A 66,168-nucleotide genomic window follows, 5' to 3' on the forward strand; every position below is an offset into this window, starting at 1 on the left:
AAAATAATTAAAATGAATGTAATTACTATGTTTTTACAATAATATTATAAGAATTTATAAATTCAAAACTAATTTATTATTAAAAAATATTAATATTCAAAAAAATTAATAACTTTATAAATAATAATAATATACAATATATAATTCAATATTAAACTAATTTATAATGTTAAAGATCGATTATGAATTTTTAAATTGTAGAGAAACACTATATTTTTTGAATAAATGATCAAAAACCGTAAAAAATATTTTACTCTTAATTAAATCAATAGCTATAAAATATTGATACTAATGTAAATACAGGATATGATATAAAATATACAAATATACTAATTTTCGATTTTTGTTAGATTTAGGGATATATAAAATAAATTACATATGTTATAACTATATCTTGATATTAAAATACAAATTAATACTTTGAATGTTATTTATGTCTCTTTTGATTATATAAAGCATTCTAGTTTTTTTTTTTTAATTTAGTAATCAATTGTATATAACTTCATTTCAAAACATAAGTCAAGAATAATGTTAAAAACACACACTAACATATATTGTCATATTTGAGTCTTTCCGAATAAGTTTGAAAACTTATTTTTTATTTTTGAGTTTATATTTTTTATTTTATCAAAATATAATTAGATATAAAATATAAAAAATACTATATATACATTAAAAATTAATTAACTATTATATATTATATATAAATATATATTATTTAATTTATTTTTATATATATTTTATATAAATAACTAATTTAGTAATTAATTTTTAGCATGCAACAACCACCATGTTCGTTAATAAAAGATGCATGTAGTGCATACGGCAATTCATAAAAAAAAATCCGTACTTGTAAGGTGTAGATGATGTAGTGGGTGATTACGACGGGTGTACTTTGATTCTGTGGTAGTTAGTAGATATCGGTGAATGCTACTTAATTAGTTGCATAATTATTTGAAGACGATGGCTAAAGATTTTTTTATGTTCATTTAAAAATGTTCAAGAACTTATTACTAGCTTAATTATTTTGATGTCGCTTTGTGAACTGGTCCCATTTACTGTTTGAAGAGCTTAATCTATCTTAAAATGACCAAAAAATTGGTTTATCCTATCTATAACTGTTAGAATATAATTACGAATTAATTATGATCAATTAGTATTATTTAGTATATCTGAATATTTATTATAGGAGATTATTTTTTTTATTATTACGATTCTCTTAGTACCTATAAATACCCTTTTATATTATATCATTCAAGACAACTTGAATAGACAACTTAATTACACTCAATAATACATAAATCCTTTCTCCAATCTAATCTCTTATTTCTAACAATAACAATGGATTTCTAAAAATCTGTCCTCGTTCAGTCTTAAAATGATTCTGATATGTTCTTAAAACAAAATGGTACATTATAAGAAATTATTTTCTCTTTAAAATTAAATAATTTTTAAAATAAAAGGAGTATATACCGATGAAAATTTTTTAAATGTATCTAAAACATTAATATTTCGTAATTTTAACCATTAATTTTAATTAATATATATTATATATTTTTATAATTAAAATTAACAGTTAAAATACTAATATTTTAAATATACTTAAAATTCTTCATATACCAATAACATTAATTTTTCATTTATGTGTCTTTGTCTACTCTTTTTTTTTTCAATATTTAATGATAAAATATATTTTTTAATTATTTTATCAAATATGATCTCTTATTAAATGAGACCAAAATAAATTATGTGAAAAAATATATTAAATAGTAAAAAATTACACTTAAAAAAAAATAAGAATTTAAATATTTTTTAAATTAAATTTTTAACTAAGTCATTGGGTACTTTTTTTTTCTTGCTGCTCTTTCCTCTTTCTCTTTTCCTCCTCCTTTTTTATCGCGGTCAGTCTTCCTTTTTTTTAGCACTTTTTTTCAATATCGTTGTTATCATCATTGTCATTGTCACCATTGCTGTTGCGACTACTGTTGTCATTGTTGTTGTTATTTTTAATTTCTTTTCTTTATTTTTTTCCTCCTCCTCATCCTTTATCATTATCATCATCATTATCATCATTATAATCTTCCATCCTATATATGTTTAGAAAAGGTTTAATTATTCTGTTAGTCCCTATAGTTTTACTAAATTTTTAATTAGATCCATATACTATTTTTTCCTTTTAATTGGGTCCCTACACAGCTTTTAATTTTGTAATTACATCCTTTTCATGTTAAAAATGTTAAAATTAACATAATATTTTTACCAAAATATATGCAGTCAAAGATTTAATTAAGTTTTTAGTTATAAATACCTTTCATTTGCGAAGAAATATTCAGTTAATTCTAATATTTTTTACACTAGGAAGGACTTAATTACAAAATTAAAGCAGTATAGGGACCCAATTAAAAGGAAAAAAAAGTATAGGGACCTAATTAAAAATTTGGTAAAATTATAGGGACCAACAAAATAATTAGACCTTTAGAAAATTAGAACACATAAATTTTGATGCACAACACATAAATTTTAGTATACATTACAAAAATTTAAGAAGAACTACATGCTTAGACACTTAACTAACAAAATACGCACGGTACATAAATTCTGATGTAAATATAACACAAAAATTTTGGTATACAACACAAAAAATTAGTGTCTGTTACAGAAATTTCTAAAAAACTACATGTCCAAAATATTGACACTCAACTAACAAAATACGCATCATACATAAAATTTGGTGTACAATACATACCCAAAATATTGATTTAGCTTATTCAATTAACAAAATATATTTGCAGCATAAATTTATATATGTGCAAAAATTTTTGTGCTATATACAAATATGTTATGTGTCATATATAAAATTTTTTATATTTTATGGATAAATTTATTATATGCAAAAAATTTTGTGTTATATACAAAAATATTTATTATATCAATAAATTTATGTGCTTTCTAACAAAATCTCTGTGCTATATAAAAGTGCAAAAAATAAAAAAGTGATGACGTTTGCACACGTTAATACTTGTACATGTAATATGGGTGAAGAAAAAAATGTTAAAAAGGTTAAGGGAATCCTTTCCCACAAAGGTAACCATTTAATATTCTTAAGGAGTTAAATTAGGTAAAACATTAAATAATATCCAAACGTTTATATCGTTAACCAAAATAATTTTAAAAAATATGAACAACAAATAAATTAAAAAAAAAAAAGCTAAAATATAACAAAGATAATTTTTTGTTTAAAAAAAAAATAAAAATCTGATCTCTAATATATTTTTTTAAAAATATAATATTTGATTATTTTTGTTTCAAATTTTTTAAAAATTTATTGTCTTTCATATATTTAAAAATTATTTTTATCAATAATATAATTTTAATAATTTACATATATCTTTTGAATATAATTGCAGGTAGAGATATCTAAAGAATAATGTTAGAGAACCAATACTATAACAACTAATAATTTCAGTTAATATTACAATAAATTGTCAAACAAATTCATTATAAAATCCTCTAAAAATAATTTTTTGTTGAATTTAAATTTTAAATATTTTTTTAATTATATTTCAGATATTTTTATTTTAAAAATTTTAAATATTTTTTATATTAAATATTGGCTACAATATTAGTTTTTAATATTGGCTCTCAATACTTTTTTTTTTTTCATAATTACATTCAAATTGAAGATTTCTCCATACACATTTCAGGGTTGGAATCCTGACTTTTTAGAAGCTTAAGGGGTTTTTCTTTGTTTTTGGTGGCAATCAATTCAACTGTTTAAGCAAAGAAAGTTAGTAAATTTATCACGGGAAGAGTGGATGAAGTTTCTTTCTCAGAAAAGCCCAAAAGGAAACTTGGATGACGAACTTCGTGAAAAGGAGTAATCACAAGACTGATTAGCACAAACACACGAGACATATATCAATTTTATATACAAAAATATATCAGGTTCTAAGTATTCGTATATATATATATATTTCCAATTCACATGATCATGCTATATGTGATCAATAAGATTTTCATCATTTGAATAAATGATTATTTGTACCCATAAAAAATGAAAACGCTGACATATGTATCCACACTAAATCCAAACTAAACTTGTATTTACGCAAGATGCCCTGTCACGTGTATTTTCATCTTTTTATGCGCGAGTTGCATATCTCAGGTTTGTCGTTAGCCAATAAATTATTGAATGCACAAAGCGAGATTTGAACCCTCGATATTTGATTAAGCAGACGAGTGAGTTAACCACTTGACCAACTTAAGTTGGTTAACCGCCTTCTTTTTAAATAATAGAGACATGCAAAAATATATTTGAAAAAAAGAAAAGATGAGAAGATGAAAGTTAGTAGATAGGGCCTTCATGATGTCTTAAAGAAGTTAGCTCTTTTTCCATGATCCATGATGATAGATGCACATAGAACAGAAACTAGAAAAAGAAAGGAGAGGAGTCTCGTGGACATGGATTTAGTCCCATCATGTGAAGTTGTCACAAGATACCATTATCTTATAGTTACAAACAGCTCCATCACCATTAAGATGTGGACCATTATTATTATTTTCATTTCTCCTTGCTTGTGAGAACGTCCCCTTTTGTTATTCATCATGCAAGAATCTACATCTTATTAGCATTTTTATGGGATTTGTCAAGATAGGACATGCCTTTTCTTCATTATTTACAATAAAAAAATTTGTATTCCAATTTTGAAAAAAAAAATCATTTAAAATTTTGTTAAATAGTGTTTAAAACAGGGTAAGGATAGAAATAGGCATAGACGGACAGAGATAGTGGAGACAGATAGAAAAGTATCTCTTTTTTTTTTTTTAAACTTATTTGATAGTAATATATAAGACAATAACAAAAAAAGAAACAAAATTATCCCACAAAATGTTTATCACATAATATTTTATTCATTTAATAAAAAAATTACTGTATATTAAAACGAGTCTCAATAAAAATGATAAATATATATTTTAAGAGTGTTATCAATATTATTTTTTATTTAAAAAATTAATAAATATTATTTTTATCATCAACATTTACATTTTATTTCAATTTTATCCTTATTTTTTATTTGAATTTATCCTATATTTTATTATGTTTTCACTTTTCAATTATATCCTTAAGTTGGACAACATATGATATGACAATGTTATGCTGAATAAAAAATATATATATTAAGGTATTTTTTTAATTTTTTGAAAACTCAATGAAAAATATATATATTATCCAAATTATAATAATTTTTTAACTACTTAGAATGAGTTAAACCCCAAAATGGTCACTCAGATTGGCGTCGTGCACTGAAATCATCCCTGAGATTCCAATTGCACCAATTACGTCCCTAAAATTGAAAAAAGTGCACTATATTAGTCCCTGACCAATTTTCCATTAACAACGTGATGACATGGCATGATGACGTGGACTGTAAGTGACACGTGTCACTTCATGATTTGGCCACGTGTAATGGTATGATGATGTGGTGACCAGTGACACGTGACATGCTGACGTGGATGGTTGTGCCACGTGTCACAATGTTATTTGGCCACGTGTCCGTTTGTGCCATGTGTCTGTTTGTGCCATGTGTCGCAATAGTATTCGTCCACGTGTCATCCATTATATCATCGTTGTATATGCATTAAGTGACTCATTTTAGTGCATGAATTAAATGTTGTGCATCAAACTAGTCCATTCACCAATTTTTTCTCATTTTAATCGGACGAATGACTTGACCACTCGGACAACTCAAGTTGTTTAATTAGGCTCTTTATATTTATGTGAAACTAAACATACACTTCACTGCGTTTATGAAACATGGATCAATGAAGTCGAGTTAATCAGATTGTTAGTAATAACAAGATTAGATGTCCATTATTGAATCCAGAAGGAATCTACATCTTAGGCATGTGGGTTAAGTAGTGATGAGTGTGTGAGTCAAGAATGTCATAATTTGAAATATGGCAATCCACAAAATCCCACTAAAGAGGCTAAAAAAGCCCACTAAAGCTCATAAAGCAATGTAGAGGATTTGGTAAGTCCTGTTTGCATTGGCCTTTTGCATATACACACTTAGTGGGATATGAATTATGGATGATGATGATGGTGAAGAATTATTAAGCTACGCCTTCACAAAGGCCTCTCCTATTGCCATCTAAAATGATTATAAATCTCATTTGTCGTGGAAATAAGAAAAGGACTTTACAATATTTTTTGGTCCTATGTATGTGCATGTGATTGTGATGAAGGGCACGAATTAAAGAAGAAGTGATACAACTATAAATATATATAGTCCACGTCCTTTGATTCCCTTTGGAAGTAATCCAACTTTTCTTGTTTCTATATCAACCACACAACCTTTCGATACTATTGCAATATACATTATTATTATTATTATTATTATTATTATTATTATTATTATTATAGATGCGTATCCAAATTCATTACTCTTCTCAATTTTTATTTATTTTAAATACACTTGAAGGACTGGAACAACAGCTAGTCAAATAGAATAGAAGAAAAAAAAAACCCCTAATCATATATATACACATGAAGTAATTAATCTCTTAGCTGTGGATTATTTGCCTAATGACAAGTAGGTGGTTAAGAGTTGCTTTTAATGTATAAACTATCCAATCCCACTATGTTACCAACAACATTTCTGCCAACTTCTGCCAACATTTCTGCCAACTCTTATTTATAATTATGTTTAATGGAAGTGTCTTTATGAATGTGTCTAATAAAAATATCTTTTTTATGACTGTATTTAATAAAAGTGTCTTTATAGATATATTTTCTGGATGTGTTTCTTTATATATGTGTTTAAAATATAATAATGAATTATGGTTGACAATAAATTAACAGATAATATATTAGTACCCTATACTTTTCCTAAACTATCAAGAGATTCAAATTTTAAACCGTCGACCTCTTAGTTAAAAAATCAGGTGATAATAAGAGAATATATCAGCTAATTAATACATATTTTAAACATGCTATAAAAATGAAAATGGTTTTTTACATAAATATAATAGACGGTGTATATAAAAGCTCATCCTTAAACCTTCTTTGTTAAATAAAAAGTGTTATATTTAATTTTTTTATTAATTAAATAAATTTTAATTCTTTATTTATTATATTTTATAGTAATAGTTCATATTAAAAGATTAGAATTTAGAATTTAGAATTTAAGATATATTTTTTGTTTATCTTATTTTTTTAATTTATATTTAATAAGAAGTTAATTTTTAGATAGTACTAAATTTTTTATTTTTAAATAATTAAAGTTGTGTCATGTTTAACAGTTAGTGTAAACTGGAATATGCATGGGTACAAATTACAATAGGTTTCAATGGGAATGGGCCACTAAAAGTGTAAGTCCAATGATACAGTGTTATAACCACTTCTTTTGTAAATTTGTACCGTTTTCAATATTTCTGTCTTTTCGGTTGCTGCAACTTTCAAGTTAAACCATTCTTTAGTATTTTCACCTTTTTTGTGACATAAACCTTGTTACCCAATTCGAGTCAGTGCCATTTTTCATGGCGTTGATGGAATATATTGATGGCGACAACCACAACAACACAAGTTGTTTTTTTTTCGTCTACTACTTTTCTTTAAGTAAATATAACAAAAACAAAAGAGGCTAAGACAATTTTATAATCTTTAATCCCCAAAAAATTTGCTATAATAATAATAATAATAATAATAATAATAATAATAATAATAATAATAGATGTTTGCATGCTTTCAGTTCAGCCTTTATTCCTCAATTATAAGAAATATATTATTACATAGGAAAAATATAGGAAAGTAAGTGTGTAATCAACCAAAAAGTGAACAACTCAATTAATTTTAAATTTTTTAAATTTTGAATTTAAAAAATTTAAAACTGATTAAGTAAATCTAATTAAAACCTATAAAAACATTCCTCTTCTCTCCTACATTAACCTACCACCTCCAACAACCACACACACTTTCCTCTTTCTTACTGTCAGCCCTCTCCACCCTTTTCATAAGAACACGACATTTTTGTTTGTTGAGTTAAGAAATTAACTAAATTAATTAATGATGACAAACATTATTTTTGGGTAAAATAAATAATTAGTGTTGAGTGTTAATAATGATCTGTTGCTAATTATTTATTAAACATTGCAGGCCAAGACTTTGTCTAGCAGCCCAAAATGGAATAAAAATAAAACATCAAGGCTAATGGGCTGGTTAGTCAAGTGGAGCCCAAAAGAAACAAAGCCAAAGAAACCAACGGGCTGAACCTAAGAAGAAACCGATCCAAGCCCGAGTTGATTTCAAATCCCTCCATCTTGCTTCCAAAGCAACGTTCCTCTCTTCTCTGTCTCAGTCAAATCACATAACTCAGAAAAAGTAAGAAAGAGAGCTTAGTTCCTAAGCTAGTCATGAAAGAAGAAAGAAAGAGAAGGTTAAGCAAAGAAGGGTAAGGTCTAATCAACCATTTCAAACCATATCAAGAAAAGATCAGAAGGTTAAAGGTAATCCATTTCTTTATACATGCAACACACTTTCATCTCTTCATCTTCAACTCTCTGCCACTCCGTTTTGAGCTATATGGAAAAGAGGATTTCTGTTCTTCACTGCTGTGTATCTACGGTCACAAGTGATTCTTGGGGACCAAATAGCTTATCAATGGCTCAGATCCGTTTTGTCATTGGAAGATTTTTTGTGGTTGCTGTTTTATGGCTTTCGGTCAACCTTGGAAGGTCAGAAGCAAAGTTTCCATTGTGAGGATTAATGGAAAAAAGTGAGACAGCGGGTTGGTGAAGCTCAAGGCTCAAGAAGTTGATTTTGGAAGAAGAACCCAGCAACATGCAAGGAGATAAAAGAGGTTTGATGTTCATTCAGAAGTTAAGGAGAGATAACCCAGAGTATTGAGGTTTTGTTCTGTGAAGAGCTCTCTGAAGAAGTTCCTCTACTTGGACAGTGCTTTCTTTCAAAGAAGCATTCCGCCAAAAACGAAGAACTGAATAAGAGACATGCAAATCTGGTTTATCACATAGCAAAGAGGCTGTTGATGAAGTCAATCTCCTTCATGTTTTACAGATTGTAATGTACTTTTCAATGTTTATCTTTCTATAATTTCTTGTGAGAAAAGGCATATTGAGAGAGCTCAAGTAAAAGGCATGAGTGGAAAAAGGCTGAGAGATACACTTGAGAGAAAAACCTAGAGTTATTTTCAGATTTGTTTAGGTATGTCTGTGTCTTGTATCTTGTAACTGTAAGGTATCCATTTCTTAGTTGGGTTAGCACTAAGAGTGAATAGTTAGGTATTAGCATAGCCAATGTCAAGTTAGGTTAGAACTTGAGTGAGAAAGGATTGTGTTAATCCTGTGGAATTGGTGTATGTAATACTGTTAACTATAGTGAAAATTTCTCCATTGTTGTGGAGGAGACTGGACGTAGGTTGCATAGCACAAGACAACCGAACCAGGATATATGCTGGTGTTAGCTTTTTCTTCTCTGCACTGTTCTGTTTTCTGATATTCATGAGACAAAAATAAATTGTCTCATAAATTTCCGCTGCTGAGTTCAAACAGAATTAGAATTCAAATATTGTTTAAAAGGGTCAGTTCAAAAACTAAAAAGAAAGGCATAGATTCAACCCCCCTTCTCTAAGCCTACCACAACCTTCATCGTCCAATCCAATTACTTGTCCATGGTGGATCTCTAGACACAACATGGTATCCTCCATTTGTGTATAATTTGCGTGCACCAAGATCTTCTTCATAAGCCCGAAGTGCAAGAAACTCATGACCCCACAAAATGGAAAGCTTGTCACACGCTTTCAACAATGCAGTAGCTATTTTTCTTCTTCTATAGTCACCAGTTAGTTTCATAAATACACACCGTCAGGCCCTCTTCGAATCGGTCAAATCACGATTCCATCACATCCAATCTCCCTTCGATCGGTCAAATCACGATTCTATTACATCCAATCGGTCTCTGCCTTACACTTGGTTCAGTTTCAGGAATTGTTTAAGGAAAGAGTGGTGGAACATGAATTGTTCTTGAACAATTACAGAAATATAAAAAAAAAAACATCATAATGCTTAACAAAAGAAATATTCAGTTATATTTTGACAAAAATAATTAGATATCTATAAAATTAAAAAAAAAAACTATGAAATTCTTAAAGAAATAGAGACATTCACATTTGTAATAAAAAATTCAAAAAATATATAAAAGAACATCCATTTAGTATGAAAAAGAAATATTCTGATCCTTAGCAGAAAAACATCCATATATATTAACTTATTTTTATTAAGATGAGTTTCAAGGTTCAACCCATTAAAAAGTTAGCAGGAGTTGGCTAAACCCCCTCTTGGTTCCCTAGCAGAATTGTATTACATATTAGTGAATTAAGAAATAATAACATGTATGTAAAAATTGCACAATCAGAGAGAATCAAGCTCTCATCAATCTAAGTTGAATGAATCCGAGAGTAAAGGGTGAAGAATTTAGAGAAGAAAGTGAGGGAGAAGAAACAAGGGACAAGAACAAATGAAAAAGCTATTAGTGTAATTGAAAATGTCAATCACAGAAAGAGAGAATTGGAGAAGATGAAGATCGTAATTCATTCATCATCCTTTTCTGCATTACATACTTGTCTTATATAATTACACAAAAGCAACAGTAACAACTAACTAACTAACTGCATTTTGAGCTAACAACTAACTAATTTAATTTTTCCTATAACTTTGCCCGCTGGCAATCTTAACTAACTAATACAAACAGCACCAATTAACCAACTAATAATTTTAGCTCTCTAAGTCCATTAACTCAGGTTACAGCTTTCCTCAAATTAGAACTATGAATATCTAAGAGACCTAGTTTGAAAATGTTGCTTGAAATTTGAAAAGGACCAAGTGCTAAAGCTTTAGTAAGAAAATCAACCAATTGATTTGATGAAGAAACTGACATGAGATGTGTGAGACTTGAGAGGTGTTGGTTTCGAGCAGTGTGACAATCTACCTCGATATGTTTGGCTCTTTCGTGAAAAATAGGATTAGTGGCAATGTGGATGGCAGAGCTGTTGTCGTAGAAGAGTGTGATGGGCTCTGTGAGCGGCATGCCCAAGTCATTCATGATGTAGGATAACCATTGAGTCTGGCATGTTGCAAGAGCCAAAGCTCTATATTCAACTTCTGAAGATGATCTCGCAACAATACTTTATTTTTTTATTTTTCCAACTAATGAGTGACTTTCCAAGATAGAAACAATGGCTAGTGATGAATTTTTTGGAATTTGCACATGTCGCCCAGTCTTCATCTGAGAACCCCGTGAGGTTAAGGTCATTATCAGCCGCAAAGAACAAACCAACCAAGGGACAACATTTCAAATACCTTAGTACCCTATGAGCAGCTTGCATGTGTACACATCTGTTGGGCAATCGATGAATTGATTGAATCTTCCCGTAGCATAAGCCAAATCTTGTCTCGTGTTGGTTAGATACAAGAGCTTACTAACTAGTTGTCTGTATTGAGTTCAATCTTCCCAAGCAGTGCCGCTTTTCCTTGACAATTTTGATGCACAAGTGTAATCCATTGGAGTGCTAACTGGCTTGCACTCTAAGAAACTGAAATCCTTGAGAATGTCAACATCATACTTGCGTTGACAAAGGTGAATTCCTTTTGATGAACATGCCAATTCTATGCCTAAGAAGTACTTCAAGTCACCTAAGTCTTTAATTTTGAATTTTTGATCAAGCAGTTTCTTGATTGAGTCAATTTCAGCAAGGTAATTGCTTGTCAAGACCAAGTCATCTGCGTAAACCATGATGATTGTAACCCTGTGACCTGTGATTTTGGTGTACAAAAAGTGATCTAATTCTGATTTAGAGAAACCAACTGAGTTTAACGTTTCAGTCAATTTCAAATTCCATTGTCTACTAGCTTGACGCAGGCCATAAAGCGATTTCTGTAGCTTACACACCAAGTTTGCTACCAATTCAGATTGTTGAAGCTCAGGTGAAAGTTTCATATAGACTTCTTCATGTAGATCCCTATGCAAGAAAGCAGTATTCACATCTAACTGCTTGATGTGCCACTGTTTTGCTGCTGCTAAGGCTAAAACCACTATCAAAGTTGATATTCTAACAACTGGACTGAATGTGTCAATGAGCTCTACATCTTCAATTTGTGTGAAACCCTTGGCCACTAATCTGCCTTTGTATCTTTCGATGGTTCCATCAGGATTTAATCCTGAATACCTACTTGCAGCCTATGGCTCTCTTGCCATGAGGAAGGGTTGTAATTTGCCAAGTTCGATTTTTCTTTAGAGCCTCAAGTTCACTTTGTATAGCCTCTCTCCAGCAAGGGTGAGGAACAGCTTCTTCATAATTACTAGGTACAACATTTGTAGTAACAACGAAAGAAAAAGCTTTATATTTTGGACTAAGAGCATCATAAGAAATTTGCTGTGAAATTGGATACCTACAAAGAGGATTAGTAGAGCTAGAAGTTGTATTGTTCAATTTACAATGATAGTCCTTGAGATAGATTGGTAACCTTTTAATTCTTATTGATTTTCTGAGTTCAATTGGTTGAGGATTTTGATTTGATGCATGTGATGCAAGATTTTAAGATTCTTCAGCAATATATGTAGAATGTGCAGGTTCATTAATGATGTATTCAACAGATTTAAAATTTGAAATCGATGGTATTTGAAAATGTTGATGGTTTTGATGCTGTGCAAGTGGAATATGAATTTGAGGCATGTGTGGTTGATATAGATTGGGAGAAAATAAGTCAGTATAGTGAGAATTATAGGTGACTGGATCAAAATTACAATGTTGGGTGGTTGGTATTTGTTGTGAATTTTTAGTGTGACTGTGTACATCAGAATCATGTGCAGAATATGGAAAGTGATTTTCACAAAAAATATCTCTAGATGTGACTTTTTTTTTGTTTTCAGATCAATAAATGTGAATCCTTTTATTCCTTTTTGAATCCAAGAAAAGCACATCTTAGTGCTCTCGGATCCAATTTAGCTCTTTCATTTGTAAGGGTTGATGCATATGCAAGACACCCAAAAATTTTTAAATTAGACAGGTCAATGATGTGATTGAAAAGAAGCTCAAAAGGTGATTTTTCATTGAGAAATTGGCTTGGCTGTATGTTAATGATGTGCACAGCATGTTTTACTGCAAAACTCCAAAAGCAATTTGGCATAGATGAGTGGAATAGCAATGCTCTAACCACCCCTAAAATGTGTTGATGTTTTCTCTCTACTATGCCATTTTGCTGTGGGATTTCAACATATGAAGTGTGATACACAATGTCTTGGAATGCATAGAATGATTTCATAGTGAACTCAGGACCATTGTCAGTCTTTAGGCACTTGACAGTTTTATTGAATTGAATTTGAACAAATTTTATGAAACATATCACTTAGATTTCTCTTAATAGCCTCCTGCTCAAGAGTTGATTGCAAGGGATTTGCATGGTAATGAATGAAAATTCAGACATATCTTTCGATGTAGGGGTGTGCATGGCCCGGCCCGGCCCGAAGACCCGGCCCGATCCCGAACACTTTAGGGGCTAATTTGATGTGATTTCATCGGGTCTAGGGTCGGGTATGGGTCTCAAAAGTAGACCCGGTCATTATTTCGGGTCGGGTCCGGGGCATAGCTCGGGTCACCCGAAATCGGCCCGGTGACCCGGTCATCATACATAATTAATATTTTGTGTTATTAGTGATGGATAATGGCTATTATTATGTGAAATTTAAGTATTGTAAACCTTAATATTTTGTGTTATTAGTCATTATATATAAGACTATAAGTTAATGTTTTATGTTTAAAATGCATAAGACTTTAGACTAATGCATAATCTTGTGTTATTTGTATTTATTTAAATATTTGGTGTTATTAGGCAATATTAGTATTGATTATGGTTATACTTTAATTTTAGAGAAGAGTTAGTTCTTATTATATTTTTCTAAGTGAATTTATCATGTCAAATAATGGTTGAAGTCTTGGAAATTTGAATATTTTTACATGCTAACTTACAAGAAGGTATCAAGATAATATAATGTTAACGGCCCGATTTTCACCCGGTTTTTACCCAGTATAATCGTGGCCCGAAAGTGTATAGATTTCATCGGGTCTAGGGTCGGGTTCGGGTCTAACAAATAGGCCCGGTATATATTTCGGGTCGGATTTGGGTCACATCAAACCCGGTTTCACCCGACCCATGCACACCCCTATTTTGATGTGAGTTGTAAAGCCAACATTGATTCAGTGTTGGGGGCTGAAGATGAGATCAGTTTGAAATTCTTTCTATTTATGCAAGCCATCCTAAAAGGCATCTACTCACAACCGGATGGAGTGTTTTTGTTAGTGCTAAAAGGCTTGTTGCTTGTAATTCTGTGCTCTTTATTTGCCAAGTAATTGATTCTTTTCCGCTCATTAATTATGTTGAGTTTTGAGAATATTGATGTTTTTAACTTGAGCCTATTTTCTTTAAAGGAATAACAAGAACCAGTTGCTTCTTGGCATCTGACGGAAGTCTACTTCCTTTACCCTGTTGTCGGTGATCCGCATCAGCGAGAGATTTTAGCATACGACTTAAATCGATTAGGGGAATCAATCAATTAAAAATGCCTTGTTTGAGCTTAATCTCCTACATGAAATATATGCCTTAAGGTGCCAGATGGGGCAAGCTCTTCCTCTCGAGATCGTCAACTTCACTCCTCTCTCTTTTCCATTTTTCTTGCCTCTCAGACCTTTACTGATCAAATGAGCCTTTTACAATTAGAAATTTGCGTGTCTCATCTATAAAAGAGGCTATTGCTCTTGGGGGATTTCACCCTTTTGAAACTTCTACAAGGAAAATCCCTTATGACTACATATAATGAAAGTAATTTTTATTAGATTTAGGCTAATTTAATAAATTTATTTACTAAAAAAATTGAATGTGTAACAGCTCTCAATAAAATTATATTTTTTTGAATTTCAAACCAAATGAAAGAATTTCTTAAGAGTTTTATTCTAGAAGTGTTGCACACCGGTACACTTTTTTTGTGAGACCTCATTCTAGTTTTCTCGTCATTCAAGAACCAGTTGCTTCTTGACATCTGACACGCTAGTTGACCACAAACTGTGATGCCTTCCTCAGTGTTGTCGCGTGATAGCATGCATTTGAGCCTTCTTACTACTACAACTTACCATACAATTTTCTTACACACAAATAGTTAATTATTTTCCTTTTGCATTGCTAGCTTGATTCAATTTCATGTGTTTTTAAACAAATTTTAGTTAACGTATTCTTGTATAAAGATTATATTTGTTATGTTATTCTTGTAAAATGTTATAATGTATTTCTTTATTATTATTTAAATTTATTATCATGTTACCTAATAATGTATTGATACTCTTACAAAAATAGTTAATTATTCAATATTAAGTTATTAACAAATTTTGTTGGGGTGTTTGAAACCCTCATAAATAATTAATTTTTTTAATTAAAAGATTTAGTTTGTGAAAATTTTAAACCGTCACAAAATGATGAAAAAATCGTCACAAAAATTAATTCAAAATCCCAATGAACAAACAACAAATCGCCATTAAATAATGTTCTAGAATTTTATAAAATCGCAACAAATAAGCCGTGACACCTTAAATTTTAGGAGTTTTAAAAACGGCCACAATCTTTTTTATGGGGGATAGAAACCGCCACAATCTAAAAAAAAAACTGCCACAAAATAATAAGAATTTTGTAGTGACCTTCTTTCTATTAATACATTATTAAAGCCTATATCTCAAGTCAAAGAAAGATGATGAAAGTTGCCCCAAAGTTCAGCATTGCCGATAGTGAAAGTACAAGAATAATATTACGGAAAGAAAACAAAGTGAAAACTTACCTGTAGTTTATAGTTAATATTTAAGAATTATTAAATAATTTGATAAATTTGACTAAATTATCATCTAATGATTTTTAACTATTAATTTTATAGAAAAATAATTACATATAAGATTAAAAAAAAAAAAAGAAGAAGAAGAAAGCATAAGAATATTACCAAACACCATTACACCACAAAAAAATTAAAAATAATAAATACGAGTTATATTTATTTAACCATTACATAAAATGGAATTTCTCTTAAAATTGGTCCACATTTTATATGTGATAGGATCCGAAAGGACATGACATCCTTGGCTGGGACCCTAAGTAAAGAATAAAAATGCTTGCTCCTCTTTTCTTAGTAATAGTAATAGTATGTATATGTATGACTGAATGAACCAAAGTAGTGCTTTAGTCTTAATCAAACAATTGTCTAATAGCATTGACAATATTATAGTAACATGGAAACAAGATACATTGTCAATTTGTCACTCACCATCCGAGCCACAAATTAAATGGGTACCGCAAGGTAAGAGTGCGTTTGGATGTGACTTTTTGTCCAAAAATTTACTTTTTATACATTTGTATTTTTGTATACTCTTTTTTAAAAAGTTATTTTCTTTTTTTAAAAAAATATAACTTTTATACGAAAGCAATAATTTAATTTTGATCACTGTTAATATAAAACAGCTTTACATATATATCAAATTACTTAACGTCATATTATCAAAAATAACTATTATTTTTATTAACTACGTGATGATTATTCAAAAAGACGGATGTGATTGTACGACTGTATATTTTATATTTTTAGTGCATCAAAATTAATTTCGTAAAATCAAATAGGAGTAGGTTTTCATTCAAAACAGGTTTTAGGTTTTAATTAAGCCCCCTCTTTATTTGAGATTTAGTTTTGCTGATAGGCAAAGATGAATAATAAAAAAAAAGGTTGACATGAGAAGCCAAAATAATGAAAATATACATGAATTAGTGGTGGAGGTAGTGTTGGCGGTGGTGACTGCTGAAATAGAGTTGAAAAAAAAGAAAGAAGGAAGAGAGAATAAATTAATAAGAGTTTAAAAGAATGACATTTTTTTTAAAAAAATGTTGACCAATAATTGACAAAATGAAAAAGGATCGAAATTATTTGGAAATTTATTCATTAAGGTTAATTAGTTTAATTTTTTAAAAATAACATGTATATAAATATTTTTATTAGGTTGACACTAAAAAATGTCAGAAGATGAAGCAATTTACTTATTATATTTGTTTCAAAATTTAATCAGATATGATAATTGATTGTTTTAGCTTCATAAAACACGATTGAACAAATTTAAAACTACCAATATTTTAAGTATATTTGTTTAAGTCGTAACTTTTTATATATGAATATGATACAATGAAATTATTGATTTAAGATGTCTTTTTATAAATGATATTTTGTTAATTTTTTAATATTTATTCTCAAAATAAAAAAAATAATAAAAAAAAAAAAGTGGCTAAGGCCTATTATAATTTATCCACGGTATTTTTTAATCTGGTAGGTCAAAGACTAATCCTTCATAGATCGAAATTTGTTTTTAAGGGTTTATCGTTGGCTTGGGTTGCTACATGCAATATATAGGATTCGAACCACCCAATATTTACTTAAACCAACTAATAAATTAAATACTAGACCAATCCAAGTTGGGTTAATTACATACATTTATTCACCTTAATCAAAATTACCCATGCATTTTTTGGGCTGGAAATTATCCATGCATCAAAACAAAAATACAAAATTGGGCTAAAGTTATTGCATTTCGATACAATCAAACAAAGATTCATAGCTCCAAAAGTAGAAGCGGGTCAAAGAACAAGAAGAACAGGCCCAGATCCAGTTTCAGTTTCAGACGACCAAAAAAATATTAAAAAAAAAAGAAGAATTGTGATTAAAAAAAAAAAAATGAATGACAGAAGCCATTGCGCAAGCACAAGCGAGTACCCTTTCTTCGTTTTTCTTTTTCATTCCACTTCGCCGACAACAAAACGAACCTTCCCGGCGTGCTTTAAATAAATAAATCTCTTTCTCTTTATTCCTTTTTTTTTTAATTTACTTTTCACCTTCTTTCGCTTCCAACCAAATTCAATCCTTTCTTCTTCTTCTTCGAACAAACCAACCCAATCGAACTTAACCGAAAATCATTCAACTTTCGAAACGATGCCGGGATTAACGTGCAACGCTTGCAACAAGGAATTCAATGACGATTCAGAGCAAAAGCTTCATTACAAGTCTGAGTGGCATCGCTACAACCTCAAGCGCAAGGTTTGAATCTTTTTTTTTTTTCTTTATTTTTGATTTTTTGGAAAACCAGTTCATTTTTTTAATCATCAGTATAGAAAACCGTTTTTCTTAATTTTTTTATGATGTCCAGTGTTACCAAGTTCTACTTTGTTTACTCATTTTATTAAACCCTAATTTTTATTTTTTAGCTAACTATATATTTTGGATTTTGGTTGTTCAATCCGGGAAAATTTTAATCATTGTGTTATGTTGTTTTGGTCTTTATCTTTTCACTTTCTCACTTGAGTTTCGTCTTTTACCGGGGAAAATTTATATTACTATAAGGGTTTGTTATTGCTTTTGCTTAGGTCGGTGAGAAGTAATCAAATGTGTTCACTGTTAGGGTTGGTTCAATTGCTAGGATAAAATAACATCATTGAGGAAACAAATGTTTTGTTTGATTTGCACTGGTGTTTTCTTCTGTTGCATTTGAGAGTGCCTTAAGGACAATGTTCACTTGGTGCTTGTGCTGAGAATATAGTGGTATAGGGAGGTTTTAATACTGTTGGAAATCGTTTTTCGTGGAACTTGGGAGCTTTAAACTCGTAATGTTTGGTATTGAACTATTAATAGTATTCTTTCTTTCTTGTTTGTTTTTCCTCTCATTGTTCCTAGTTATCGCTTTCACCTTTTTTAGTACATTCCTGGATTGATATATTAGATACAAATGTATTATGATATAGTGATACATTGATCAAAGAGTGGAACAAAAAGTCATAATGAGAAATAAAAGGAAATAGAGAGGTTTTTCCCCTCTTTTTCTTGAGGGGGTTGGTATCTATCCACTTTGAAGAAGTTTATTTACATCTATCTTGTAGGAAGGAGGAAAAGAGAAAAGAGAGAAAGGGAAAAGAGGGGGGGGGGGGGTTGATTTATTCACGGAATTTTATTTATATTTACATTATATAATGGTAAATTTCCCTTTTCTTTTTGTGGAATATAGGTGGCTGGGGTCCCTGGGGTGACAGAAGCTCTGTTTCTGGCTAGACAATCTGCTCTTGCTCAAGAGAAAGATAAGTCTAATGAAACCCCTATGCTCTATAGCTGTGGTCTTTGCGGGAAGGCGTATAAAAGTTCCAAGGCTCATGCCGAGCACCTTAAATCACGGGGTCATATTACGCGAGCATCTGAAGGAACTAGCCAATCAGATGAGAAGGCGATAGTCAAGCCACTTCCACGTCGTGTTGCAAATAGGCCTTCCCCAAGAAGTGAGGTAGACAAGTCTGACAATGAAGAAAGTGAAGATGAATGGGAGGAGGTTGATCCTGAAGATGATTTGGTTCATGATGCTGCAAAGTCTATCACTGATTTGGACATGAATGATCATGACGGCAATGCTGATATGGACGAAGATGATGATAGTTTTGAGGAGTTGGATCCATCATGTTGCTTTATGTGTGATAAAGAGCACAATACAATCGAAAGCTGCATGGTTCACATGCACAAGCACCATGGATTCTTCATTCCAGATGTTGAATATTTGAAGGATGCTAAAGGCCTTTTAACTTATCTTGGGCTTAAGGTATAATTTTTGCCCTACTTCAACGTTTTTTATAATTAAAACCTCCTGATCCTAGTTTCACCATGCTGTTTCTATTTTCCAGGTCAAAAGGGACTATATGTGTCTCTACTGCAATGACCGCTGTTATCCTTTCAGCAGCTTGGAAGCAGTGAGGAAGCATATGGAAGCTAAAAGTCACTGTAAAGTGCATTATGGTGATGGTGATGACGAGGAAGAAGTGGAGTTAGAAGAATTCTACGATTATAGCAGCAGGTTAGTTCAGTTTTGACGGTTTTTCCTTTGAATTTGTATGAACTACTGCAAAGAATTGATAACACGACATCCACTCATGAACCATTACTCTTATTTTTCCTCCAGTTATGTGGACGAGCAAGGCAAGCAGCTGGTTGTATCCGGTGATGCAGTTAACAATGTAGAACTTGGCGGTGGTGAGCTCATAATCACCAAGAAAACTGATCGTGGAACATCAACCACAACTCTTGGTTCCCGGGAATTTCTGCGTTATTATCGTCAGAAACCTCGACCTTCATCTGCAAATAGTATGGCCATTACTGCTGCATTGGCTTCAAGGTTATTTCCCAACCTTGTCTTCAATATTTGTAAAAACATTTGGTGTTTGACAAAAGAAAATAGAGAATCATGTGGTAATTGGGATCCCTTTTTTTTGTTCTTATTTATTTCCAGGTATAGAGGCATGGGATTGGCTACGGTTCAATCAAGGGAACAAATGGTGAGGATGAAAGTACTGAAGCAAATGAACAAGTCTGGTGTGGAGAATATGCGCACCAAGATAGGAATGAAGAACAATGTGATAAGGAACTTACCAAAGAATGTTCCATATTAGTCCCCTTTGTTTATGACCCCCTTCTGTTTGAAATTTATGCTATGTTTGGAATTAAAAAGTTATTAAGGAGCCTATAATGTTCGTTTTGAAGTAAGTTTACATATCTTGACCCCTTCAACATCCACTAAGTTTTGCGGGAGATAACCCGAAGGCAGATTTTTTGTCAGTTGATTTTTGTTATAATGGAATGCCATATTTTCCATCAGAGAGGGTGTTATTTGCTTCAGATTGAAATAGTGTAGGTTTTTTTAGGGTATTGGAACAGGGCAGAAATCCAAGAGAGAAAATTTATCTACAAACTGAACGGGCAAAGAAGCCTTTTGCTCATCATCAATTAGGATCTTAGCAACGTGTCTAAGAGGTATTCCAAAACTGAAATCCTTATTCTACGCTTAAGCATTTTGGAACTAGGCAATCAGTCTTGTATCCAGATATGTATGTTTCTAATCGAAGCCAAATGCTTCTCTAAATTTCTTCGCTCATTGATGAATAAATATCTACATTGCTTCCTTAAATTTGCATCATGTGTAAATTGATTCCAAAAATTTTATTTGACCTAATTAGATCTTCAAATTTTGACCCGTAATTCGCGTCAACTTTTATTACATTTATAAGTCAAATTACATCTCTTCGTGGTGTCATTTAAGTCATTTCTGTTGCCACCAAACGTCGTAGTTTTCATTCATACACCATGATAACTTATGTGCCAATTCAGTTCAAAATGTGGGAGTCCGTAGTGGATCAATTCAAATTTATGATGCGAATTTCAGGAGCTATTTTGGATATTTATTAGATCATTGATCATTGCAATACTGGCATCAGAGTCATACTCAATGTTATACTTAAGTCTCAGATGTGGAAGTTAGCTTATCGGATATTTAACCCTTCAACCAAAAACATACGTAGGCTAAATTACACTGATTATCATAAATTAAACGAGATTACACACGATATATCTCTCATCAATGTGTAAAATTATAAATTAACAATAGTATTTACACAGAATACCCTGCATTTTTTAAAAATATGACGCCAACTTATCGTATATTTTGTGAAATACAACGCCAATCTCTCCTATAAACATAACACTAATTAAAGTAGAACTGACAAATCAGGCAATGAAAAGGTTCAATGTCATTTATCCTTTTTTTTAAATTTATCAAATGATGATAGTGCATTGTTAGTTTGTTATCTCATTTAACCAATAGACAGAATGTCCAAATTCTGAAGGACATGCACTAAAACTACCTATTAATGCATTGTCAATAATTCAAAAAAATGAATGATATTATTCTATCTTACAATGAGCCTAGTTGATGGTTACTACATTACTAAATTTCATGAAGGCCCAATAATTTAGACCAAGGAATGAAGGAATAATAAAAGTATAAAACACAGTTCACCATGTTCCAGAAAGGGCCACATGTAGGGAATGATCAGCTTTTTCATATTGCGATTTGTGTGTCATTTACATCAATTTCATTCTTTTTGCAGGTCCTTGATCAACAATGGGATCGCCAGGAGGAACCTGCAACTCTGCTCCTTCTTGAGCTTCGGGGCCTTTATCAGTTTCTCCTGCTGCAGTAGGAGCATATCCTTCTGGAAATGGTGGTGGTGGTGGGGCAGGCGGTAGCTGCAGCAGGAAGTTAATACCCATTTAACACTGACAATCACATATGAGAGACAAAAAAAATCTGGGATGAATGTGGTAAAACTGTAGTAGTTCTTCACATTTATCAACATATTCTGAAGTCTGAACTTCTAGAGTAAAGCTTGTATATTTACCACAAAAGGTAACAACTTTGATGCATGAATTGCAAGACTTCTAAATAAAGAAGAATGTGAATAACAGCATAATTAGTGACCCATCTGTTTTAAGCAGTTTTTGTGACAGTCAATAAAGTAGACACACACAGGCAAAAGACAACAGATTTTGTTGATAGCAAACCATTAACCAGGATATAAACATTTTATATTTTCTCAAAACTACTTCCACTGTATCCATATACATTAGTTTAAACATGTACCAAATTTTGAAGTGGTGGTTATTTTGGATCGGGGGAGTAATATAATGGATATTCTAGACAAGAATTTTAAAATTCAATCTTCCGTTTCCCCTTAATCCTATTTTCCTCTCCTTCACAAAACAAGTTTAACATATAGGGAAGTCATATTTTTTGAACTTACCTTGCGCTGCAGGGATGCAAGAATTTGATCCACGCGCCTAACTTCCTTCAAGTCAATTGTCTCCTTAGCAACCTTTGATTCCGTTACCACAGTCTCATTTTCAGAATCAACTGATCAAGCAAGAAAAATCAAAATTAAGTTAATGTGAGTGAAAGTCAGCAGTGTACTGTTCTATGGTCATAAGCTTCAACAAGATCATGACATAGTTTAATAACGAACTATGCCCATAATTAGATTCGACTAATTACTATAGCAGTATAGTTTTAGTTACAATACACTTCTAAACCCTGTTGTCAAGATACTCTGGTTAAAAATATCTCATCTTTACAAGATTTGGTGTATTTGGTTGTAGCATAGTTGCATGTTCAGTTAAAAATTTTATGGACAAACTAGTTTGTGGTAAAAAATTAGATATCCAGCCTCCATCATGATCACTTTAAAGTATTTTCCCTCTCAAATTTGTCGAGCAGTTGGAAAGTTTGCTTTATTGATAGATTTTCCAGTTTTCTTTTCTGCTATTGAGAAGTGGATCTCTTTGTGTTCCAGGTTTTTTGTATAGTTTTTGTAGCTACAAAATCATTCTTCACCAGAAAAGAAAAAAGTTTCGTCTTTAAGAAACAAAAAAACAACAATCTCTCTTACCATGTCCTATCTTCTCCAGCTTTGAGGCAGCTGTAGTAAAGGCTTTCTGTATATAATAGAGTGCCCTTCCCTGCAAGATCAATCACAAAACCAGTTTTGAATAAAACCTTCTCTCCCAATGTAAAAGAAAAGATAATAGATTACAGAAACTGTATAGGGGAAAGCTTTTAATTTTTATGCACCAACGACTCGTAAAATATTTTTTTCTATAGTGTCATCTGGAATTTAAAATGATATTCATCAAGACTTTGAACAATATGAACCTAATCCAGATTTCATATGGGGAAACAATGAGCAAAATTTCACAACTGAAACTTTTTCTGATTTTCACAATCTAAAGTCCCCATCTCATATCATGCAAGCTATTCAGTGCAAATCAATTGTTTTGAAGTTAGAAAATTACCCCAAAACAGCAAAAAACGAAAATGTAAATCCAGCAAGAACTTACAATTCGAGCAGCAAAAACATTGCATAGTTGTGGTGCCTGGTAAATTGAACCATCCAAGATGTAGTATGCCAGCATCGGTGTAACTTTCTCAGGGCTATCTCTCTTTTGTTTGCGAATTACAAAAAGGTGGGGTTCCAAAACTTCACTGAGCATATACTCTATCCCTGTCATCTTCCTGAAGAATAAAACCTGGTTTAGACATCTGCTTCACACCTTAAATCATTTGATGCAATTTACTAATTTGCAGTAGCACCGCTTAGCCTAAATAAAATTCAGATTTCCCAACAACTTGGTTTCCTCAATAACCTACAGAAATTCAACCAAAAGCTTTCTCCTTTGCACACTTCTTAACAGAAACCAAACTCCAAATACTACAAATTTCCAGCTCTAGAAATTTCATCTTCCCAAACCTCCTAATTTATCGGCCAATCAATTCCACAATTTCCACGTATTTTGACAAATCAGTCAACACCAAACTAACCCAAAATGCAGATACAACGCAACAATGGCATACACAAAAAGGAGTTTGAGATGGTTGGCGTCTTACGATAGTTGTGAGATATCGAGGGGGTGGACAGAACGCATTCGAAGCTGCTCATTGTTGCAGCCCCAATCATAAAAGGGGGACAAAGCAAAGTAATCAAACACCAGGTTCCGATCCAATGGGTAGGTGTTTAGCCAAAGCTGGTCTCTGAAGCATATTCCAGTCATGTCCGTCCCTGGAGTTGGCGGCGGTGGTGGCGGTCCTCCGTCAAACACTGGATTTCCCGGTGGCCCCATCGGTGGCGGTGTCGCCATCTTAGGTTTTATGTAAAACGAGCTGCTCCTACTCCTAAAAGTGTTGTTTTCAATTATCAATAACAAATAAATTTTTAAAAAATCACAAATATAATAAGCACTAATCTACAAAAATCTAGAATCAATATGGAAAGCAAGATAATCTCAAAATTTATAACACAAACAACCTATAAAGTCAACAACTTGTTTCTTTTGAAAAAAAATAATGGCATACCGACGGAGAAGCAGAGAGGAGGGGGCGGCGGTGGGTGGCCGGATGGTAGCGCAGTGTGCCACTGGCGGAGAAGAGAGAGAGACTTAAAAGTGTTGAAGATGAAGGACTGAGAAGCTGATGACAAAGCAGCGCTCTCTGCCTCTCACACAAAATAAATACATATAAATACATATAAATAAATACATTCAAAATTTAAATGTTTTATATTTTTAATAAAAAAATTAATTTATAAATTTAATATATATTCTTAAAATATAAAATAAATAAATTCTAAAATTTATGCTAAATTTAATAATTTAATCATTTAAATTTTATTATAATTTTATATTTTATGTATTTAATTTATATTTTAATTTTTTATAAAATTTCAATTTTTTCTATTCTAGTAATATTACTCTATTTTGAGAAAGAAGACTGGCCTTTTCAAAATTTATATATAAATTTGGTTACAAAATATTTTATTAATAAAATTAACTATTTTTATATTAACAACGTAAAACGTTTTAAAGTTTATCAACAATAAAGTAAAATTTAAGATAAGGTGTTTTATTCAAAATCTAAATTTTGGCTCTAGTAGCGGGCCTACTCACATTAACGTAGCGTTGACAAGTGATAATGACTGCTTTCAACTCCTTCAGATCGTCCAAATTGGTCTCATGGAAACCTGTTCGTAATTTTTTTTTCAGAAAGCTTTATATTATTCTGATGAAAATCACTTGCTTAACTTTTCCCAGAAACCAAATAGAGAAAATCGTTGTTCTCCTTTTTTGTTTCTATTCAATTGAAGTGAAAACGTCCATGAATCGCAGACCGGCAGGCTTCAGCAAACCCTAGCGAATTGCGTAGAGCGGAGGGGCAAGGCTTTGCATTCAGGAAAGGGTTCGACAGTGCGATTGTGCCCTGGGTTCGCCGGCGAAGGAAGGTACTTTGATTATCGGAGCAATTTGATTCCGGCATCTATTGATTTTGTTCAGGTGTCGCCTCTCTGTACCACTCTCTGTAAAGATGGTTTCCGTGTTCGAACCGTAGAGCACTTACTTTCTGCATTGGAGGCTGCTGGAGTTGATAATTGCATAATTGAGATTGAGAATTTGGATGCTGAAGAGCGTGATGCTGAGGTAACATTTTTGAAATGTGGATTCAATTGTTTCATGAATTGTAAAACTTTTATATATTTCAACAATATAATTTAAAAGCCAATGAGCTATAACTCAAATGGCATAGTCTCTCCATACTCACCTAGAGATTAGAAAAGCATCATCTCCGTTTGGTGCAGAAAAATATCTCTAGTCTATTCTGATTGTAATTGTATTATTGATTTTCTTTTTTTAGCAGATTCCTATATTTGATGGATCAGCAAGAGAATGGGTTGAAGCAGTGGATGAAGTTGGTTTAAAGGTGGCAACAACCCGGGATGGCAAACATTGTGAGAAAATGGCAGCACATGTGAATGAACCGGTGTATGTTTGGAGGGATGATTCTTTTGTTTCTGCATTTCCTTCAAACGTGGTTAAGATAAGTTATGGCATCAGCTTTCCACAGGTAAAGAATGATTGATACATTGGATTGAGAATATTCTTTTGTTCCCAGAGAGTACTAGAATACTATTACTAGTATGCTGATATTTTAAATTCAATTGATGTTGAATGTAAGGTCACAACTCACAACTGCAGATTTTATCTATTCATAGATGCTTAGCATTGAGTAATAAGCAGTACACTTCCTTCTTGTAGGCACCAGCTATAGGCTCCCAGTGGTTTTCTACACCATCTGTGGACAATTTGTTTTATACCAGACAGATCGCTTTGGCAAGAACCTTCTGTATTTATGAGGAGGTTAGTACGATTTTCTATTTCTGATCTAGTTATTGCCTTTGTGTTGCAATATGTCATTTAGTGGAGAATCATTTGAGAGTTAATATGTCATTTGTGATTTGTCACTTATATTTTATCACTAAATATACAAGAATTATGCCTTATCTACTACATGGGTTCAATTACACTTCATCCAGATTTGTACTTGATGCATTTGATTAAGATCTACAATGAGTACCCATCACAGCCATCATGACATTGTTAAATTTAGCCAGATATATAAATTAAATGAAAAGTAGTGTGAGGGGAATACAGGGAATACAGAGACCTAGAAAAACTATAATAAAACCACAAGAGATTTAGATGTTAATGGTATGACTTTGCTTGATTCATGTAGTCAACTCTACCTTGTTGGAAATGTAGCAAACTCTTTTCTTGTGGAAATGATTCATCCTGAGTATCATTTTGTCTATGCTTAGGTGTGGGTAATATCACGTGCACTAAGAGTTTAGTGTTTAGGAAGGGTATGATGTTATTTTTGTCTTTTGCTGCAAACAAGTTACTAACTTACTATTGTGATTTACTATATTGTGTTTTGCAATGAAACTTGCGGGCACATGGGGAATATGTTACCTGGTTTTATAGGCACAAATTACATATATACAAGACCCATATGTTTTATGGAATTGCATCAGTTTTTGCAGTAATTTTTTTTAGGTGTAATTGTGTGAGAACTAAGATCTAATAGTGTGAAGGAAGGTAGCAGAATATGAATAATAGCGCTAAGATTTGATCTCTACTAGTGATCAAAATAGTGTGAAGAAAGGTAGCAAAATATGAATATTAGTGCTAGGAATGATCTCTACCAGTGGAGTTGTGATCTCCTCCTTTGAGTGTGTTGATAATAATTGATAAGGAAAAAAAAAAGGATGAACAGTTGCTGAGTATTCAAGAGACTCAGTTGTCTCCTAGTCTTATCTTGTTTTTCCAATTTTCTAAGGTGCTCCCCCACAGTTCTCACCCCTTGGCCTACTTAATTCTCCTTCAAACAGAAATAACAATCTATCATCTCCCTCATGCTAACTTGCCAGGTAGACAAAGTTACACAAACATTCATCTGTGTCTTGCATGCCTAACTTTTCAAATTATCCGTAGCAACAATTAAACCCCTGACTATAATTAACTTAGTACCTAACACTTTTTTTCTTCTATATATTTATTTCCATGTGTTCGACATGATGTGGTTCACACTTTTAACCATGCTTTAAAATATCTTGCAGATCGAGGAAATGCGCAATGTTGGACTTATCAAGGGGGGTTCTCTGGAAAATGCCATTGTATGCTGGTAAAACCCTGCTACGAGTATACATTATTACTGTTAATGATGATCAAATATATGATAGCTAGTGAACCTATTTAATAGCTCTGGGAATAAACCATGGTAAAAATCTTAGTAGCAACACTTTTGCACATACGTTGGATAAAATAAACACATACTTTGGCACGTACTCACAGCTAAAATTTTTGTCCTATTCTGCAGTGTAAAAAGGATTCTCACTATAAGAGAGTTGGTCTTTAGCGTTCTTTTTAATAAAAAAACTCACTCTCAAGTCTCAACGGATAATTCGCTATTTGTGTAACTGACCAGTCTAGGTAATCGTCTTATTGTACCAACCCTGTCTTTGAAAGATGATGTAAATATACTTGACTCGTGGTAAGGGAGGTTAGAGATGGAAAGTTATGATGTAAAATGGGATGGACACTTCAAGATTTTCATCTGTTTAGAACAGCATAATAGACGCTTAAACAAGTAGGGGTCATTTAACTAATGCATATATTTCAATTACCATAAATATACGATATGATTACAATTGCAAGATATCGATAGCCTATACAACGAATTCAAATGCTGAGTATGGACACAGTTTAAAGTAATATGCAATTCATTCCTTGAGAGATTTGCATGACATAAATCTAGTCTTTGAAAGATATTCAGCATCAAATAAGTTTAGAAATCAAGTGATATCACACATTCGCATTAGCCCCTGAATGTTGTTTGACGTAAGTCCCTCCCTGATGCCCACCTACCTAAGATTCGTTTGGTATCTGGTTATCTTTTACAAAGTTATGCACTCATCATGTATTTGCTTCTGTATTACTGTATAACTGTGGTTTTCTTCTGTAGTACCAGTAAAGGTTGGTTGAACCCACCTCTGCGTTTTAATGATGAACCATGCCGCCACAAGGTCTTAGATCTTATTGGTGATCTTTCACTTTTTGCTCAGTTTGGGAATCAAGGACTTCCAGTGGCACACATTGTAGCTTACAAGGTATGGCCATATGAGCCTTTGGTTCTATGTCCTTCCTTTCGTTGGATCTATGTCACTTTGCTTAATACTGTGTCGCTAGAACTGCACCCTTCCTCTTGAAATATAGAAGTGCCACTTTATCTCGATGCAAAAGAAGTTGCATGCTCCAAAATTTGATTCCCAGATCGGATTATGCCCCAATCAGCATGATTTTTAATGCAATTGATCATAATCTTGGTGCAGGGTGGCCATGCTTTGCATGCTGGTTTGGCACGCCAGTTAATGGGTGAGTGATTTCAAAAGCTAGTGCGCAGCCATGATTAAACACGAGCCAGTTGCAGGTTCGGACGAACTTGTTAAAGTGGTTCAGCAGGCTTGAGCTTCTGTGCAGCCAAGGTCGCCCCATGAAGATATGCTGAAAGGAAGATGTTATATAAGTTTCTGTAACGTAACACACGCAAGTAACTTGTATTTTTTCCAAATTGAGTTGCGGGGAAGCAAATGGAGTTGAAGACATCCTAGCTGGGAAGGCACATGGCCTCCCTCTGGGAATGCATGTTTTTTATAGGGAAACAATTCACGTGATCAGGCTTTGAGTAATTACCAAATCAGTACCTAAGTTTTTAAAATTGGATACTTTCGTCTCTCAAATTTTAAAATACACAAAACAGTTGCCAACATTTATTTTCGTTAGACAATATAGTTCTCCTCTATTAGTCGGTACACATTGCTGTTAACTATGAGTTGGACAACTCAGTTTCCAAGAGTAAAGTACAAAACAATTCTCAAAACTTTAAAATATCTCAATATGAAATATTTTAAAAATTTTAAAAGTTCCTCTGAATGTTTTTAATATTTTTAAAAAGTCAAATTTTTATAACACTTTTATTAATCAGAATAATAAAATATTAATAAAAAATATATAATAAATAAAGAATACAAAAAATAATAATATATATTAAAAATATTTTTATTTATTAACCAAAAATATCATAAGAAATAATTGTTGAGGTTTATCAAGATTTGGGTCTGAAAGTGAGGTCTAGACTCCTTCTGATGCAGCGTGAGGTGGGAAGTGGTACAAGCATCCGACTTGTGCTGGTGTCGAGATGCTGCCATCCGAGTTTCTTGTGTATATTTATAGTAGAGTAGATAATCACCTTTTAGAGTGGTTCCACTTCGATAACCGCTCCCTTTATCTTGAGAGTTTGTTGAGATCTATCTTTTACATGAGATATGGATAATAGAAGATATTTAAGAGAGGTAGTTGCTTATTTAAATAAACAAGGTCGGACTATCCGTGTCGTGTCCGAGCTCAAGAGGTCGGGTGAGTAGAAGAAGCTATCTTTTTTGGGTAGGTCTTTATCTTTATTAGATCTGACTTTATATTTTTGGGTCAAGATATAAACAGGAATAATTAAATATTATGTTTGATTAAAAATTTTAATTTATTGGAGTCATATAGAATAGAATGGGATGTAAAACTTTAAAATGAGGATAGAATTAGAATTGAGATATTCTCAATTTGCGAATTGCATAGAATTATAGTTTATGGTTTAAATCCTACCTATGGTCAGCACTAGCAGTGACGATATTGTGCGCATCATTTAATTGAGTTACTAATTATAGTTAATTTCATTTACAAATTATTTTTAAAAAATAGTTTAAAAAAATTCGAGGGACCCACAAGGCATTGACGTGAATAATATTTAGTGGTATCTGCAGAAGCTAACGCTTGCTCTCGGAGGAGGGAAACATTTCTCCGCACGCAATAATGTCTTAAAACATATATTACTCAGTGGAAACATGTATTACTAAGTGGAGTAATGACGTAATCTCCTAATTATTTTTTGAAAGAAAATAAGAGGTATATACTCCTAATAATAGGTTTAAAGATTCTCTTAATACAATATTTAGCCCAAACTTACATCAATCGTAATTTACACTATCTAAACTTAATTAATGTATATAATATTTTGGGATAAGATTGTTTTTCAGACACATTAATGATCATTTTTCATATTTCTATTCATTGACATTGACATAAAACATAATATGCCTCCCATAGAGGGGGTCATTCTAACATACCACAAGTCCATCCACAATCAATTGAGAATATATACAAATAAGAGGTAAAGTAAAATAAAAAATTATAGTTAAGAGGCAGAATTGTAGCCTAATCACTAGCTAGCAAACTGTGTTCCACTTAGATTCAGCAAACAAATGTGACTTCAAAGCTAAAAGCATAAAAGAAACTTTTTGAATATGTGACAAAATGGAACTGTCAAATTCATAGAAGTTTCCCAACTTAGCACATCTCAGTGCAAAGTGCAAAAAGATGATCTAAAAAGTAATCTTTGCATGGTTTTAACACATAATAATTGTTATTGCTCACCATGCCCCCTGCCACTACTTCCATTTCCCTTAATTTCATAACTAACTTTAAAGGGAATGGATCAATAAGGCTCCTTATCACCATTATTGCGTTCTTTCAAGCCCGAAAGAAATCTACAGTTAGCAGAAAGTTCATCAGGAATTTTGCAAAATGACACAATGGAAGGTGAAACATTATGCGGAAACGAGCACATACCTAATTATCAAAGAAGCGTGATCGGCGCCTATGCGATCTGGCAAAGGACACAATTATATATTATTTATCTTATATTGAATCGATGGAAAATGGTGCCAGTGCCGGGCAATCAGATGTATGAAACCTCAAAACTTTAAAAACAATAGTCGGAAATAAAAAAAGAAAAAAAAAAGAATAAAGTAAACAGAGCATATCGTATCTCAAAGTACAACAACACAGTTAAGTATACAATAGTAACTTGAAGAAAACCACGACAAATCAGGTTGCTAAAAAATGAGTTAGCTAAATTAAAGGATCCTCTCGAGATGACCGTACAAGACCAAGTAAGGCATACATTTTCAGAATTGACCGTATCGTGTTAACGTGAAAAATCATTGGTGAAAATCTGCACGCGCAATTTGCACATGAAATGATCCTCACCAATGAGATCACATTTACTTTCATCGACACACAAAACATCAAGACATCAATACATGAAATAACATATGATCTTTGCCAGTAATGCAAACTGCAAATGAAACAATATCCACTTAAAATGTGAGTTATATTATTATCATCAGAAGGTACTATATTCTTTTAAAAAAAGAACGATTCCAAGTTTATAATAATAAATATATGATGGTGGCCTTGAACAGTAAAAACAAGGGAACAAGTTTAGAATGTTCAAAAGCGAGGGTTCAGGAATATTTCAGTTCTAGTCCTGCATCCTTTCATCACACCATAATATAACACTTGTGCATAGAGTGCTGTAATGAAATGATCATACCTCAAGAAATCAGAAAGTTACGACATGTCACATAAAGATAAAGTACATTTACACTACAATATAGCAAAAAGCAACAGTCGATATAAAGGAAGACAAGTTTATTACCTGCCGTAACCACGGTTACCCCTTGAGGGGCCCCTTGTACTAACAAAATCATCATCAATCTCATCTAGCCCATAGTCGTTGTACTCCAAGGATACAACAGAACCTTCATCTGAATTTGAAGTATCATAACTTAAACGGCGATTACTCCTTCTGGTATCACCTACTCTTGCCCTTCTTCTATTTCTTGAACTTCTGAAGTTGTCAAAGACTTGATACAATATACAAGAGGTCCACCAATTGCCATCATCTCCGGGGAAGTCCTCAAACTCATCTCTAGAATCATCATCCCCGTATTCAATCACATAATCTCCCAAAACCACGCCCCTCGGGGTTTCTGAATGAATAGTACTCAAAACATCTATAATCTCAGAGGACTGTTGGAAATTCTCCCAATCAAGCTGTCGAGCGGGATCTATTTTCGACGGACGGGCATGAGGATGTTCAAGTTGAGCATGTTGCTGTAACTCCGAGTAACTTCCCATGAATTTACATTTCACCTCATCACAGCAACGCTTCTTCTCATCAAGATGCGAACGAGCCTTGTCAACAACAATCCACCCAGAAACCTCACCCCTACACAATGGACAACTCAGCTTGCATCGACCATCTGGTGCCACTTGCTCATTATTTTCTATGGCAGCATCCGACACCAATGGAACATTACTTTCTACAGAAGTTTCATCAAGTGCTGGAGATGATGACATACCACAGGCACTTTTGAAACGATCCAAACAATTAGAGTGCAGATGGTTCGTATCACATAGAAAAGGACGACATCCTTTTTCATAAGATGAACACTGAAGGAGCACACTATTATGAGGGAAATCTAAGCATATGGGACAGACAACGTCCTCCCAACTGATATCTAACAACTCAATATCCTCCATGCTGTTTCACCAAGATTGGACTATGCTATCAAAATGACCGAAACCATGAACAGTGCTTTATACAAAAATTGTGTATGTTCTAGCACATGGATTGCTCCTTACTCTCAAGAGTCTCAACACCAACGTTGATGAAAACTTGGTGCTATATCAAGCAAATTGTGTCCCTGGTATCGGTTCTAGAACAAGCCTGGCATTCAAGAAACAAGCTCTAGGTTAGAGACATCTGAAACAAGAACACAAATAACTGCAAGAAACACCTAGAACCATATCAACAACACCGCATTTTCACAAAATCACTCCACTGAAGTAAGGCTTTCAAAACTTTCAAAACGCATAATGTGAAATGTAAATTGTCAACAAGAAAAAAACTTCTATTCTAAAGTGACAAATATGCGAGGCTTCAAGTTCTTCGGTTATTCAGCGGGAATTTGATCAATATGTGACCAGATAAATGTTGATTAACGAATAAACAGGCTTGCACACACACACACACAACACAAACAAGACATAGAACAGAGCCATTTAGAGGGTCCATGATTCAAAGTTTCAAACTCCAGATCAACCATAAACTAAATCTGAAATTTCAGCAACACATGCCTACACCTAAATAGCATAAAGCTCAGCACACCAAAATAAAATTGACACTAATACACACAGTTTACCATATCACGAAAATCGTTAATTCAAATAAAATATCGACCAATCACATAATAACAATAGACTCTAACAAAAAAAAAATTTCCAATTTTCATTTGTTGTATTAAAAATGGGTGACCAAGTTGACCAATCCAAAATTAAAAGGGTATCCCTACCGAACAAATATGGGGACGGTAGGTACACATAAATTGAACAGGACCGATCATATAAACTAATTAACACCCAAAAAAATTAATAAGACGAAAAAAAAGAAACAAATTATGAAACAGAGGTGATCAACTACATTAAAATAAAATTTAAAAAAAAAAGGGAAAATAAAAAGCATGTCAAAAAGAAAAAGTAAAGTGACCTTCTTAAACTGAAGAACTGATGAGTGATGACAGAGAATAGGGAAAGCTCGTACGGAGTGTTGTGTTGTTCGTTGCGATCTCTGTGAAGCTTTGAGGAGTCTCTTTCTCTCTCTGTGTTCCGTTGTTGATGTTCTTCTTTGCCAAGTGCAATTGTTGAACTTTATACTTTCTTTTTCTTTTTCTTTTTCTTTTTCTTTTTTGTTATTTGAAAAAGGGAAAGATAAAATGATGAAGGCAGCAATGAAGGTCCTCGTAGACTCGTACACTGAAAGGAAATGACGCTTTTGCCCTTTGTTGTTGTGCGTGGCTTTGGCTCCCCCAAACCAAAATCAATTGTGGAAATAAAATACGGCTTTACTGATAAGGTTAGACTCAAACGTTTAAATTCTGTTTTGTTCCTAATATTGGGGATGAATTTTAGTTAATCATTTTATTTTTATTTTAAAATATTTAAAATGGTATTAATATTATTTTATTATTAATTTTTTTACTAATAATTAATAAAATTGATGTACAATTAATAATATTTTTGTATAATTAATAATATTTTTGTTAAAAGTATAGTTGTTCAATTTTTTTTTATTTTTATCTTTTTAACAAGTTTAAATATTTTTTTTTCTTTCTTTTACACTGACAATTCTCTAAGAAAAAATTGAAGAAGAAAAAAAAATAGAAAAATAAGATTTGAGTTTGCTGAGAGAGTAAATGTGGGAGAAGGGAGTTTAATAAATATAGTTTTAACAAAAGTATTATTAACAATATATTAATTTTATTAAGTGTTAGTGAAAAATTTGAAAATAGGATAATATTGATGTTATTTTAAATATTTTGGGATAAAAATAATACGTTTAAAACGTAAAAGACTAAAATAAGATTCATTCCAAATATTAGGGACCAAAATAATACTTTACCCAAAATTAAATTAATTTGCCATATATCAAATTAGTGGATACTTGAACGAAGATTTTATAATTGTCTTTGAATAAAGATATTTTTTTTTATTATTAGATGATGAATTATAAAATTTGATTTTGATATGTTATAAAAGTGTTATCTTTATTTAAAATGTGGCTAAATATAAGAGGTAGTTATTTTTACTGATGTGACATTACGTAATTAGATGTACGTGTAAAACTACTTTACACTAATAATGTATCAAAATTAAATTCAATAAATAAATCATACTTTTAACACAAATATTTTTATAAAAAAATATTTTTAACATTTTTATTAGAGTAAATGCTATATCAATTCACATAAATTAAAACATAACATTAGATAACCAACTTAAAATGATTAAATGATCAATTTATTTGCTTGCTTTAATTTTTTTTTTTTTGTATGCAAAAAAATGATAAATATTTTGTTTGTTTAAATATTACTTTTTTTTTTCACATTTTCTTTTTTTAATAAATCAAAGAATATTTATTTCAATTAAAATTCTATTTAAGAATTTAAATATATACATAAGATAATATTTAAATTTTTTAAGTTGGACAGAGGAACCAAAAAGTACGGAGATTCGAAAGCAGTGACTAAGGTGTTTTAGCGCAATTATTTGGAATATTTGGTTGGAAAGGAATAGGCGGATCTTCCAGAATCAAAACAAAGATGTTGCACAAGTTATCCACATGTCTGCGACTAGCGTTAATGAATGGAAAAGTGTTGATTCCCTGGATTGTTAATGGCTATGCCGAAGATGACACCGAGACCTATTATTTTACTGTTTGCAGTAGGCTTGTAGTGGTTTTCTAGTTCTTTTAGTAGGTTTATGGTATATTGCTAGTTCTTTTGCTCTACTTTATTGTGTTGAGCTCTTATTTTCAAAAAAAAAATATTTAAATTTTTAAAACTTACTTAAACAAACAACTGAATTATTGGCCGAATGAATCGAAGTTAGTTTGATTAAATATTACTTTTTGAGCTAGATTATATTTATGTTATGGATTTTATAGTCTATTTTCTGTCTATTAAAAAGAATTTGGTCAATTTATTTGTTTATGTTAACTATTCACATGACAGCTGATGTCAAATAGATAGAGTCAACTTTTTGGTAGTAGTTTCTTTTTTATATAAAAAAAATAAAACTCCATCTCTGACTTCTAATTATTTTGTTAATTTTTATTTTATTTTTTATCGATTAAAAAATAATATTTTAGTTTCTAGCGATTAATTTCATTAGACATTTTATCCTCTTTATTAATATCTCTGTTTAAAATTAACGAATTTTGTTTATATATTACATTAATAACGTATCAAAAAACTATTCCAAAAAATAAAACGCTTCTTGACGTGTCAACAATACGCTACAGTAAAATAAGATAATTAAATTTTTAAAAAAAAATTAAAAAAATTTAAATTTTTAACTAATTTAAGCATAGACATATAAATTTATAATAAACTATGAAATAAGAAAAGTATCCTTAAATTTCAACAAATTACTGTGTTTACTACACTAATAAAAATAAATAAATATAAATGTATTTAAAGATAACTTTTGTGGAATAAAAGCATCAAGTTTGTGAAAGTTCGTTACGTGACTCAAAAGTCTACCTTCAGTAGCCAACCCCTCAACCTGCTTTTCATTTTTAAATTAGCTCTATTAATATGAATTTTAAGATGGATTAATTGTCCATGCAATAATATAAAATATTATGCTTATTCATATTTCTGAAATTTTAAAATATTCAGTATTTTAAAATTATAGTATATTAATAAATTTTTTATTATATATAAATTTAAGTTATATCTAGATACATTGAATTCTTAATATAACAACAATTTAAAATGAAAATTATTTTAAAATAAAAGATATATTATGGTGTAGGTAAAGTATTATTTTTTATTTCTAACATTTGAATTAAATTCTAATTTGGTACTTAACATTTTAAACGTCTTATTTTAATCCTAAAAAATAAAAAATTTTAAACGTCCTATTTAAGTTGAATATAGTTCTACCGTTAAATTTGATACAAATCATTTGCATATTAAAAAGCTAATAATAATCACCGATATAAAATTTTTTATTTTATTTTAGAAGTTGATAGTTGATTATTACGATTTGAGATTTTATAAAAAAGGATTGAGGAACAAAAATATTACAAGAAAATTTTAGTATTTTTCTAACGTATAAAAAAGATAGAATTTAATTAGTAACGGTTATTAACGTTCAAGTCATTCGTTCGTTAACTATTCGTGTCAATTTAACGGTAGAACAGTATTGAACATACATAAAAAATTGTTACTCACGGATCTTTTAAACATTGGTGAACAAAATAATACTTTTTCCTTATAGAATTATAGTGCATCCTAATGCACTCCAAAAAAAAATATAAAGAACCTATTCCTAAAATTTAACTTGTTACTACAAGTAAAAATATAAAATAAAATACTCTAAATCTTAAATTATAAATTTTAAATTTAAACTACTGATATAAAAATATAATAAATTAATAATTAAAATTTATTTAATTAACAAAAATACAATGTTCCTTAGGGTGTATTCTAAAGATAAGCCTATATTTGGGCCAAAAATTCTGTCTCTGAAATAATTGTGTTGGAGAGCTGAAATTCATAATCTTTAAACGATTGAAAATAACTTAATATTTATATCTTACGATTATCGGCCGAAAAAAAAAAAAGAAAATCTCAGGTATAAGAGTTTAATATTTATATATTAAAAGTAATAGTATTATTTTCTATGCTATTAATAAATAAAAGCCTTAACAAATGTTAAATTTAGACCAAAATAACACTTTTTTTCAAACTATTTATTATGGTGGCACCTTAAAGGGGATAGCACCTTTTTCCTTTTACATGGAAAATACTAAACAGGAAAATGCATCTAATAGTGAAAATACTAAAGCCTTTAGCGCAAGTGTTTTCATCAAAGAAATCGCTAAAGGTGAAAGCGCCTCTATCGCCGTATACAAATTAATAATTTGTTGATTTATATACCATTTTTTTATTATTAACTATTAATAATAGGAGCGAAACATTATGTAAAGAGGAATGTTAGCAAGTCAGCAACTTTTGTAATTTGTGTCAAATAGTTATTAATAATAATTTTAATGGTGTGAGATTAATGTGAAATTTCATCCAATAACTTACATTTTTTTGTTGTTATATACTGGACAGAATCTAATAAAGTTATTGGTCCCTAGACTTTTTCATATATAAAAGAAAAAATCTCTTTTAAAGAACTTATTTTAGTACCTATTTTTCAAAGTCAAAACCATTCGCAGGTGACACCATGTGACATCCATACCTCTATTACCTAACAGATTAGCATTAGCAGATTACTGATTAGCAACCGGTTAAATGGCCGCTTAGACCAATTAGTTAGACGAACAAATTAAAAGATTTTGAATTATAAAAATGCATTTTATTGTTCAAATAAATAGTTAGAAATCGAAAAATATATTTATTTTTACAGTCGGTTTAAAAATTTTTAATGGTATAAAATTAAATTAAATTCTAATATTTAAAATAAATTAATAAAATTATAGAATTGAATTAAATTTCAGTATTTAAAATATTTATTAAATAAATTAAAGTTTATAGTGGATAATTATATTTTTTTAATTAAAATTTTCTTCAACTAAAATTTGTTCATTTCTTTTAAAAAAACAAAAATTTGATTAATCTAAAAATATTAAATTTAAAAAATATTATTATTAATTAAAAAAAATTAAATGGTTCTCCATGGTTGATTTCAACGACAAAAAATAAATATGAACTATCAAGAACCAATTTGTTAAGTAGTCTAATAACATAACAAGTAAAAAAAATTAAAGTATATATCCATTTTTATCCTCAAAGAATTTTAGACAAGACACTTTAGTCCCCAACTAAAATTAATTACTCGATTGGTCCCTAACAATTAATTCTGTCAGTCACTTAGGTCCTTTACTCCGTTAACTCTAACGGAAGACAAAATAATTCCTAACAACTCTAACAGGGGACAAAATGGTCCCTGATCTCCTCTGTTCGAAAACGACACTGTTCTCTCCCAATTTCCATCATATCTCACATAACACTAGCAGTCTAACACTGTAACTTCAAACTACACAATGCACACTCTATAAATTTAATGTTCACAAGAAAAAAAATCATCATCTTGTTCTCAACCAATTCATACTCAGGAAACTAATGCCTATGTCTCTCAACTAGTTATCATCTTTGATGGATCCCATGAATCTAAACAGCAAGTCTGATTTGTTAAGACCCATCGTCGTCGTTGCCATCTCCCTCTTCCTCTGCCCTATCATATCCCTAACCACATTATTCACCACTCCAATCGCTTCCTTCAACTTCTTCTTCGAACCAATATTCATTAATCGCTTCAGTTTTCATATGAGCGGCAACGGCGACATTGCTTGTTGTACTGATAGCTTGGATGCGAGGTTGAAGCTGTCTGCCAACTTGGACTCTGGAAAAGAAGGAATGAAGCACTCGGTATTTCAAATGAGAATTTGCATATGATGTCAAAGGAGAATCTTCTCATGATATCATAATGTCCAACAATCTATATTGCTTGCCGGAGAGTGAAAAAAGGCGTGCCCTTGTAGTAGTGGTGAAACTTGGTCTTGAGGATGTCCTGGATGTGTCGGGGTTGGAGGTGATGTTATCGAAGACGTGGAAGTGGATGCTTTTGGTGGGTGAAGTGCAGACGAGGTGGATGTACCAGTCACAAAGATTTAGGAAGTGTGTGGTCCATGACATGTTGAGGTAGGTGCGATACGTGTGACAATTACACCATAGCTTAATCTTAGAGTTAAAGAAGAGGAAGGAAAAGATGGAAAAGAAGACTGTAAAGGAGAAGAAGGAGAGTATGAATGTTAGGGTTATGCGAGATATGATAAAAATTGGGAAAAAACAGTGTCATTTTCGAATAAAGGGGTCAGGGATTATTTTGTCCCTTGTTAGAGTTGTCAGGGACCATTTTGTCTCCTGTTAGAGTTGTCAGGGACCATTTTGTCCTCCGTTAGAGTTAACGGAGTAAAGGACCTAAGTGACTGACGGAATTAATTGTTAGGGACCAATCGAATAATTAATTTTAGTTGGGGACTAAAGTGTCCAGTTTGAAATTCTTTAAGGACCAAAATGGGTATATACTCAAAAAATTATTAATATCAATGGCAACTTTTTGCTAGTATCATGATCGACACAACTTCATTTAAAATGTTCAGACATAACAAACATTTGGTGTCATTAATCTAATTTAAATACATAAAATTTATACATGTAGATATTATTTTAGAACTACACACTAGATCTTAAAAAAATAGGTATATATTATACAGAGATGTTACACATCTAAGTATTTTTCCATCCAAGTTCATCCAAGTAGGCCCATCACCAACAAAAACCACTCTCATTAAAAGAGCGTAATTATACGGGCGTCTTTTTCTTCTTCTTCTTCTCACGCTCATTTACGCACGGAGCGTCTTCTTCTTTACCTTCTTCTTCGCCTTCTTCTTCGCGTTTCTCCTCCTCCTCCTCCTTTTTTGCGTTTCTTAAATTAAATTCAGAATGTAAACTCGTTTCAAAACAAGCACAGACTAAATGCATCTTATTTAAATCCAGAATGAATTGAAATTACTTCATGATTACGACACACAAACTTAATTAAAAAACAAACACACAAATAAAACTGAATCATGAACAAAAACACATCCAAATTCATTAAGTGATTTTGTAGCATTATGTATTTCTTCTTTTTTGTTTGATTTTCCTTCTTCTTTATCGTAATCACCAACAACACCAACATTTTGAATTGAATTTGAATTTATATAATGGACAATGTTCGGTCATTTAGTATTATACAGTGGTTTCGCTTTGATAATATTTTCGGTTCATTCTAGACGCAGATGTTTTTGAATTCGAATTTATATAATAGACAAATGTTCGGTTCATTTAGTATTATACAATAGTTTCGCTTTAATAATATTTTCGGTTCATTTGCAGTCCAGGTGTGTTGTCGATGAATAATTTGTCCCAATAGTTGGAATGACTTTCAAGACAAATTGAATGGAAAGGAATGAAATTTAATACAATTGAATAAAGTGATAATAAATAATTTCATTCTTTTTTGCTAAAAAAAACTCAATCATTAACAAAAATATATCGAAATTACTTAAGGAATAAAAAATTTGGTCAATATTTAGTAGCATCAAGTGAACCTCAATTAACACACAAATGAATCGAAATAAATTAATAAATGAACCGAAATTATTTAATGATGGTAACAAAGAAAATCAGAACTAATAAAGATGTTCGCAAAATGTTGATATTATTGGTGATGAAGATAACGAAAAAAAATACATAACATTGAAGAAGAAGAATCTGCATGTGCGAATTTGGAAGAAGAAGAAGAAAGAGGAGGAGAAGAAGCAGGAGGAGAAGAAGAGGAAGAGAGGAAGAAGAATCTGCGCGAATTTGGAGGAAGAAGAAGAAGGAAAAGAAGAAAGACGAGAAGGAGGAGGGGGAGAAGGAAACGCAGAAGAAGAAAAAGAAGCACGTAATTTAAAAAATTGTTATAACAACTTAGTTAGACTTAATTAGTATTTTACTTGAATGTAGAACTTTAGTGTATATTATATTAAATGAGTTGAAAGAAAAAGAACGGAATAAAAGTGGTAAGAAGAAAGATAGTGTTAAAAGGTGAAAGACGTTGAGAAAAAATGAATAAAAAAAAGTTAAAAAGAAGTAATTAGATTATAAGAACATTTTAAATATTTTAAATTTTAAGTAAAATTCCAATAGATTAAAATTTTAAATTCAACCTATTTGAATTGAAATTAATTTAAAAAAAAAAAACAATAATAAAATTAAATTAAATTCTATCTAAACTAATTTAATTATTTTTGTTTCAAATACTAAAATTGAATTCAATTTAAGAGATTTCTAAACACCCTGATAGTACGAGTGGTTCGTTGGTAAGAGATTTGATTAACACATGTAAGACCCTCAATTCAAATCATTAAGCACAAAAATCTTAAGATCAAACATCATTACAATCAGTGGAAGAAATAAAAATTACCAATCCAGATATATCAGGTAGGTAAAATCATGTCTACCATAAACGATGTTTCCAAACATAGTTGAACAAGCACAGTAGAAGTAAAAATTAAGAAATGGATATTACCACTTCTATTTTGATAATGTCATCTTTTTTTTTAATAAATTTATACAAACATACGATATAAAAAAAATTATCTAGAGTGACATCATAAAAAAGAGAGTGAAATTAACACTTTACCAAAAACTATTGTGTCAGTCAAGGTAGAGAAAATCGAGATTTTACGTAAAATCGAAAAAGTAAATTAAGTACGTAAAACGTAAAATCTTAACAAGATTTAAATTGTAAAATCGTCAGACCTAGTATAAATTTCGTAAAATCGATGGACTCATTTAAAATCGTAATATCGGAAGATTTTAAGAGTTAAATCGAGATTCTAGCTACTATAGTGTCAGTGACTCGGTGTAAAGTGTGAACGCAAAGAAGTCAAGAACAACATCATAAAGTGCAATGAGACACCACACACCAGGATGCGACTTACCCTGTCTTTCTCGTAATTTTGTCCCACCACTCGGTCGTCAACTAAAATAATATGGCTGTGCTTTTAAGTTTCAATTTTCTTAAAAATAAAAATATAAAAAAGACCTACGTAGGATACTATTTTCTGCCGCCATACTTGGGTGGTGGTACACATCACAGGAAATATGACAAGCATTGTGTGAATAACTTATATATTAGACGGGAAGCTAGAATTGATTTTACACACTTGATTGCGTACCTAAAATCTTAATCAGAAATAATGAAATATAATGGTACAAGGGAATCCACCAAAACCAACAATAAAAAAGGCTAAAAAAAAGAAGGGAAAAAAATATCAACAACGATAACCACTAAAAATAGAAAAATTAGAGAAATGCTATAGAACCACTAAAAATAGAAAAATTAGAGAAATGCTATAGAACCATCAGAATATATTGTTTTTGACAATTATTTTTAGCCATCCGTTCAATTTCTTTAGTTTAGTAATCTAATAACATACTTTATCCCATATTTTTAAATATTAATAACTAATTGATGGCTAAAAACAATAAATTCTAATAGTCTTCTAGCATTTATCAGAAGAAATTATGAGTACATTAATAGTTACGTGAAGTTATGAATTTATAACTGGATAAAAAATATTATCAACCAAAGAATTACTAGGTGACTAGATCATTAGAACTTTCCAAAATAAGTCGCAGCTCTATATAAATGAAGACAAGTTGCATTTGTAAAATAACATCGCATTAAAGGAAGCTAAGAGATTATATGACATTTTTGGACTTTTTCCCCATGAAACCTTGATATTTATTTACTGAGTAAAATAATGTTTCTATACAGATGTAGTATTTCTTTCCTATAGTTACAAGTGTGATAATTTTATTTAAATTTTCAAAGGATAATCCTTACAGCTACAAAAAGAGAGGAATATTATAGGATGTGAATAGTATACTCATCTTCTGAAACAAATATAGTCCCTGAGATTCAGCTATCTATCGGATAACACTGAGTCACTCCAAGAAAGTAGAAGATCCCTGACAACAGTTGGGAAATCTGTATTCAAAACAAAACAAAAAAACGAAGAATATTTATGTTTGATTTGTCAGTTGCCATATACGGTCAAGGAAGATAACAAATGAATGCATTTGGACAAAATATTTTAAGACATTAATGCAATTTTGTTTCTAGAAAAAAAGTTCTTTTGCGTTTTGTGATGCTATTTAAGTACTTGAGTAAAGTGCAAATGTACTTTGGAAAGATCATATGGAAAGAAATTTAACTATGAAAGAACAAAAGTCCATCTAGTATGTATCCCCAAAAGTTTGGTCCAAAGGACAAATCTACCCATGAAAATGTCAACTTTTGGGTAAAATTGTCCACTGAATCAAGTCTTTTGAAGATGTTAGATGAACTTTTGTAATGGTAATTTTGTCCATCATAATCTTTTGTGAATACTTTTGTAGTCACTTCACTCTAAGTGTACTTTCAATTATGGAAAAACATTTTAAGTGAAAGAAAAAATTGTTTTTAGTCAAGGTGCAAAAGAGAAAAAAGACATCCAAAAAGGAAAGTTACAATCAGGTTCTGCAAAGAGCTTTACCTCGAGCTACTTCTACTGCCACTGAGGGTAAGTCTATCTGATCTTCAACCAATCTATACACATCGACGAGCTGTATAAAACACAAGTCTGAATAATGTAGCACAGCACCACAATTATGTTGTAAGAATAGGTCATATAATCAGGACAAACCTCTTCAACATGAAGCTTTGAGTCCTCAGTCAAAGCAAGAAGCAGCTGTCTTCGTATTCCTTCGTCAACAATGAAAAGGCGTGCTCCATCTTTGATGGTGTCTGTGAGGTCCAGTTTTCTTTCAACTTTCAAGTCTCTTTGAGTTTGCCTGTATAAATAAGCCTCATGTTAATATTACTTATTAAATGGTTCAAAAGAAGAAAAGAAACCAAACATGCAATGGTGTTGCAACAAAATACAGACATGCGTTTAACTTGCACTGCTGGATTGCTGCTCATCTTGGCTACATTTTCCTTTGCAAGGATAATAAGGTTTTCAAGCCGTTTCCACTGGAAAAGACCGTCTTTGAAGAGAACCTGAAAGAACAAAGAACAATACAAGTTTATATAGGGAGTATAACCAAGATTTCACTCAAAGCTAAGAAAAAAAATGAAACTCATGCACAAAAGTTTATTCATTTTTAGTGGCGTTCTAACCTGTATAAGACGTTCACGAAGAGCTGGATTTGGGTCTGTCAAAAGTCGCTTTGCTACATATGGATAGGCAACCTAATCGATATTCAAAAGGTAATTAATATATATTGGAAATTGAAATATGATAGTTGCTCCTTAAACCTTTTCTCTACAATAATGAACCATTTATCCAGTAGCAAAATGTTAAGTGTATCATTTCTTAACATATGAAGCAGCTTTTAAAAGCCAAAAATATATTTTACACATTTAAAGAAAAATAGAGAGGAGAAGAAGAAGTGTAGAGGGTGGGGGGATGGAAGTCATTGCTTCCTTAAATAAGTTCCATGAATTTTCAACAAAAAAGAACAAGTCAGAAACACCCAAAGCTTTTACCTCAAGAAATTTGAAGTCAGGCTTCAAAGTGAAACAAATGCCTTCTTGAGTCAATAAAGAACGAATTACGAGTGAAAACCTTTCGGGAATGCGGATTGGATAATTGTAAACCAATTGGTTAAACTTTCCTGCATTGTATTTAATCAGAATATTAGTTAAGAATAATGAACCCCCCCTTCTTTTTTCTCTTCCGAACAAGAAAAATGAGAGGAAAATAACCTTTTTGCCTGCCTTTATAATGGTTAAATGTGCCAGTACAAAGAAATTATTCAAAACATGACAGATGAAACATTGGCATATTTAATCAAGAAATTAAACAACAGAATCTAATTACAACAATTAGTTTTTTGGTGTATGTGGGTAGTGCAACATATTTGTTTCTCTCCATAGAATAACATGACATCTTCTATACATCATCAATGAATACAAATAAATGACTTCAACGAGTACGTTGAAACAACAAAGTCACACGAGTCGTAACTATTAGCCCTTTACTTGTTTGGGATTCTTCCCTTCAGATTCAGAGTTCAGACAACTCCATTTAATTGGACAGAAGTTATTCAATCAAAATTTATGAAATTTGATTTCAGGAACAGCACAGTTCAAGTCAAAGTCACATGGAAATAGCTATTTATATTTAAAAGGTAAACGGGAATGGGTACCAGTGACACTACGAAAATTGAAATCTGACAATCCTTTTCCAAGAGAGTTCTGCCAAATTGCTTCCAAAGCAGGAATTATTGGAGTGACATCAGTCCCTGGTGACAGGAAGCCTAATCTGGTAAAATCATTAGCCATCTCAGCATAGTCCTCATTTACGGCGTGGACAACAGCATCAATCAAAATTTGTTTATTTTGCTGAAGAAATAGAAGCAGATAAATATGTTACCACAAAAACTATCCCCAATCAGCTTCAAAATCCATTTATTACTAAAGACAAAGCTGATATCTCATATCAAAGAAACAAAATTATTGAGAGAGGGAATACCTGACTAAGAACGGCAACATTGCCAAAGTCCACATATGCAATTCGTCCATCACGCATGGCAAAAATATTTCCAGGGTGAGGGTCTCCATGAAATAATCCAAATTCCAACAATTGTCGCAAAGCAGCACTCACGCCAATTGTAAGAAAGCCATCTATATCAATACCAGCATCTTTGATGGCCTGATTCATAAGAAGAGTAGTTATCAATAAACTATAAACCTCAAACAATGTTGCTTGACTATCCATGCAACAAACAGCAAAAGCAGCACCAAACAATCTAAACAAACCTGTGGATTGGTGCACCTAATACCATCAATCCATTCCATCACTAAAACGCGTGGACCAGAAAGTTGTTTGTAAACCCGAGGAATTTTAACTGTAGGATCATCTTTGAAATTCTCAATAAAGTCTTCAAGATTACGGGCTTCCTGAAATAACGACAAGAAATAGTACACATGTATAAAACAACTATACACAGAAAACACACACAATGTGCAAGAAACACTATTTAGTGCTTTGACATTTTGTTAAGTACCTAAGTGGGGAACCACATCTTAAAAGCTAGCTACTAAGAGAGAGGGGGGGGGGGGGGGGGACCACTCCTTAAATAAACCGTGTAATAGCCAAGTCCCTAACACATTTGAACAGATTAACTACTATAGCTGTAGCACATACAAGGCAGTCCAGAAAGTTACCAGGGTATAATCAAGCTCTTCCAAAAGTTTTTCACCAAATTCATCAACAATCAGCTCTGCATTGCAACCCAACTTTTGTATGCTAATGCCATTTAAGAATGAAGCCAAGGTACGAAAAAGGAAAAGATCCCGATATATTATGGGCTCTATCCCAGGCCTTTGAACCTACAATTACAGCAAAGTATGTCTTTGGAATCAGCTTTAACCTTGTTTTGAAATGCTGCTCTATGCATGCATATTCAGCAATTTACATGCAGAAAACCATACAGGTAATTATATCTGACAGAACCTAGAACAGAAGGAAAGATCATACTAAACAAGAAAGAGAGAGGGAAAAAAGAAAGAGAAGAGGGGGGGGGGGGGGGGGAGGTGCTGCTATGGAACATTATGGCCAAGCAAATGTCAACAAGTGATCCCAACAAGAATACAGTCAAGCCAAAAGTAATAAATAGACAAATAAAACACTATTTTGCAATATAAATTGATGCCATGTCTGAACTTCTTAATGTCATGTGTTGATAACTAAAACATGATTATAACAAAAGGTGAGCTCAATGGAACCTTGATAGCAACATCCTCGCCAGTGGAACGCAAAGTAGCCCGATAAACTTGACCCAAACTAGCAGCTGCTATTGTCCCTGATGAGATTCTGCTGAAAACGGCTTCAAGGGGCTGACCAAGTTCCTCCTCTATGATATTGAAGGCAGTCTGTGATATTTGTAGGCCATGTATCAAAATTATATGATCCAGATGATTAATGGTATGAAAATTATTTACATAAATGTAACAATTAAAAATAGTTGGCCACAGTAATAAGTTTTACTTGGTTGGGAAAGGGAGGAACATCATCTTGAAGAATGCAAAGTTCATTCATATAATCTTCTCTAATGATATCTGGCCTGTTTGCAAGGACCTGTCAAATGGGGGGGAAAAACTTTTTAATAACCAGAAAAAACAAAGTTATAAATTTCATGGCATGGCCGAGTACAAAACAAAATAACACACCTGACCAGCTTTAATAAAAGAAGGTCCCAGATCGCACAACAGGTTCCTAAGCTGTCGTGCACGATACGGAACAACCTCTTCATCCCTTCCAACCAGGAAATCATACGCCAAGGTAGACCAGTAGAAGCCCAGACTCCAAACTATCTCAACTCCCCTTAACATAAGCGACAATATAGCCCCTCTTGATTCTAGTACCTTATTCCTCACCTAATTAACAATAAGAGATAAGTATTCAAACAAAAAAATTACTTCAAGTTAGAAATAATTATACAGTAAATCAAAACAAGTTTTTTTAGTTTTGGGGGATTCCCACGGGCCACGGTAAGTAGCTACCGACACCCTCCTACCAACATGGATGATAAATATCATTGACTACAATTATATTCATGTCAACTGTCAACTAGCATGTTTCGAATATTCATCATGTAGAGAATATTAAATTTTACATTCTAGACCATCAAGTTTAATTTCCCCATATGCAGACATCTGCGCTTCAAGTACATCCTTCCTAGTTTCAAAGATTTCACAATCACCAAAAATGCCACAACCACCACCAATAAGACTCGTCTCCCACTAGGTGGGGTGAGCTAAGTAAATCAGACTATGTCATAATGCCGTATGATAAACCCAGCTTGCAAGTAAACCATTAAAAGTATAACTACCAAAGTTGAAGGAATTAACTAGAACCTACAAAAATGAATAATCTTAGCTTCATAGTTCTACATACTTCATAATAATAGATTATATTTCTTGAGCAATTACAAGATTACCACAAATGAAGACAAAATACTCTCTTGCTAGCGGGAGCATATCATATCAATTGGAAATTCCAATTGAACATGTCAAATGTAGATCTCTATCATTAATTCATAAAGTTGATCTCAGCATGATCTCACAAAAGTTTACAATAATCGGTAAAAATCCACACTTCACTTGGTTAACCGGAATTTCCGATTGAGAGGATCCATTTCCCTTGCTAACCCCGTATAGCATCAATCTCAAGATTATACAAAATACATGTTTCAAGACTACGAAGGCGGTATAATTCTAAATTCACAATTAAAAAAAAAAAAAAAATACTAAATAAAAATACTAAAAGTAATTTTAAAAAAGAGCTTAATTTCTATACATTATTAGCTAGTAGAGTTTTACACTACGCAATAGAGATTAACTTTAACGGCCACTACCTCAAGAACAAACCACGTCAATGTAAAATCAAAAGCAACTAAGAGAGGACCAAAAAAAAATTTGAGGAGAGAACGAACAGTGATGTAACGAAAAGTCATACTGTCTCGGGAGAGTACTTGCGGAAAGGGATGCAAACGCCACGCTCGATGTCAAGCTGCTCCAGCGCGCTGTTCGACGGTTTTCTCAATTGTAACACATCCTTCACACTGCTCAAAACGGCGCCGTTTGATGCGGCACTTCCTGTTGTTGCAGAACACGAAATTCTCGTTCTTAATAGCTTCTTCGCACTTCTTCGACGAATCGGCAACGATTGAAACGACGACGAAGGAGAGCAAGAACAAGGAATTGAAGTTAGCAGCATAGTGTTGGCACGTGGTTTCTTCAAGTGGCGGTGAGGAACAGTGTATAAGGAGAAGGAGGTTGTGCAGATAGACTCCATGGATGTACGGAAGCTGAACTTGGAAGTTGGAACCCTAAATTGAGGAAAGAATTAAAGGCATTTCTTGATAAAATTATTGCGTGTTGGGATCAAATAACTGAATAACCAACCACTGCTTCAAAATTTAGTTGTTTTTTATTTAAAAATATTGGAGGGGGGTTTGCAGGGTGAGAGGTGTGGTGTGGTGGGAAGAGAGAAGAGCCACAGAAAATGGTAAGTGGAAATGGTTTGAAGGGTTTCGTCCACGTGGTGGATGGAGTAAGGCTTGGTTTGGTAAAGTTTTTCGAAGAGGTGCTTGTGCTTTTTAAAAGCTCAAGCTCCTCATTTTGTGTTTGGTAAATAAAAAAGATCATGTGCTTGTACTTGCAGCTTTTAAAAGATTGGGATACTTTTGAAAGCACCTAAGATAGAGCTTTTCAAAGTTGGCTTGTGCTTTTCAAAATTTAAAAGTCTAATATAACCTCATATGTTAACTAATTTTCAAATTTAATGCTTGCATTTATGTCTATTATAGTATTTTTAAATTTTAAAAGCTATTTTACCAAATGCAATTGTTATTGTTTGTGATTATTAAAAGTAATTTTTAATTTGATTTACCAAACATAAATGCTACAACTTTTAAAAAGCCGTATTTTAAAAGTTAGCTTTTATAAGCTACTTTTGAAAAGTAAAAGCTTTACCAAACTAAGCCTAAGGGCCACATCTGAGGGGCCTTTTTCCCAGTCTGACAAGGATTTGAGTTAAGGATTATTATGAGCTTCTTTCTACTTCTACAAGCTAGTTGCGCTTTGCAACTTGGCTACTTAAATTGAATGACATATTTGTCCACACACTCATGTGTGAAGATAAAGTTTCACAACATTTGTCAAAATATTGAATATATTTCATTTTGATGCAACGCAAAAAAGTTTTATACCAATATTTAATTATTTATAGGAAAAACAACCATTTGTACCCATAAATTTTACGAACGCTGATAAAAGTATCCATTAAAGAAGGAAACTAACGTTGTATCCATCAAAGATGGATTCCGTACGACAAAAGTAGCCAAATCCTAAATTTATGTTGACTTTTTAATAAAATTCCAGAATTACCCCCACCATTATCTTTAACCCCTCCTCTCTTCTTTCTCAAATCTCAAATACCTCCATTGCCTAAAAACCCTAATCTCAATACCTAAAAACTCCAAATTGTCATTTTCCTAACCCTAATCCCAATACCCCTTTCAACAAATTTCAACCATCTCTTTATTCAGCAATTTAACCTTTCTTCTTCTTCTTCTTCTATGGCTTCAATGAACTTGCTGGGTTTCTCTCTCTCCCCTTAAGAACAACACACTACTACTACTCATCATCATCAAACTCATTTTGGGCTATTCAATCCCACTGCACAAGATGATGTAACTGCTGCTGATGATGGAAACTGTTTCGATCTCACTCCTTCCACTCATGCCGATACTACTCTCAACCTCACTCCTTTTCCCATCTATCAAGAACCCTTCAACAATCATCTTCACCTTTCTACTCATCAAGGTTTAATAATTTCTTTTCTCTTTTAATTTCTCTATTATTATTACAAATTACTCTTTTTTTTATTTTTCTTTATCATCATAGATTGGAAGGAGAATAACTACATCAACCAAAACCTGCTATTGGAAACTTCATGCAACAACAATAACAATGTCGACAACAACCACCACCACCATCACCAACAACCCAAACTCGAGAACTTCCTCGGTGGACACTCCTTCGCCAATCATCATACATGATTACGGTGCCAACTCATCGGGAGACTACCTTTTCCAAAACTGCTCCCAGCCGAAAGTTACAGCAGGAGGAGGAGAAGGCTCCGCCGGCGGCAGTGGTGGAAGCACAAACTCAATACACCATCAACACGTGTTGGTGAAGGAGGTGGTAAAATTGATAAAAAGAATAAAGAGATGGTTGAAATTTGTTGAAAGGGGTATTGAGATTAGGGTTAGGAAAATGATAATTTGGAGTTTTTAGGTATTGAGATTAGGGTTTTTAGGTAATGGAGGTATTTGAGATTTGGGAAAAAAGAGATGAGGGGTTGAAGATAATGGTGAGGTTAAATCTGAAATTTTATTAAAAAGTCAACATAAATTTAGGATTTGGCTACTTTTGTCGTACGGAATCCATCTTTGATAGATACAACGTTAGTTTTCTTCTTTAATTGGTACTTTTGTCAGCGTTCGTAAAGTTCATGGGTACAAATGGTTGTTTTTTCATTATTTATATTTATAACATGTATATCCATCCAAAAAATAAAACTATTCTAAAAATTATCTGATCTTTCAATTAATTTTTAAAAAATTTAATCAATTAAATTAATTTCTAAGAGATATAATCGAAAGTCAAATGAATCATTTTATAGATTCGACAATGGTGTCATGTTAACTATTAGGGATAAGTATTATTTTGGTCTCTAATGTTGGGGTCAGAATCGAAACCGTCTTTATCATAATTTTCAATTTAGAATCATCCTTAACGTTTTTTTTCGTATTAAAATCGTCCTTTTAATTTTTTCGGACAAAAATACCCTCACCCCTACCCCTACCAGCACTTACCACCACCACCACCACCAAACCAAGAAGCAGAAACAGATGTAAAAACTCAAAATCAGCAGAAGCAAAAAGCAAGAAGCAGCAAAAGCAAACCAAGAAGTAGAAGCAAAAAGCAAGAAGCAGAAGCAAAAAGCAAAATCAGGAAAGCAAGAAAGCAGAAGAAAGATGCAGAAGCATAAAGCGAGGTGCAGATGAAGCGGCGAGGGGGCGAGGTAGCGAGGCGCGCGAGGCGGCGACGGCCACCCCCCTTTCCCCATTTCCCCCACCCCCACCCCACCCCACCCCCGCGTCCTTTCCCCTCCCCCCACCCCACCCACACGATGTTGGAAGCGTCCGATGTGTACTTGGGGAGAATCCCGAGCCTCGATTTTTTTTGCCGTCGTACATCACCGGTGACCCTCCATTGATCATCTCCCCTACAAAGAGTCGGATTTCCATGTCCGGCGATTTCTCCCCCTCCGGCAAGAACCGAAAATACTTCAGGTACGGCCTGGACACATCATAGCTGAGTGCGAAGAGCTCGCGAGAAACGGGATTGACCTTCGGGTGCGCGATCATGGTGGAATTGAGCTGGTTCCCGAAGCTGTAACGGCCAATAGTTTTTAGATCGCCGGAGATAGTGATTTGCACCTCGTAGGGGAGGTCGTCCTCCGACATGGCGAGAAGGCTGCCGTTGAAGAAGACGAGGCCTACGTTCGCGACGCTGGAGCCATGACGGTTGTCGAGGATCCCGCACAAACCCCGCGCATAGAAGAGAAGGAGGCGGCGACGGTCACCCCCTTTCCCCTCCCCCCTTTCCCCTTTCCCCTCCCCCACCCCACCCCCGTGTCCTTTCCCCTCCCCCACCCCCCAAACGCGTGTTTTATTTTTTTTTTTAATTTTATAATTTTTTATTAAATAGGGGTAGTTTATGAATAAAATTAAAAATTTTATTAAAAATGACGATTTTAATACGAAAAAAAAAAACGTTAAGGATGATTCTAAATCGAAAATTACGATGTGAATGGTTTCAATTCTGACCCTCAACGTTAGGGACTAAAACAATACTTATCCCTAACTATTATGTGACATGATGATATTACATATTAGTATTACATGTCACAAAATAATTAGTTGGCGTGTTATTTGACATGTCATAAATTTACATAAAATTAAAGAACAATACAATTTTCGATACCAAAAATCGACGACCAACGTTCGCATCGATATTTTTTGATAGCTTGTCATTGATACAGTAAAAGAAAATAGTTAGAAATAAAACATTAAAATTGACAGCCAAGTCATCTGTTGTATTGGCGACGTTAGCAAGTTTTAATATTATGTCACATTATTGATAAAGCATTAATGTTTTTTGTTAAATCGACAGATGTGTCATCTATTTTAATATTTATAATATTAACAACATTTGTCGTTGATAAATTTGGATGATAGAGATCTCTTCTCAAAATCAGATGAATAGTATAAATTTATTATATAAAATAAACATTTAGCGTTTGTTTTGAGGTACTAGGACAGAGACTGAGAGACTGAGACACAGTATCATGTTTGTTGGCTCAGAGACTGGCACTAAAATTTCTGTCTCTGTCCCTAAAATTTCAGTATTTCAGTACCTCCAAAAAGTAGGGACATAGGGGACTGAAATTTTTAGAGACTGAAATTTTAATAACATTTTATACCTAAAATACCTTCATTTCAATTAATTAATTCCAATTTTATCCTTTGTGCAAATTAAATTAGAGTTTTATTCTTGTTTCAATTTCTGTCTCTCACTTTGCACCAAACAGAATATTGAAATTTATTTCGGTCTCTGTCTCTTAGTCTCAGTCTCTCAGTCTCAGTCTTTTAATCTCTATCTCTCTACCAAACGCTACCTTAAGGTGTTGATATTTTTACTAACAAAAATCGACAATCATCAATAAAAAATCTTACTCGTACATACTTCGTGCCTCCCTCATTTCACCCCAATTCACCACTTACATTTCACCTTATAAATTAACCCCGCTTTCCCTATTTCACTTCCGCTTTTTCACCAACCCTCCCTTTCCGCCGATGCACTCTAAGCACTTCGTCATACTCATGCCACCATCGCTCCATCATACTTGTGTCGTTGTTGTTGCGGCTCTAATATTCCTTTTCAATTGACACCTCTCAATCAACATCAGTTAGTGGGCTGACCACGATGATCAATATCGATATTTTAGATCTTAGGGAACGGACCACAATACTCAATAGAAAAATTGAACAATATGTAGTTAAATATAGAGAGTTTGAAGACCACTCCAAAAAGGGAAAAGAGAGAGAGAGAGCTAGAAAGCCTATATGAAAGGGAGAAAATAAAATAACAACAAACAGTTGAATCCTTGCATGAGGATCTCAACACTAGTAGCTCACAGATGGACCAATTTAGTTATCAACCCAGCAACTTGATTAAGTATATGATGGTCATCTAGATCACGTTCTTTCGAACCTCCTCATTTTACTTTTCCAAGTTCACATCTCGCGGCCTCTACAGAAGCCACAGGGTTCTTCTCAAATGGAGGATGATCGCAACGACTTCGATGACTCAGATAAGAACTATTTAGACGAGTATAATTAGGGTTATTTACTTTACTTTGAATATTTTATATTATTAGTGGATTACTGTTTAGACAAATATGAGTATGAGTTTAGTTATTTATTTTATTTTGCATCTTTATGCTAAAAAATTATTTATTATATTGATAAGTTTGCAAACTCATTATTTAATATTTAGTATAAATTTTATTACTATATTTAAAAAATTATTTACGTTATTTTTCAATTATTTTCAAAAAAATAATTAATAAAAATTATATAGTTATTAAAATCGACAATACTATGTTTTTTTTTTAATTTAAAATGGACAAAAATAAATAAAAAAAATAGACAACAACCTTGTTGATACTTCAATAATTAAATTAATGGCTAAAGTGTCAATTTTAATAAACCAAATATCAATAGATTGACAGTCGATTTTAGATAATATTATCGACTGTCAAGCTATTGTTTTTATTAAATATAAAAATATTTTAATTTTATTAAAAAATTGATAATCTAGAAAATCGTCAATTTTATTAGATTTTTAAATAATTCTGTAAATTTTACTGTATATTTGTGATATTATCAACGGTTGACTCAATCATTTTCATCCCTAAATATTTAAATAGTGAATATACTTGGTTATTAGATAAATTTTTCTTTTTTTTTTATCATAATTTTAAATTTTTTATTTTTTTAATCCTATTTATTTTTATCTTATTTATTACACCTTGCAACATTTTCTTCATATAAAATATTAAAAAAATATATTATTAATTTTATATAGTTATGTTTCTAACAACTATGAATATCATCATTATAATTATAATAATGTTGTTTGGAAAATATATAAGAATAATTAGTCAAAATAGTAGAAAAATGGTACTTCCTACTTTCAATGTTTCGGTAGTCTCAATATTTCATTTGGATTACAATATTATTCTTTATTTTTTTTTTTATTTTATCGTTTAATCAAGATTTTTAATTATCAATATTTAAGTTAACATTTTGTTTTTAAATTTACACATATCTTTATCTCTTTTCTTCCTATTAAAATTCTAATTCTTTCTTTTTCATCACCACCACTAGAGTTGCTAACTCGCTCATCTTCTCTACGTCTTCACCTCAATACTACTCCCATGTAAATGAAGTATATGATTTACATATCATTTGGAGTGTTCATATAGTCCAGTTTAGTTTAAAGATTTGGTGTACTGAATCAAATCGTTTGAGTCAAAATTGACTCGCTTTTATTTAGATTCAATTAGACTCAAAATCAAATATATTTACTCAACTAGGTTAGAGCCAATGTTTGGATTCGAATCACATGAACCGGTCCAACCGAAATACAAATTAAAAAACATGAATGCATATATACTTGGCTTTTTTATTTAAATAAATTAATAGAAGAACCAAATTACTCGATTCTCCTAAATGGATTTTAAAAACGTGATTTTCTTAAATAATATAATATATAAATCGTCCTAGACTTTTGTGTTTTAAATAATATATGAATCATGTTACCCTGAGACGATTTATGCATAAAATACAATGCTCACAAACACATAAATCGTTTCGGGTCTTTGTGTTTTACAAAATGTATATAAATCGTCTTAGGCCACCATGAGTTACATTTTTTTATCCTAAAGCTCATTGTCCTAGCACGATTTATGTGTAACTAGTACGATTTATGTATTACTATGGTCAATGGCAGATCCAAGGGGGCCTAAGGTGGCCATGGTCCCCCATTTTTTAAAAAAAATGAATAGTATTATTAGTTTATTATTATTATATAATATATATATATATATTAATTATAGATTAAATATATTTTAATATATTACACACTAAAAAAAATATATGTTAGTAATTTAATATGTATAAATTATAATGTGTATTATAATATATTAATAGCAAATAAAAAATAAATTTATAAAATAATAAAAGCTTATAAATATATAAATAATTGAAAAGTTATTGAAATATATAGATTTGGATTAATGTAAAAAATTAACAACTATAAAAAAGAATTTTATTTTGACTTTTTTCTATGACAACAATAACAATTGAATATACTTTTTAAACAATAAAAATTATTAAAATAAAATAAAAAATAAATTTTTAGCAGATTATATGATTGTATATGTTGAAAAAAAGAATGCTTCAAAATTTATTCTAAATAGTAAATTGATAATTTTAGTTATATGAAATATCGCAGAACAAATTTAAAAATACCAAAACTTAAAAATATGTAGTTGAATGCTGATTTTTATATAATATAATTATTAATTTTAACCAATATACTATAAATTATATTTTATTGAATTTTTATTATATTATATTTTAATTTATTTTATATTTAATTTGACCCCTCTTATAAAATTTCTGGATCCGCCACTGACTATGGTAAGGCACATTAGACCGGGACGATTTACATTCAAAAACACAAAATTCATGACTATGGAATAATTTATGTGCTAAAAGAGGTTATAAATAAAAGAGAACCATGAATATCGATCCATAGTGAAGTTGAGAATTTTAGGAAGATGGCTGAGAATGTGTTTTTGTAGTTCATTACCAAAAAAAAATTGATAAAAAAGTAAGGGTGTAAGGTTCAATAATAAAAAGTAGGTCAGGGTGAAACACGGTGAGGAAGATGGCCATGCCATCGGAAGAGATAAGGGGGAGAGCGTGGGTGGGTGTGCATCCGGTGTTAAGGAGGGTTCTTCTCGAGAGGGGTTAGGAAAGCCATCCAAGGTCTCTTTTAGAGATAAAGTCATTGGTGCAGAAAAGTCTAAGGCCTTTGCATTAGTAGAGTCTTTATCTGAGGATGGTATCGCGACGGTGACAGGTAAGCAGGGTGATTCTCGTCCACCAAGTGTCAGTTTTACCAAGGAGGCAAAGAGCTGTCTAGCTGAACCTTATAAGGAAGCCATCGTGATCAAGGTGCTGGATAAGTATTATGGCTACACGGCTCTCATGCATAAGCTCCGGATAGTATGGCGCATCAAAGGAGGGTTTGATTTGTTGGACGTGGGATTTGGATAATTTTTGGTTAAATTTGATATTGCTGGGGATCATGAGAAAGTCATTCTTGGTGGCCCGTGGTTGATAGACGGTCACTATGTTGCAGTAAAGCCATGGGATGTGGATTTTAGGCCATGCGAAAAATCCTTTGGATCAACGCTGGTATGGATTCGAGTCTCGGGACTTCCAATTTGGTGCTACCAGGAACAAGCAATGCTGCGAATTACTTCTGCAATTGGGATTCCGGTGAAAGTAGATTTGGCTACTAAGCTTGCAGAAAGAGGAAAATATGCCCGAGCTTGTGTTCAAATTAATCTTGAGTTGCCTGTAATCAAACATATTATAGTGGAGGGTGTGACTTATGAAGTGGAGTACGAGAGTTTACAGTTGATTTGTGCTACTTGTGCACGGTATGGGCATGATAAATCGTTGTGCATGGAGAAGGAGTCCTTGGAAGGAAACATAAATTCCTTTGGTGATGGAAAAAATAATGAAGCCCCAACACTAGTGCCACACAACAATCATGAGATTCAAAAAGAGGCTGAATCAGAAGCTCGTGATTTGGGTGAGAAATTAGGAGTTGTTAAAGGGAAGGATGTGGTTACGGAATCATTGGCTCCTCACGTGCCTGATGGTCTTGTTAATGAGGCATGCATGGATGATGGAGAGGGCTGGCAACAAGTGCTGCGTAAGAAAAAATTTACAATGGGCCAGTCATCAGGTTTGAAGGACCAAGATGGAAAGCAGCACAAGTTTGGTTCGAGAAGGGTTCCAAGGCCCAATTTGCATGGTGATGGAGGCAAATCAACTGGCATTAGGATGGGGAAGCAAGAAAAACATGAAATTGCGCCATCTCCATCGCGCAGAACTCCTGTACGTCGTGGAATTTCTCTACGGAAGCGTCCTCGGCCTTCCTCCTTGCAGAACTCGCCAGTTGATAAAAATGGTGGCACAACGGAGGAAACCTTAGTAGATGGAAGCATGGCAAGTGCAGTGTCAGGGGGTCCAAAGGTGGCAATTATTGAGGATCAGAGTGTGCCAGTACCGCAGGACAAACCACCTATTGAGGTTGTTGATTCTGTTTAGAGTTTATGTTCTTATTTATTATGTCCCTATTATTTATGGATAGTTTAAATATGATTGTTTGGAATATTAGGGGTGCTTCTAATAAGTTAGCCCGGGTGCATTGTAAGGAACTTGTTAGGAAATTTAGACCTGTTTTCTTTATTGTGGTTGAAACTCACTCCCCTTTTCAGCATTTAAAATTATTTTGGGAAAGGTTGGGGTATCACTCTGTTGGTATAGTAGAGGCAGAGGGGCATAAGGGAGGTATTTGGTTTCTATCCTCTATGAAGGGTGTTTGTTGTAAGTTCATTGATGCTTTTGATCAAGGTGTTACTGTTGAGGTTCACTTTGATAATTTAATTTGGAGGTGTAGTGGTATTTATGGCAGTCCTCAATTTAATAAAAGAGTTCTCCTTTGGGATTATCTTGTTGCACAATCCATGGTTTTTCAAGGACCTTGGATTGTTCTTGGTGATTTTAATGAAGTCAAATTTTCTCATGAATCTAAGGGCTGTCAATTTTCTCATCAAAGAGCAGACATGTTTGCTACTTCATTAGGGGATAGTGGTTTGTTTGATCTGAAGACTATCGGGAGGCAGTTTTCTTGGTACAAGAGGGTGAAAAATTATGTTGATGTGGCAAAAAAGCTTGATCGAGTCTGTATAAATAGTAGTTGGTTATCTATCTTTCCAGAGGCTTATGCAGAAGTTTTAAATAGGCTTCAGTCTGATCATTGCCCTATTCTGGTGCGTTATAAAGGTCGTCCTCAGCCTAAAGGGAATCGACCTTTCCGATTTGTTGCTGCTTGGGCTACTCATCCTGGGTATAAAGATATTGTGAACCAGTCATGGTGGTCTGGTAATAGAGGAATTCATGGCAAGCTTTCAGAAGTACAGAAGAATTCACTAGAGTTTAACTCGAAGGTATTTGGTAACATTTTTGTTAAGAAATGTGAATTAGAGCAGCAGATTAATTATTTACAAAAGCGTTTGGAAGTGGTGGATAGTATTTATTTGCGTCAGAAAGAGCAACAGTTGCTTGATGATTATAATAATACTCTAGTGCAAGAAGAGCTCCTATGGTTCCAAAAGTCTAGAGAGCAGTGGGTAAGGTTCGGGGATAGGAATACAAGATTCTTTCATATTCAAACTCTTGCGCGAAGGAAGCATAATAAGATTCATGGCCTTTTTCTCAAGGATGGAGTGTGGGAAACTGATCCAGAGGTTCTGAGTCAAGAAGCAGAGTCTTTCTATAAAAGCTTATTCTGTCATTTGGATGATGTTGATTTGGGTTGCCTTGGTGATGTGCCTCTTCCTTCTCTGAATGAGGAAGCTTGCAATAATCTTACGGCACCAGTTACTATGGAGGAAGTCAAAACAGCTGTTTTTCACATGAACTCTTTTAAAGCTCCAGGTCCGGATGGGTTTCAAGCTTTCTTCTTCAAAGAATATTGGGAGATCATTGGTCTTGATGTTTGGAAGATGGTTAAGCAGGCATTCTCCGGTGTTACTCTTGATCCGAGAATGTTGGAGACTTTAGTGGTTCTCATTCCAAAGGTTGAATCACCGGTATCTATGAAAGATTTCAGGCCGATTAGTCTCTGCAATGTAGTTTACAAGATCATCACGAAGGTCCTTGTTAATAGGCTTCGTCCTCATCTTGCGGAGATTGTTGGCCCGCTTCAAGGAGGATTTATTCCGGGACGAGGAACTCCTGACAACATCATTATTGCTCAAGAAGTCCTCCACTTTATGAAGAAGACTAAATCAAAGAAAGGCACACTGGCCTTTAAGATTGATCTGGAGAAAGCTTATGACAGAGTTGACTGGAGGTTTTTAGCTCATACCCTTAAGAGCTTTGGTTTTCCTATTCCTACACTTAATTTGATTATGAATTGTGTCACTGCTTCTTCCTTATCTATTCTTTGGAATGGGAGTCGTCTGAATGGCTTTACTCCTAGCCGAGGTCTTAGACAAGGAGACCCTATGTCACCCTATCTTTTTGTGTTGTGTATGGAGCGACTGGCATGCTTTATTAGTCATCAGGTTGATTTGGGCTTGTGGGAGCCGGTTGCTATTTCTAGAGGGGGACCAAGAATATCCCATTTAATGTTTGCGGATGACTTGCTTCTATTCTGTAAAGCTACAAAGAGACAAGTGCAAAATGTGATGTTGGTTTTAGAGACTTTTTGCAAAGCATCTGGGATGAAGATTAATGTGGAGAAGTCTAAAGCGCTTTGCTCCAAGAATGTCTCTGCAACAAGGAAAGAGGTTTTCACTGGGGTATCCTCTATCAGATTTGTCCAGGATTTGGGCAAGTATCTTGGAGTTACCCTTAGCCATTCTAGGGTGACTCGTTCAACTTTCAATGGTGTCCTGGATAAGATTCGGAGTAGGCTAGCAAGCTGGAAAGGGAGTTTACTCAATCGGGCTGGTAGACTCTGCTTGGTTAATTCTGTTGCCGCTGCTATTCCCACGTACCAGATGCAGGTCTCTATTTTTCCCAAAGGAATCATTAGTAAATTGGAGTCTATGATGAGGAATTTTCTTTGGAAAGGACAAGTTGATGGAAGAGGATTGAATCTTGTTAGTTGGAAGGTACTGGTTACTTCAAAAAAATATGGAGGTTTGGGGATTAGAGATCCTTATTGTGTAAATATTGCTCTTCTTGGGAAGCTAGTTTGGACTTTTTTCCAGCAGCCAAACAAGCTATGGGTCCAATTATTGGATGCCAAATACCGATCATCTCTATATGACTGTTTTAGTTATCCTAAGAACAAGGACTCTCCCATTTGGAGGTGTCTTTGCAAGGCTTGGAAAGTATTGAAGGATGGGTTTGCTTGGTGTATTGGAGATTTGAACCAGAATTTTTGGTTTTCTAGTTGGAGGAGAGAAGGACGGTTATCTAATGAGATGGATTATGTCCACATTTCTGATTCGAATCTCCGGATACAGGATATTTGGTCGGTTGGTAGGTGGCATTTGGATACTCTTTATTCTCCTTTATCTCAAAATCTGAAAGATAATATTCTCTCTTACAATCCAGATGAACAAGCAGGTCCGGAAGTGGGTTGGTATTGGAGTGGGTCTGCTGCCAAAGTCTATGACTCACGCAATGGTTACTTGTGGTTGTGTAAGCAGCTGTTTGGTTGGGAGGAGAGGGAGAATTGGCTTTGGCTTTGGCGTCAGCTTGTTCCGGAAAAGCATAAGTTTTTGGCTTGGTTGTGTCTTAAGGAGGCTCTTCCTACTGCAAGTTTTCGCTTTAGAAGAGGGATGTCGTCATCGGATAGGTGTCCAAGATGTCTTTCTAGCCAGGAATCGGTTATACATTGTATTCGGGATTGTCCAAAAGCTCAGCTTGTCTGGCAAAGGTTGGATATTCCTTGTCATCCTTTGGATTTGAAGAACTGGTTCTTGTATCATAGCAGAGAGCACCCGTTCAAGTTCTTTTCGGGACTTTGGTGGATATGGCGAGCAAGGAATAACGACATCTTTAATCCCCACGAAACTTGGCCTCCGGAAAAAGTCATTTGTCTGGCATTAACTTCAGAAAAGGAGCTTAGAAATATTTTTGAATTACAACGTATGTCCCTTCCCTCTACTCTAAATGGTTTTTGGAATCCCCCATCCATTGGTACTTTTAAGATTAATTGTGATGCTAGTTATTTTGGTTCGGGTGATAGTGTTGGTTTTGCTTGTGTTATTAGAGATTGTAATGGGAGCTGGCAAAGGGGGTGTTTGGGAATGATTGAGAGTAATAGTATTCTTCAAGGAGAATTGTTTGCTATTTGGAGAGGATATCTCTTAGCTTGGGATGTGGGTCAACGAGATGTTATTTGTGAGACAGATTGTATGGAAGCATTTAATCTTGTTACTCAAGATGGTTTTGGGTTTATTGATCCACTGGTGCTCAAAATAAGAGATATCATGCATTGGAATTGGCGTGTTGACTTTCGTTTGATTATGAGAGATGCAAACACGGTGGCAGATACTATGGCAAAGATGGCGATGAAGTTACAACTTTCGCATGTGGAGCTTCTTTCACCTTGGGAGGAGTTTAAGAGTAGTCTTAAACGAGACTGTCCCTCTATTTAAGCAGTTCCTTGTTTTGTTTCTTTTATTTTTCTTTGTTTAATTTATTTCAGTCACCAAAAAAAAAAAATAGGTCAGAGTGTTCGTAAATCTTTCAAAGAATGTAGAGGATTTACGAAATAGTATATTATTAGAAGTAAATAAAATTCATATGAATAAAATTAAATAAAAAAATTTATACACAACATAAATATAACATAAATATAGTACAATAAAATATTCACAAAAAAATAAAAATATCATAAAAATTAATAAAAATAAGAATTTATATAACAATATTTGTCATATAAATAAAAAATACAATAAAAATAAATAAAAAATTATATGAACAAAATCAAATAAAATAAAAAAAATTCATAAAAAATATACATATAAAAAATAGTATAATAAATAATTAAAAAAAATAGTATATACTCTAAAAATATAAGATCATAATACTAAAAAAATGATATAAAAATATAAGATCATATTGTACTTTTATGTACATGATAAATATTTTTTATATTATTTTTTAGTGTGCTGATCTTATATTTTAGAGTACGTATTACTTCTTAATTTATATGATTTTTTTTATCACTTACTAAACTATTTTTTATATGTATATTTTTTATGAATTTTATTTTTATTTGATTTTATTCATATAATTTTTATTTATTTTTATTGTATTTTTTATTCATATGACAAATATTGTTGTATAAATTCTTAATTTTAAGATATTTTTATTTTTTTTGTTTATATAAATTCTTTTTTTTTATCTTTTATTGTACTATATTTATGTTGTATATAAAATCTTTTATTTTTTTATTTAGTTTTATTCATATGAATTTTATTTACTTTTTATCCTAATTTTATTTACTTCTATAATATATTATTTATGAACACTCTGACCTACTTTTTACTACTGAACGATACACCTTTATTTTTCATTAATTTTTCTCTGGTAATGAACTACAAAAAACATTCTCAGTTATCTTCCTAAAACTCTCAACTTAACTATGGATCGATATTCATGGTTCTCCTTCATTTATAACCTCTTTTAGCACATAAATTATTCCATAGTCATGAGCTTTGTGTTTTTGAATGTAAATCGTCCCAGCCTAATGTGCCTTGCCATAGTAATACATAAATCGTGTTAGGGTCTTGAGGGGTGACTAGTTACACATAAATTGTGCTAGGGCAAAGAGCTTTAGGATAAAAAAATGTAACTCATGATGGCCTAGGACGATTTATATACATTTTGTAAAATATAAAGGCCTGGGATGATTTATGTATTTTTGAGCATTGCATTTCATGCATAAATCTCCCCAGGGTAACATGATTCATATATTATTTAAAACACAAAAGTCTAGGACGATTTATATATTATATGATTTAGGGGAATCACGTTTTTAAAATCTATTTAGGAGAGTCGAGTAATTTAGTTCTTCTCTTAATTTATTTAAATAAAAAAGCCTTTGTTTAATGGTTTTTTTATTGTTCTTTTATATTTTAATTTTGATTTAATTATTCTATTGGTTCCTATAGTTTCGCAAAATTTTCAATGAGGTTCCTATACTTTTTTTTCTTTTGATTGGATCCTTGCACCAATTAATTTTTTTTTAATTAGGTCTCTCTTGGCAGTAATTGACTTAATTTTATAGAGAGTTAGGGACCCAACTAAAAATAAAAAAAATAGTGAAGGACCCAAATAAAAGAAAAAAAAAGTGTAGGGACTCAATTAAAAAAAAATTGGTGAAAAGACTTAATTAAAAGAAAAAAAAGTACAGGAACCTAATTAAAAATTTTGCAAAACTATAGGGATTAACAAAGTAATTAAACCTTTCATTTTTTAACTATTTTTTCCAACGAATTTGTTGTCATTGTTATTTCTACTTCTTAATTTCTTCCTTTAATTTTTATATCTATTATTTTATAAAAAAAATACTTTATAACTTTTATAATATTACAAAAAAATCACCCCTTTAACAATTCAGATTATATTTAAAAAGCCTAATCTGTTTATAGAATAGGTTATGTTTTTTCTATATTACTTTTTTATAGTAAAATAAAAAATATAGTTATGACATCACTTAAAAAATATTTTCTTAAATATTAAAAAGATCACTTATAACAGGAGAGAAAATTTTTCAAAAATAAAATAAAAAAATAATTATTTTTTTATACCTAATTTTTTAACTTTAATTTCTGAAATACGTTTTTTTTTTGTATTTATGACAAGTTCGCATAATTTATATAGATTTCGCCTATTATGCGTTTTAAAAAATATCAGATTAGGTGAGAAAAAAAAAGTTGGAATGTTAAGAAAGACAACCATTATCATCATCTCTAAAGTATATAGGAGTATACAGGAATAAATTGTATTTTTTTTTGGAATAGTGATTTTTTTAATTTATAATTAAAAAATTATGGTTAAATATAGCTTATTTCGGTGTATCTGTATATTTTGGAGACAATGATAATTATTATCATTGGTGTCGACGATATTGAAGAAGCCATATTTGTTGTATCATCATGTATGTGTACTTTTATAATTTTATGTACTCTTATACACTGATGGTATGGCTATCAAACGGGCTAGTCCGGCCCATTTAGTCCCGGACCGTTAAATCCGTGGATTAAATGGGCTGGACCGTTTAAATCCGCTTTATTTGCGAGCCATAATTTTTCAGTCCGGATCGTTTATGGTAAGTTCGATGGGTTAAACGGGTCAATCTGTTTATTCTTTTATTTTATTTTTTGAAATATATTTTGACAAAAAATATCACTTTTAGATAAAAAAATCTTTAAAAATTAATATTTTTTTTATTTGATGGGTCGGATTTTCGGATCGGGTCGAGAGAAATATCGACTAAAAGTAGTATTTTTTTTGAAAAAATGTAAAAAAAAAATTAAACGAGCCACTCGTTTAACCCGCAGACTAGCTCGTTTAACCCGTCATTTTTTTCGGGTTAATCGGGCTTAGCCTGTTTAGCCTGAAATTTAAACGGGTTTAATGTTAGAGACAAAGCCTGTCCATTTAAATGAGTAAACAAACTGGCCCGAT

The 66,168-nt window shown here is 32.4% G+C and overlaps 5 protein-coding genes across 11 annotated transcripts; 2 read left to right on the forward strand and 3 right to left on the reverse strand.

Moving 5' to 3' along the window:
• The first annotated feature begins 17,798 nt into the window (after positions 1-17,798).
• On the forward strand, positions 17,799-20,767 carry LOC107605155 (Zinc finger protein 622). The gene is made up of 5 exons (XM_016306928.3): positions 17,799-18,178; positions 19,140-19,718; positions 19,801-19,970; positions 20,076-20,288; positions 20,403-20,767. Exons 1-5 carry the CDS (start codon positions 18,074-18,076, stop codon positions 20,560-20,562), a joined length of 1,227 nt encoding a protein of 408 aa, XP_016162414.1. The 5' UTR covers positions 17,799-18,073; the 3' UTR covers positions 20,563-20,767.
• Positions 20,768-21,673: 906 nt separating this feature from the next.
• On the reverse strand, positions 21,674-24,997 carry MED6 (RNA polymerase transcriptional regulation mediator-like protein). The gene is made up of 6 exons (XM_016306927.3): positions 24,852-24,997; positions 24,387-24,671; positions 23,840-24,014; positions 23,392-23,461; positions 22,750-22,859; positions 21,674-22,195 (listed from the first exon to the last, which is right to left on the reverse strand). Exons 2-6 carry the CDS (start codon positions 24,635-24,637, stop codon positions 22,031-22,033), a joined length of 771 nt encoding a protein of 256 aa, XP_016162413.1. The 5' UTR covers positions 24,638-24,671; positions 24,852-24,997; the 3' UTR covers positions 21,674-22,030.
• Positions 24,998-25,414: 417 nt separating this feature from the next.
• Positions 25,415-29,650, forward strand: LOC107605153 (putative UDP-3-O-acyl-N-acetylglucosamine deacetylase 1, mitochondrial). 5 transcript variants are annotated; one of them, XM_088491955.1, is made up of 7 exons: positions 25,415-25,517; positions 25,661-25,969; positions 26,184-26,393; positions 26,585-26,686; positions 27,946-28,010; positions 28,851-28,995; positions 29,218-29,650. In XM_088491955.1, the coding sequence occupies exons 1-7, from the start codon at positions 25,467-25,469 to the stop codon at positions 29,266-29,268; spliced, it is 933 nt and encodes a 310-aa protein (XP_088348081.1). In that variant the 5' UTR covers positions 25,415-25,466; the 3' UTR covers positions 29,269-29,650. The 5 variants fall into 5 exon arrangements, with proteins under 5 accessions (XP_088348081.1, XP_088348083.1, XP_088348082.1 ...); XM_088491957.1 differs by having other exon boundaries at positions 28,857-28,995; XM_088491956.1 differs by having other exon boundaries at positions 26,187-26,393.
• Positions 29,651-30,964: 1,314 nt separating this feature from the next.
• On the reverse strand, positions 30,965-34,593 carry LOC107605152 (E3 ubiquitin-protein ligase, putative (DUF1644)). The gene is made up of 4 exons (XM_016306922.3): positions 34,329-34,593; positions 32,436-33,509; positions 31,565-31,601; positions 30,965-31,482 (listed from the first exon to the last, which is right to left on the reverse strand). Exons 2-3 carry the CDS (start codon positions 33,320-33,322, stop codon positions 31,565-31,567), a joined length of 924 nt encoding a protein of 307 aa, XP_016162408.1. The 5' UTR covers positions 33,323-33,509; positions 34,329-34,593; the 3' UTR covers positions 30,965-31,482.
• A 9,082-nt stretch (positions 34,594-43,675) lies between these two features.
• ACDO1 (Protein kinase superfamily protein) lies at positions 43,676-50,077 on the reverse strand. 3 transcript variants are annotated; one of them, XM_016306919.3, is made up of 14 exons: positions 49,464-50,077; positions 48,176-48,382; positions 47,994-48,083; positions 47,732-47,878; positions 47,171-47,335; positions 46,763-46,903; positions 46,476-46,655; positions 46,150-46,345; positions 45,488-45,615; positions 45,119-45,190; positions 44,886-44,998; positions 44,643-44,790; positions 44,493-44,562; positions 43,676-43,945 (listed from the first exon to the last, which is right to left on the reverse strand). In XM_016306919.3, the coding sequence occupies exons 1-14, from the start codon at positions 49,800-49,802 to the stop codon at positions 43,881-43,883; spliced, it is 2,061 nt and encodes a 686-aa protein (XP_016162405.1). In that variant the 5' UTR covers positions 49,803-50,077; the 3' UTR covers positions 43,676-43,880. The 3 variants fall into 3 exon arrangements, with proteins under 3 accessions (XP_016162405.1, XP_016162406.1, XP_016162407.1); XM_016306920.3 differs by having other exon boundaries at positions 44,493-44,545; positions 49,464-50,032; XM_016306921.3 differs by having other exon boundaries at positions 49,441-50,032.
• Between the last annotated feature and the right edge of the window lie 16,091 nt (positions 50,078-66,168).

This window comes from Arachis ipaensis, chromosome B6 (genome assembly GCF_059453495.1).
Source record: "Arachis ipaensis isolate K30076 ecotype BB chromosome B6, ASM5945349v1, whole genome shotgun sequence".
Lineage (NCBI taxonomy): Eukaryota > Viridiplantae > Streptophyta > Magnoliopsida > Fabales > Fabaceae > Arachis > Arachis ipaensis.

What these genes read in the sequence shown, in the direction of transcription:
- LOC107605155 (XM_016306928.3), top strand. Translation starts at nt 18,074, where the DNA reads ATGCCGGGATTAACGTGCAACGCTTGCAACAAGGAATTCAATGACGAT. An exon ending in TAACTTATCTTGGGCTTAAG is followed by an intron (nt 19,719 to 19,800) that starts GTATAATTTTTG and finishes TCTATTTTCCAG; the next exon opens with GTCAAAAGGGACTATATGTG. An exon ending in ACTGCTGCATTGGCTTCAAG is followed by an intron (nt 20,289 to 20,402) that starts GTTATTTCCCAA and finishes ATTTATTTCCAG; the next exon opens with GTATAGAGGCATGGGATTGG.
- MED6 (XM_016306927.3), bottom strand. Translation starts at nt 24,637, where the DNA reads ATGGCGACACCGCCACCGATGGGGCCACCGGGAAATCCAGTGTTTGAC. An exon ending in GCTGGAGAAGATAGGACATG is followed by an intron (nt 22,860 to 23,391) that starts GTAAGAGAGATT and finishes TTGCTTGATCAG; the next exon opens with TTGATTCTGAAAATGAGACT. An exon ending in TTGCATCCCTGCAGCGCAAG is followed by an intron (nt 22,196 to 22,749) that starts GTAAGTTCAAAA and finishes TTCCTGCTGCAG; the next exon opens with CTACCGCCTGCCCCACCACC.
- LOC107605153 (XM_088491955.1), top strand. Translation starts at nt 25,467, where the DNA reads ATGACTGCTTTCAACTCCTTCAGATCGTCCAAATTGGTCTCATGGAAA. An exon ending in CTGAAGAGCGTGATGCTGAG is followed by an intron (nt 25,970 to 26,183) that starts GTAACATTTTTG and finishes TTCTTTTTTTAG; the next exon opens with CAGATTCCTATATTTGATGG. An exon ending in ATGGCATCAGCTTTCCACAG is followed by an intron (nt 26,394 to 26,584) that starts GTAAAGAATGAT and finishes TCCTTCTTGTAG; the next exon opens with GCACCAGCTATAGGCTCCCA.
- LOC107605152 (XM_016306922.3), bottom strand. Translation starts at nt 33,322, where the DNA reads ATGGAGGATATTGAGTTGTTAGATATCAGTTGGGAGGACGTTGTCTGT. An exon ending in GGTAACCGTGGTTACGGCAG is followed by an intron (nt 31,602 to 32,435) that starts GTAATAAACTTG and finishes GTCCTTTGCCAG; the next exon opens with ATCGCATAGGCGCCGATCAC.
- ACDO1 (XM_016306919.3), bottom strand. Translation starts at nt 49,802, where the DNA reads ATGGAGTCTATCTGCACAACCTCCTTCTCCTTATACACTGTTCCTCAC. An exon ending in CTTTTATTAAAGCTGGTCAG is followed by an intron (nt 48,084 to 48,175) that starts GTGTGTTATTTT and finishes CCCATTTGACAG; the next exon opens with GTCCTTGCAAACAGGCCAGA. An exon ending in TTCCTCCCTTTCCCAACCAA is followed by an intron (nt 47,879 to 47,993) that starts GTAAAACTTATT and finishes CAAATATCACAG; the next exon opens with ACTGCCTTCAATATCATAGA.